Source organism: Acomys russatus, chromosome 25 (genome assembly GCF_903995435.1).
Source record: "Acomys russatus chromosome 25, mAcoRus1.1, whole genome shotgun sequence".
NCBI classification, from domain to species: domain Eukaryota; kingdom Metazoa; phylum Chordata; class Mammalia; order Rodentia; family Muridae; genus Acomys; species Acomys russatus.
In genome coordinates this window covers 50,667,597-50,734,542 of record NC_067161.1, presented here as the reverse complement: position 1 = coordinate 50,734,542, position 66,946 = coordinate 50,667,597, and the positions used below count along the sequence as shown (strand labels likewise).

General features: G+C 52.0%; 6 protein-coding genes across 16 annotated transcripts; 5 read left to right on the top strand and 1 right to left on the bottom strand.

Annotated features, from left to right (window-relative positions):
- The first annotated feature begins 10,223 nt into the window (after positions 1–10,223).
- Positions 10,224–23,947, top strand: LOC127208431 (polyunsaturated fatty acid lipoxygenase ALOX12). The gene is made up of 14 exons (XM_051167888.1): positions 10,224–10,509; positions 11,062–11,263; positions 12,312–12,393; positions 12,496–12,618; positions 12,735–12,838; positions 13,554–13,714; positions 14,863–15,006; positions 16,523–16,732; positions 19,483–19,569; positions 19,750–19,919; positions 20,159–20,280; positions 22,787–22,887; positions 23,273–23,443; positions 23,541–23,947. Exons 1-14 carry the CDS (start codon positions 10,375–10,377, stop codon positions 23,718–23,720), a joined length of 1,992 nt encoding a protein of 663 aa, XP_051023845.1. The 5' UTR covers positions 10,224–10,374; the 3' UTR covers positions 23,721–23,947.
- Positions 23,948–26,270: 2,323 nt separating this feature from the next.
- Positions 26,271–27,804, top strand: Rnasek (ribonuclease K). The gene is made up of 3 exons (XM_051167544.1): positions 26,271–26,399; positions 27,079–27,155; positions 27,634–27,804. Exons 1-3 carry the CDS (start codon positions 26,322–26,324, stop codon positions 27,773–27,775), a joined length of 297 nt encoding a protein of 98 aa, XP_051023501.1. The 5' UTR covers positions 26,271–26,321; the 3' UTR covers positions 27,776–27,804.
- A 433-nt stretch (positions 27,805–28,237) lies between these two features.
- C25H17orf49 (chromosome 25 C17orf49 homolog) lies at positions 28,238–30,868 on the top strand. 5 transcript variants are annotated; one of them, XM_051167863.1, is made up of 6 exons: positions 28,238–28,308; positions 28,469–28,563; positions 29,152–29,253; positions 29,886–30,073; positions 30,292–30,396; positions 30,619–30,868. In XM_051167863.1, the coding sequence occupies exons 1-6, from the start codon at positions 28,288–28,290 to the stop codon at positions 30,621–30,623; spliced, it is 516 nt and encodes a 171-aa protein (XP_051023820.1). In that variant the 5' UTR covers positions 28,238–28,287; the 3' UTR covers positions 30,624–30,868. The 5 variants fall into 5 exon arrangements, with proteins under 5 accessions (XP_051023820.1, XP_051023819.1, XP_051023822.1 ...); XM_051167862.1 differs by having other exon boundaries at positions 30,615–30,868; XM_051167865.1 differs by lacking the exon at positions 29,152–29,253 and having other exon boundaries at positions 30,615–30,868.
- Positions 30,869–36,309: 5,441 nt separating this feature from the next.
- Bcl6b (BCL6B transcription repressor) lies at positions 36,310–40,318 on the top strand. The gene is made up of 9 exons (XM_051167893.1): positions 36,310–36,413; positions 36,929–37,119; positions 37,355–37,576; positions 37,681–38,043; positions 38,269–38,384; positions 38,949–39,113; positions 39,191–39,321; positions 39,411–39,548; positions 39,839–40,318. Exons 2-9 carry the CDS (start codon positions 36,941–36,943, stop codon positions 39,953–39,955), a joined length of 1,431 nt encoding a protein of 476 aa, XP_051023850.1. The 5' UTR covers positions 36,310–36,413; positions 36,929–36,940; the 3' UTR covers positions 39,956–40,318.
- A 5,296-nt stretch (positions 40,319–45,614) lies between these two features.
- Positions 45,615–48,730, top strand: Slc16a13 (solute carrier family 16 member 13). Its single transcript, XM_051167859.1, has 4 exons — positions 45,615–45,832; positions 45,979–46,122; positions 46,936–47,673; positions 48,511–48,730. Exons 1-4 carry the CDS (start codon positions 45,634–45,636, stop codon positions 48,714–48,716), a joined length of 1,287 nt encoding a protein of 428 aa, XP_051023816.1. The 5' UTR covers positions 45,615–45,633; the 3' UTR covers positions 48,717–48,730.
- Positions 48,731–49,924: 1,194 nt separating this feature from the next.
- On the bottom strand, positions 49,925–52,882 carry Slc16a11 (solute carrier family 16 member 11). 7 transcript variants are annotated; one of them, XM_051167684.1, is made up of 6 exons: positions 52,484–52,882; positions 52,100–52,273; positions 51,654–51,864; positions 51,281–51,424; positions 50,335–51,102; positions 49,925–50,246 (listed from the first exon to the last, which is right to left on the bottom strand). In XM_051167684.1, exons 3-6 carry the CDS (start codon positions 51,853–51,855, stop codon positions 50,017–50,019), a joined length of 1,344 nt encoding a protein of 447 aa, XP_051023641.1. In that variant the 5' UTR covers positions 51,856–51,864; positions 52,100–52,273; positions 52,484–52,882; the 3' UTR covers positions 49,925–50,016. The 7 variants fall into 7 exon arrangements, with proteins under 7 accessions (XP_051023641.1, XP_051023642.1, XP_051023646.1 ...); XM_051167685.1 differs by having other exon boundaries at positions 51,654–51,861; XM_051167689.1 differs by lacking the exon at positions 52,484–52,882 and having other exon boundaries at positions 52,100–52,381.
- Between the last annotated feature and the right edge of the window lie 14,064 nt (positions 52,883–66,946).

The following is a 66,946-nucleotide window of genomic DNA, read 5'->3' as shown; positions in this document are numbered from 1 at the left end:
ACCAGACCAGAGAGAGAGACAGAGACAGAGACAGACTGAGAGAGGTGGTGGGAGGGGACAGACGACAGAGACAGAGAAACAAAGTAAAACAGAGAGAAATGACAGGAAGAAGGGAAGAAAGTTTCCTGCAGTTCATCCTGAAGAGCAGAGCTTTCTTTCTTTTTTGTTTTTCTCCTTTCCCAACTAAACTGCAGGCTAATTGACGTAGAAGGACGCCATAGACCACCAACACAAAGGAACTGTGCATGCACAACAGTAGCTAAGAGATGAGACCTGTTTTGGAAGCTGAAAGCAGGTGAGCCAGCACTAGTCAACCCAGCAGACCAGAGACAACCTCCAAAGGCAAATGCTGTGGCTGGAGAAATGGCTCATGGGTTAAGCGCACTGTCTGCTCCTTCCAGAGGACCTGAGTTTGATTCCCAGCACCCACATGATAACTAACATCTAGCTATAAATCCAGTTCCAGGGGATCTTATGCCTTCTTTGACTTCTGTAGGCCCCACACATATATGTTACACAGACATACATTCAGGCAAAACACCCAGGTACATAAAAGAAAATATTTAAACATCAAGTGCTTGCAGCATATGGTGGTCCAATAAGCATTTGTACTCAGAGCCAGCAATGGGCATAGCGTTATATCACTTGAAGGTGGGACTACGGCAGTGCATATGGGGGCTGCCTGGAAATGTGCCTGGAAAGCAAATGTCCGCCATGTGTCCGTAACATCCCACCTGGGCAGCCGATTCCTCCTCCTCTTCCTCCACAGAGGACTAGAAGTTTAACCTCTGATACAGGAATAAATCTGAGCTGGGGACGTTAGCAGATGTGTCCTGTTGAACATGGAGAACCCAAGGAAAGCCACACGCTGACTGCGTCCTCCATCCTCTTCTTTCCAGTGCTGATGGTCAAGCTTCTGTGACCCAAACAGGCATCTAGAAAGTTCATCTCTGGAGAAACAAGGCGTCAGTGAAAAAAGACCTACTGATCCTGGCCACATGCCCAATGACGGATCCCTGCCCAGAAGCCCCACATCTTACAATCTCCTTTCTTTTTTGTTTTATTTGTTCATTTGTTTTGTTTTGTATTTCAAGACAGGGTTTCTCTGTGTAACCTTGGCTGTCCTGGACTCACTTTGTAGACCAGGCTGGCCTAAAACTCACTAAGATCCGCCTGCCTCTGCCTCCCGAGTGCTGGGATTAAAGGCGTGTGCCACCACACCCGGCCAATGCTTCATTTTTAAACGCAAAGCAACTAAGGCTCACCAGACAGTAGAAAGACCCAGAAAGGGACTCAAGGGAAGCAGGAGTCAATTTTAACCATAACTGCTACTTTTTTTTTTTTTCCTGAGACAAGTTTTCTCTGTGTAGCCTTGGCTGTCCTGGAATTCTTTTGTAGACCAGGCTGGCCTCGAACTTACAGAGATCTGACTGCCTCTGCCTCCCAAGTGCTGGGACTAAAAGCATGCACCACCACGTCCAGCTGTAAAAATTATTTATTTTTGTTTTACATGCATTGGTCTTTTGTCTGCACGTGTGTCTGTGTAAGGGTGTCAGGTCCCCTGGAACTGCAGTTACAGACAGGCATGAGCTGTCACGTGGGTGCTGGGAATCGAACCCGGGTCCTCTGGAGGAGCAGCCAGTGCTTTTAACCGCTGAGCCATCTCTCCAGCCCTTAGCCACAACTACTCTATTCAGAACTGGTGGGGGAGAATCAGCATATTCCTGACAGAGCGGTGGGGTTTAAAACAGTGCAGCAGAAGGCAGAGGAGACATCATGATGGAACCAACACAAACCGAAAGGAAAGCCCAGCAAAGGCAGGTGGACATTAAAGGAAACACGCGCGGCACAGGAAGTCTGCCACGTGTCCAAGCGGCTGCACCTTAAGGCTTCCTTGTTAAAAAGCCTTACCCACACTTTCACCTATACAGACCTACCTTCCAAATTCTGAGGGAATTTTACTTTTCGCCCAAAGTCCCCTTCTTATACAAAATTGCCAATAAAACATGGCTTGAAGAAAGGCCCATTTATATAGGGAAAAAGAAAATCTCAAAATGTCCCGCCCTAAGCGGTTCTCTCAGAGAAGTTACTGAAGTCAATGCCGATGCCAAGCTCCAGGTGCAACGGGTGCCTGAGGATCACAGATAGATGCTGTCTACATATCCATTAATAAGTCATCATACTTTGTGTGGGCCAATAAATTTCATCATAAAAATTTAAGCATGCCATTTGTACGTAGGCTGGAGAGACGGCTCAGGAGTCAGGAACATCTGTTGTCCTTCCAGACGAACCAGGTTCCATTCCCAAAACCTACACAGGGGCTCCCAAACGCACAGTTAGCCTCGGGAGCTGCAGTCCCGGGGGATCTGATGTCATCTTCTGGCCTCTGTGGATACCAGGCACACGTGCAGTACATATACATGTTCTACAAAACTTATAGAGACCTATTAAATTTTATTTGCTTGAGACCCCACACACCTGAAGGGGAAGTCTTGGGCAAAGTGTCTTTAAACAAGATCATCTTAAAAAAATTCAGAATCAGTAGGGTTCCCACTATTTTGTGTGCTGACGTTAAAAACAAAAAACAAAAAACAAAAAAAACCTTAAAAACGAGCAACTTAGACATCAGCTTGGGAGCAGATGGATTCATCGTAGTGAGGAGGGAGAGGAGCTGAAGAGCCTCGGGCGGAGTGAATGGTGAGAGGCAAGCTCTCGTGACACCGGCTAAGCTCTTTGACCTTTGCGGTGTGCGATTTTGACAGAACCCCTTCTTTGAGCTTCAGTGTCTGAGTATAAAGCTAGGATAATAATTACTTCTCAGAAATGTGTAGGAGTGAATTAGACACATTAATTTTCTTAGTTCAAACACATCCTCCTCAGTGTCCTTTGGAGAAGGCAGTGTGTGGTTTGGTTTGTTTGTGTTTAAGACAGGGCCTCAAGCCTAGGCTGGCCTTGAACTCCTGATCTTCCTGCCTCTGCCTCCCGCATCCTAGGATTCCAGGCACCCACCAGCACACCCTGCCTTGTTCAGTTTACAGACACTGGGAGAAGACAGCTAAGGACAGAGAGCTTGGTCTTGGGAAAGCATTGACTTAACTGCTAATGAGCTAAACAGGTGGAACATATTTAACTGACCTTGAAGACCATCTTGTTTTTGGAGAGCAGGGCAGGCCTTTAAAAATGAATAAGACTTAAAAAGGTAAGGTTTTTTTTAAACATAATAAAACAATATTAGGGCTTGAGTATAGTTCAGTTGCAGAGTACATGCTTAGTGTTCAGGAGGCTTGGAGTTAGGTCCCCAGCACACACACACACACACCCCACACACACACCCATACACACACACATACACATTCACACATATTCACACACACCACACACACACCCATACACACATACACACACACACACACCACACACACACATGCACACACACACACACACACACACACCCCACACACACCCATACACACACACCCATACACACACACATACACATTCACACATATTCACACACACCACACACACACCCATACACACATACACACACACACACACCACACACACACATGCACACACACACACACACACACCCCACACACACCCATACACACACACATACACATTCACACATATTCACACACACCACACACACACCACACACACACATGCACACACACACACACACACCACACACACACATGCACACACACACACACACACACACGCACACACACAGAGCCTTCGAGTATGCCATTACTAAGGAGAAGGTCTGGAAATAAAGCAGACAAAGGGAAGCAGTTCAGGACGAGGCTTCCGCAGTATGGGACGTGGGCTGTTACAGAACAAGTCAGCCGCAGAAATGGTTGAGAATATTTTAAGGATATAGATGGCAGCCGGGCTTGGTGTCCCTTCCTTGCTGCCATCCTCACAGGAAACAAACCAACAGGAGAAAACACAAGCCACCAGATGGATTGCAAATGCCGTGCCTCACTTCCTGTCTACTGCGCCCCTTGGGTCTCCCCAGTCACAAGGGAGGAGGTGTCTGCCCTGCTACACAAGGCCACGTTTCTCTGCCTTCCCTGTATTGTTGCCTGGTCCTGGAGTCTTTAAGACATTATTTTATAATTGCCATGTGTGCCACCTCATAAAAATGCAAACCCTTCATACGAGGTTCCATACCCCTTGGGGGCCGTAAGCCCTGGAACAGCCAGGTTGCTCCATGCTGCTCTCTTTGATGGGACTGCATCCCTGAGAGCTGTTCTACCCATTCTAGAATGCTCTCCCTACAGCAGCGGTCCTGAACCTGTGGGTTGAGACCTCTTGGGGCCCTGAATGACCCTTTCACGGGAGCCACCTAAGACCAGCAGAAAACACAGACATTTACCGTGACAATTCGTAACAGTAGCTCAATTATAGTTATGAAAAGGAGAGAAGCTGGGCGTGGTGGTGCACACCTTTAATCCCAGCACTTGGGAGGCAGAGGCAGGTGGATCACTGTGAGTTCAAGGCCAGCCTGGTCTACAAAGTGAGTCCAGGACAGCCAAGGCTACACAGAGAGACCCTGTCTTGAAAAACCAAAAAATAAAAAATAAATAAAATTTTAAAAATGAAAGAAAGAAAGAAAAGAACATAAAATTTTATGGTTGGCGTCACCACAACATGAGGAACTATATTAAAGGGTTGCGGCATTAGGAAAGAAGGGTGAGAGCCTACAGGGTCTCCTACCTCTTCCCTCCTTCAGTGTCTTAGGCTCCCCTCTTGCCACTCTCCTGCCTGCTCTCCCCAGCTTCTCTCATTTCCCTGTCACACCCTTACTACCTGAAAGGCTCACTGCGCTTCCGCCTGTCCTTTGCCTCTGTCTTGTTCTCCTCCAGGCCTGGAGGAGCTCAGAGCTCTGCGTCACCCACAGACTCGTCCACCTGCGCTCCAGGTGGGAGAAGGCTAGCTGCGTTAGCAAAGCCAGGCACTGAAATAAACCTTGCCCCTATTCTGTGGAGGAGGCATGATGGAAAAATGTAACTTGTGTATTTTATGGCACGTGTGATGGTTATGTGTACGCTAATCAAAATAATTAACTCGTGCAGGGCAGTGATGGCGCACGCCTGTAATCCCATCACTTCGGAGGCAGAGGCAGGCAAACCTCTGTGAGTTCGAGGCCAGCCTGGTCTACAGAGTGAGTTCCAGGACAGCCAGGGCAACACAGAGAGACCCTGTCTCAAAAAATACCAAGATAATAATAATTAATAACAACAACAACTACATTATTGGTCTACAGAGTGAGTTCCAGGACAGCCAAGGCTACACAGAGAAACCCTGTCTCGAAAAATACCAAGATAATAATAATTAATAATAATAATAATAATAATGTTTACATCTCATCTAGTTACCATTTTATTCTATTTATACCTATTATTGTTTTTATTTAGTATGCTTATCTTATAGTGAATGCTTATTTGTTATGAGAACACTTGAATTCTCTTAGTGAATTTCAAATATACATTATTATGAACTGTGCCATGTCCTTGATTCTCACTCAATGAGGTCCTGTCTACTTTGACCAATATTTCCCCTTTTCTTCCAAACCCCAAGTGCTGATTAGTTGTTGTCAAGATGCTACAAAGTAGCCATGTGGGAAGGGGAAACTTCAATTGAAGAATTGCCTCCACCAGATCGTTCTGTGGGCATTTTCCTCTTCCTTTCTTTTTTTCTTACTCTTTGAGACAGGGTTTCTCTGGGTATCCCTGTCTGTCCTTGAATTCACTCTGTAGACCAGGCTGGCTTCAAACTCACAGAGGTCTGCTTGCCTCTGGGGCGTTTCCTTCCTTGCTGATTTGAGGTGGGAGGGCTCAGCCCACCCTAAGCAGTGCCTGCTGCCATTGGTCAGGTGGGCATGGCTTCTATGCCTACCAAGCTGAGTAAACCTAGTGAGTCAGGGAGCAGCTTTCCTCCAGGCTTCCTGCCTCTGCTCCTGTGTGAGCTCCCATCCTGACTCCCCTCAGTGATGCATATGAGGTCCCCCACCCCACCCCCCACAAAAAACCAACCAAACAAAAACCCAACCCAACCCAAACCCAAACCCTTTCTTCCCCAAGTTGCTTTGAGTCAGTGTTCCATCACATCAACAGTGACTCAAACAAGGACATGCGAGCTCCCAGTAACCACTGTTTTCCTGTTAGCAGTTCAGCCTTTCTTAGGTTCCATGTAAGGTGGAAAATACCTAAGTGTCAATCACTGGCTTACACACACACACACACACACACACACACACACACACACACACACACCACAAATCAACCAACCAAGTTTTTAAAAATGAGTGAATCAGATGTGTCGGAATAGAGCTCCAGAGATTTCTGTGAGATGAGTCAGGCCACACACACACCCTTTCTCTTTGAGACAGGTTTTACTATACAGCCTAGGCTGGCACTGACCTCACAGAGGCATGCCTGCCTCTGCTTCCTAAGTACTGGGACTAAAGGTGTAAACCAACCATGCTTTATAGGAAAGCTTCAGGGGAAAAATATATACATACATACATACAGCACAGGATCTTTCAGATAATTAAAACCAGCCATCCCGAACAAACCTTCCTGGTCTCTTCTCTGAGGCTCGAGCGTCCCTGCCCACCCTGTGTGTCCTTCAGAGGCACACAGTCACTGCTTCCTGCTCCCTCCTTTGTCATGCCCACTTCTCCACATCATATAGAGTCCACGGTAGAAGAAAAGGAAAGACGCAAGATGCAAGCCAATGGTTTTCTTTTCCACTATTATGTCCTTTCTGAGAGTTTCAGAAAGTCTCCAGCAAGGTCTGCGCTAGGGGAAGAAGATCCATATGACCCTAAAGGAGACCCCTCCAGGACCAGAACTCAGCTCCAAAGGAGACCCCTCAAGTACCAGAACTCAGCTCCAAAGGAGACCCCTCCAGGACCAGAACTCAGCTCCGAAGGAGACCCCTGCAGGACCAGAATTCAGCTCCAAAGGAGACCCCTCCAGGACCAGAACTCAGCTCCAAAGGAGACCCCTGCAGGACCAGAATTCAGCTCCAAAGGAGACCCCTCCAGGACCAGAATTCAGCTCCAAAGGAGATCCCTGCAGGACCAGAACTCAGCTCCAAAGGAGACCCCTGCAGGACCAGAATTCAGCTCTAAAGGAGACCCCTCCAGGACCAGAACTCAGCTCCAAAGGAGACCCCTCAAGTACCAGAACTCAGCTCCAAAGGAGACCCCTCCAGGACCAGAACTCAGCTCCGAAGGAGACCCCTCCAGGACCAGAACTCAGCTCCAAAGGAGACCCCTCCAGGACCAGAATTCAGCTCCAAGCCTGAGACCACAGGAGGCTGAGGATGGCCAGAGCCATGGCACATGCCCCTAGCACCTTGTCCAAATTTGTGTGAAGCCAGAGTTTGTAGGCTCTAGTTTGTGTCACTTGTGGCCTATGCAAGGCATCCCAAAGCACTAGGAAATGACTATTAGATTTCACAGGACAAAGTCCCTCCTGTCACACCACAAGACACCAGATACCAATGACCACACTCAGCCTGGCCTTCCTCCAAGCAGAGACAGGTCGACATCCCAATTAGTAATTAGGAAAATAAACGTTTTACTTTGTCTGCCTTGAAATCATATCCTAAGATCGCATGCTTAAAATTACATGGTTAACAATGACTTTCTTATGAGTACATGCCTCAAGAAACAAACATGAGTCAGTATAGCCCCATGCCATACACGAGCTCCAAACAATAGCACAGCAAAGACAATAGAGTCAATGTAAAAAAAAAGAAAGAAAAGAAAAAGAAAAAAAAAAGTGCCTGCAAAGTGAGGCCTATTGGCATGGGAGAAAGGAAAAGGATGGAACTGTTATGTTCAGGAAAGGTTTTAAGAAGCACTTTTGGCTACGGAATGCAGAGTCACATCCCCCATGGCATAACCCAGTGAAAGAAACTTTAATCCAGAAGTTTAAAAGTTGCAGAGACAAGTGATGGGAAAGCAGAAGTTGGCTTCTGGCACAGACAGCAGGCGCTGGAAGTCTGGACCAAGAGAGGCAAGCTCTGGAGTGTGCCCCTGCGCCAGCGTGAACTCCCCGCTACAAAAGGGCCAGAGGAAACCAGGGCCTGGTCCTTTTTGTGTCTCATGTAGGTATGCAATAGCACCAGAGGGCAGATTTTAAAATGACGCTGAATTCTCCCTGTTAAGAAAATAGGGAAAGGAGCTGGGTGTGGTGGCACACGCCATTAATCTCAGCACTTGGGGGACACAGGCAGGCGGATCGCTGTGAGTTCGAGGCCAGTGGGGTCTACATAGTAAAACTCTCTCTCTCTGTCAAATAAATTTTTAGAAAAATAATAAATAAATAAATAATAACGAGGGGGTGGGGGGAGAGGGAAGCATCTGAGAGAATTGTGCAAGGAAACCTGCATGTGCCTCTCTGTCTCTGGGGAATGGAGCTGGCACAAGAGGCCTGAAGAGGTTTGTAGATTCACACAAGTTCCTGAGAGACAGAAACCCACTGGGCTCTGGGCCCAGTGCTCAGCACTACAGGCACTTAAAAGTCAAACGGGTCTTCTCAATATACCACGGGTGTTTCAAAGCACTGAAGAATGGAGGAGGGGAAGCAAGTCTTGGGGGGTGAGGCTCCTAGTCGAAACCTGGGTCTGTGGGGGAGAGGGGGGTCTCTAAGAGCGAGGCTGGCATCCTGTCATGTGTAATAATAATAACAGCATGCCAATTCATAGAGGGCTGTGTGCCCAACGCTGTGCTAAGTGTGTGAACATGCTCTGTCATTAAGCTTATGCAGCAGTTCAGATCCCTTTTCTGTGTTCTCTCTCCCTCCCTCCCTCCCTCCCTCTCTCTCTCTCTCTATCTCTCCCTCTCTCTCCCTCGCCCCCTCTCTCTTTCTCTGTCTCTCTCCCTCTCTCTCTCTCCCTCCCTCTCTCTCTCCCCCTCTCTCGCCCCTTCTCTGCTCCCCTTCTCTGCATGTACCCTCACAGCACACTAAAGTGTCAGAAAACCAGTCTAGTCACAAGGCACTAGAGAAGCAGTTTTAGGTTAAGGAATCACTTAGCAGCCGTGAACCAAACTCTCGGAGAAGGCAAAACGTGCCTTATGAAAATGCACGTGGAGATGGCCACAGCCTGCCGCTATGAACCCTGGGAAATGTACTTACAGGAGTGACACCCAACCCAGGCAGAAATGGTCCTAGGAGATGTGGACCGGTAATCCGCTAAAGACAGGACACGCCCCCCCCCCCCCCCAGGTTTGAGGGCCTGAAGGTGTGACTTTCCCTTCCAGCCAGGGTTAGGGTTAGGGTCCTGAGCACTTTCCCACTGTTTAACAAAGTCCCTAACCAAGCGTCACTCTAACCACTGATCATGACTTTCTTATTCTGAGACCCAAGACCAGGAGGATAGCTCGGGAGGAAAAGCCAACCTGTGTTCCACTGAAGAAAGACTGCCTTGCCTGGAAGGAATAAATTCATGGGACCCACCCAGACCCACCCATATCTTCTGGAAGCCTAAGTGATCCTATACTGTGCTCTCGTACCCTGACCGGTGTTCTTAGCCACCTGTCCTATTCTGTGCCCACTGTCTGAAAGAGATTGGACCAAATGTGGTCTTCATGGTGGTCTTTGGCCTCCTTTAAGGTGTCCGGTCCATGCTGTTTAGTGTATGTGAAATCTGAAAGTCTTGATGTTCAGGGGAGTGGGAAAAATGCTGAGGGGGGGAGTAGGAGGGAGGGGTGGGGCCGTAACTCTGGAAAATGCTGTCTTTTCAGGCTCAAGGCAGCGTGAGAACTCCTGGGGGTTTATTTGAAGGGCCGGTTTCAAAAGCAGTACAGAGCCGGGAGTGAGGGCATTTGAGGACACAGAGTCTAATAGCTGCGGATCCCCCAGACCCTCCCAGGCTCACCTTCCTTCCTTTGGTCTCAGCCCAGAAAAGCCAGTTTTCCCTCTTCCATTTGAAAAATGGGTTCGACCCCTTTGCAAGCTCTCCTGTAGACCCAGAGACCTTGGGAAGAGCCCTAAAGATCCTTAGCTCAGGCCTGGAAGCTCCTGCCCCAGGGATCCTCTGTAAGCCTAGAGTCCTCTGCCACATCTGAGCTCTAAGCCTTCCCTTCCTATCCTAACTCCCTCCTCCTGCCGGGGCCCCTTTGTTTTTTCTCAAAGACACAGCTATTCTCCAAAGCCTGCTCAGGGGCTGGATTAGCAGGTTCGGGCTAGTCTAGGGCGGGGACTTGGGAGTGCCTTTGAGTTGTGAGGGCGGGGACACAGATCCATCTTTTTAAAGCCTTGGAACTGGCCCTGAGGCGAAGGTGGCCCTGGGCGGTCTTCGAATTGAACTTGGCTTGGCTTGCCTCCTGAGAGGCCAGAGGGCGCCATGGGCCGCTACCGTGTCCGCGTGGTCACTGGGGCCTGGCTCTTCTCGGGATCCCTCAATCGAGTGGGGCTGTGGCTGGTTGGGGCGCACCGGGAGGCGAAATTGGAGTTGCAGCTGCGGCCAGCGCGGGGCAAGGTCAGCGGGCAAGAATTGGGTCCCTCCCTCCCCCGCCCCCGAGTGTCCGGGCTGGGCGTGGGAGGTTGGCAAGAGACAGGAGGCTAGTGGCTGTGATAGCACGACCGCGATGGGGTTTTGTGGAGGTGGGATTCAGGGAGTGATGTCCACTATGGGCCTGGGCTGGTTTGGTCTCTTTTCCCGGATCCTGACCCGGGAAGCCTCTGAGTCCTGCATACACAGCCCCACAGCCGATGTAAATAATACAGGACTTATGGTTAGTCATGAAGCTCCTCCGGGTCCCAGGGTGGTGAGAGCTCAGGGAGTGGGATGAGGCAGGTGATGCTGCCGCTCCATCATCAGGCCACGTCTCCGGTCAGCGCGCTGTAGACTGGCTTTCCGTCAGAAACGGGACACCTTAGACCTACCAGACAGGTTAGGGGTGGAAGAAGGAGGGAGACAGGAGCGAGGTGTATTCTCTGGCGGCTGCGGTAAACTAAGGCTCCGCGAAGGGGCGGCTCCGCCTCCCGAAGGGCTTCTCCCACTCCCTTCCACTAAGTCAGGTCCCCGCAGGAGGAGGAATTTGACTTCGATGTTCCCGAGGACTTGGGGCCACTACAGTTTGTGAAACTGTACAAACAGCACACGGTAGTGGACGACGCCTGGTTCTGCAACCTCATCACAGTTCAGGGGCCCGGAACAAGTGCCGAGGCTGTGTTCCCGTGCTACCGCTGGGTGCAGGGAGAGGGGCTGCTGAGCCTGCCCGAGGGTACAGGTGAGCAGGCAAGGCGGACAGGCAGGGGGTGGGGGATGGGGTCGGGGGTGGGCGGTGGGCGGTGCGAGACGGGGGAGGGGGAAGGGCTAAAAGGGAGGGGGAAGACCCTTGAGAAAGGATGGGCAGACACTGGTACAGTGAGTTTCCAGGGCGCAAATGAGGGAATCGGAGAAGAAGTTATGAATTCCCCAAGTGTTTTCCAGAATAAGTGATGTTGCAAATACGTTAAAGAGGGTTATAGATAAGCCGTCTGGAGCCGCTCTTCTCCCAAGTAGGAAGTAGGCCAGGGAGCCGTGGACACAAACAGGGAAGCAAAGGAAAACAGGAACAAGTCAGGGCAGGGGACAGGCGAAGGGCAAAGGGAGCAAGAGACGCCAGTGACCACATGGGCAGCTAGTTTGACTGGAGCAGTGGGGACCACCTGGCAGGAGAGGCTCTTATTCGCGCTGTAAAACGTCGACCGTTTACCATGGGCAAGAAGACAGATGTAAAGAGAGAATCACAGCCTAGGGTGGGAACCTGAAATAGCACGTGGAGACAGGCGAGTCTAATCCAGGTGACAAGGGGGACAAGTTGGTCACTGCAGAGTGGGGTGGTCAGCTCAGGAACGCGAAGCCAGGCGATCGAAGTTAGGGTGAAGGTGAACAGATGAAGTTTTAGGGTGTGAGGTTAGCCAGAGCAACAGATAGGTGTGGTGCCGGTGACCAGGTCTTATCACCCTAATTAGGGTCATCCCCCCGCAACCCTCGACCCCAACTTTAGACATTAGTGAAAGATGATAGATAGATTATGAGCTTAAGGAAACACTGGCAGGTATGGGGCTCTGGTCTGGAAGGGAGAGAGGTGGGTTGAAGAAAGTGAAATTGTTGAGCCCAAAACAGGCAAGAGGCAGACGAGTGTGTCTGGGGATGAGTCAAGCGAGGCAAAGCCAGGGGCAGAGACAACTGGGCTCAGCGGAAAGCGTGGACTCTGGCTACGAGAGGCGGGGCACGAGCGGAAGAGTGCTCCAAACCAGACAAGATGTGTGGCTAATTCTAACCTTCCCCAGCCCGCCTGGCAGGAGACAACGCCTTGGATGCCTTCCAGAAGCATCGAGAAAAGGAACTGAAGGAACGGCAACAGACCTACTGGTGACCGTCCACCCGCAGGCCCCCTAACAGTCCCCCCATTCCTGCCCTGCCCCCAGTCACTGATCTCAATGCTCTCCCTGAAGTCTTGTCCCCAACTTCTAGCTGGGCCACCTGGAAGGAAGGCTTACCTCAGACAATAGCAGCCGAGTGTAAGGATGATCTGCCTCCAAATATGAGATTCCACGAGGAGAAGAGACTGGACTTTGAGTGGACACTGAAGGCGGGGTGAGACAAGGCTCATGGCATGGGTTCTGGGAGACCCGAGCATGGTGGGCTACGGTGAGGAGCTGGCAGGGGCGGGGGAGTCACATGATGGGCTCATGTCTCAACACCTGTCCCAGGGTTCTGGAAATGGGCCTCAAGCGTGTCTACACCCTCCTGAGAAGCTGGAACCGTCTGGAAGACTTCGATCAGATCTTCTGGGGCCAGAAGAGCGCCTTGGCTGGTCAGTGGCTGCCCCGGATCTCCACAACCTCCTAGTGGCCTCTTCTTGTCACAACCCAAGGGTCCCCACAGCTCCTTGCCAAACTAAAGCATCTTAGGCCCGATGTTGCCACAGAGGCCTCAAAAGAGACAAAAATAAAAGCGGAGCTGGGAGGTGGTGGCGCACGCCTTTAATCCCAGCACTCGGGAGGCAGAGGCAGGCGGATCACTGTGAGTTCGAGGCCAGCCTGGTCTACAGAGTGAGTCCAGGACAGCCAAGGCTACACAGAGAGACCCTGTCTCAAAAAGCCAAAAACAAACAAACAAACAAAAAACCAAATAAATAAATAAAAACAGAAATGGGCTGAGTGTAGGCTAGGTAGGCTAAGTCCCTGAGGCAGAATATGAAGAACAGAAGCGTCTAAGTCGTGGTAAGCCATTGCCTTTCTCGCTCCCCCCCCCCCCCCGCCCCACAGAGAAGGTGCACCAGCGCTAACCCCCTCCCCGCCCCACAGAGAAGGTGCACCAGCGCTGCCCCCCCCCCCCGCCCCACAGAGAAGGTGCAACAGCGCTGCCCTCCCCCACCCCCCCCCCCCCACAGAGAAGGTGCACCAGCGCTGCCGCCCACCCCCCCCCTCGCCCCATAGAGAAGGAGCACCAGCGCTGCGCCCCCCCCCCCCCCGCCCCACAGAGAAGGTGCAACAGCGCTGCCCTCCCCCACCCCCACCCCCCCACAGAGAAGGTGCACCAGCACTGGCAGGCCGATGAGCTCTTTGGCTACCAGTTCCTCAACGGGGCCAACCCTATGCTGCTGAGACGCTCCACCTCTCTGCCCTCCAGACTGGTACTGCCCTCTGGCACAGAGGAGCTCCAAGCCCAGTTGGAGAAAGAACTCCAGGTACCTCTCTCCTGCCTCGGCATTGTTCTTTTGTTTCCAGCGCATAAGACTTAGTGAGGTTGAGACACCAATGTCCGGTGGCAGGAAGTGTCCCTTGGTGCATGCTCCTGAAAGGGATAAAACCTGAAGAAGAAGAAAAAAAAAACGTCGGGTAAAAGCTGCAAGGAATTCCTGTAAGAATGAGAGAGAGAGGCGGGGGTGGGGGGGTGGGGGGGGGGAGAGGAGGGATCCTCAGGACACAGGCTGGGTCTAGAGAAGGGACAATGACATTCTTGCTGCTGTCATTTGTCTGGATCTCAGTGTCTTGGCAGGTGAAGAGGCAAAGCCTGTGCCGCAGAGTGGGGAGGTCCGGGTTAGGGTTTTTCTAGGATGTTTCTAGAGAGTTGATTTTGGGGAGTTGGTCAGCCGGAGGTCACCCCTGGGCAGCTCTGGAAGCTCTGTGGGCAGGTGAGATTCTCACAGAGGTGAGGAGGGGTTGCCAAGGTGATGGAAGCCAAGAGCAGAGCAACCACTTGGGAATGGTGAGACATGGGGCTGGCCGTCTGGACACTGAGTCAGGCAGACAGTCCCTGTAATCCAAACTGGGTTGAGCAGGCCTGTAAGGCAAACTGCTCTGAATTTAGCTCCACTACACGTATGCCCACACAAGACATCTACCCTTATCAGGCTGTTTACCCCCACCCCACCTCACCCTCACCCCCACCCCCACCCCATCCCACCCCACCCCACCCCACCACCACCCCCACTTTAAGTTTAGAAGAGCTGGGGCTGGAGAGATGGCTCAGTAGTTAGAGCACTGCCTGCTCTTCCAAAAGGACCCGGGGTCAGTTCCCAGCGCCCACATGGCAGCTCACAACTCTCTGTATCACCAAGATCTGACACCCTCACACCAATGCACATAAATTAAAATTAAAAAAAAAAAAAAAAAAAAAAAAAAAAAGAAAGAGAAGATTAGAAGAACTGGACCAACCAGGCACAACAGCTCTACCAAGAGGACTCTGGGACCGATGGAAGACAGTGACAAGAAGCTGGAGCCAATGTCTTTAAATATCTTGACCTTTGTCTTGGCCCCCTCCCCCCACCCCCTGCCTCCCACCGCCATGTGTGTGAACTTTGAACTCTAAAACCGGATGTGTCCCTTCTTCCAGAACGGCTCCCTGTTTGAAGCTGATTTCGTTCTGCTGGATGGAATTGCAGCCAATGTGGTCCGAGGGGAGCAGCAGTATCTGGCTGCCCCGCTCGTCATGCTGAGGCTGGATCCTGCTGGGAAGCTGCTGCCCATGGCTATACAGGTAGGGCCCCCGAGGCGGCCGTCCATCGGTGCCGTGGTTCCCAGTTACTTGAACTTCTGCACCCAGGAACCCAATGTCTAGGTGCTCGGCTCCCAGGCCGTATCTCTGCTGGGAGCTACCCTCATTTCACAGCCTGGCCCCTCCTTACTCACCCAAGATGGGTGCACTGGTGCATACCTGTAATCCCAATACTCTGGAGGCAGAAGGATCGTGAGTTCAAGACTACCCAGGACACATGACAAGTTTCAGGCTAGCCTGAGCAACACAGACCCTAACAAACACAAAAACCAGCCTCTTGTGTGCTCGTCCTGTTGTCCGCAGTTACCAACTATTCGTGATCTTCTGGATCACATCAAGCACTTGTTAAAAACACAGGCTTCTGAGGGGCGTAGCTCAGAGCAAAGCGCTTGCCTGGCACGTACAAGGCCCTGGCTGGGACAGCGGGGGGGGGGGGGGGGATGGGGGGAGGAAGTTTGCTCCCCCCCCACCCCGCCTCCAGCCTTTCTGGTTCAGTGTATCTGAAATGGGAATCTAAGAAAGTGCTTTTATGTTCCAAATTCATGGTGAGACTAAGTGGCTGAGGACGACACTGAGACACAGTGTTTATTCTCCCAGTGTCCTCTGCTTCTAAACATCCATTGTCCCTTGATTCTCTTTTCACCCATCACTCCCACCAGTCATTGATGAGCACTGCCAGAAGTTTGTTTTTGTGTGTGTGTGTGTGTGTGTGTGTGTGTGTGTGTGTGTGTTGTCCTTTGAGACACGGTCTTACTATGTAGCCTTAGGTGGCCTTGAACCCACAGAAATCCACCTGCCTTTGGTTCCCGGGTGTTGGAACTAAAGGAGTGCGCCACTACGCCTGGCTGGCATCCATCCAGCTTTCACTACCTCATCACTTGACCTCTGAACCCCACCACATTTTCCCCACGCTGCTACTAGACCCTCCTTTCTGGACCCCTTGCTTCCCGCCTTCTGCAGCTAGCCCGCCCATCACGGCACACAGCTGGGAAAACGTTCTTATTCCTTCCACGGAGTGTAGGCATTGGAAGGAAACTTGCTTAGTCACCGATCCCCCCCTCCCCTCCGCCCCAGTCACACACAGAGCAGGAGTTCAATAAATACTCAATTTTCTTTTCTTTTCTTTTTTGTTTTTGTTTTTGTTTTTGGAGACAGGGTCTCTCTGTGTAGCCTTGGCTGTCCTGGACTCACTTTGTAGACCAGGCTGGCCTCAAACTCACAGCAATCCACCTGCCTCTGCCTCCCGAGTGCTGGGATTAAAGGCATGCGCACCATGCCCAGCACTTTTTTTTTAAGTAATATTTTTTTTAAAAGATTTATTATATATACAGAGTTCTGTCTGCAAGTACTCCTGTGTGCCAGAAGAGGGCACATAATTATGGTTGTGAGCCACCATGTGGTGCTGGGAATTGAACTCAGGACCTTTGGCCCAGCAGCCAGCGCTCTTAACCTCTGAGCCACCTCTCCAGCCGAAACACCCAATCTCTATTCCTCCCAGATTCAGCCTCCCAGCCCCAGCTCCCCAGCCCCAACGCTGTTCCTGCCTTCAGATCCTCCACTCGCCTGGCTCTTGGCTAAGATCTGGGTCCGGAGTTCAGATTTCCAGCTGCAGGAGCTCCAGTTCCACTTGCTGAACACTCATCTGGTGGCTGAGGTCATCGCTGTCGCCACCATGAGGTGCCTCCCAGGACTGCATCCTATCTTCAAGGTACAGACCCGACCCTCAGTCCAGTCTCCCTTAGACCCAAATGAGCTGTGTGGAGACGGAGTCTCTAACAGGAGCTCGCCGGGCTGGCTAGACCCAGCAAGTCTCTGGGATGCACCTGTTCTCACCCCCACCCCCATACACACCTCTCAACTGAGGTGGGTACGACAGCAAAATTCCTCGTAGCTACCTGTGAGTGAGAACTGGTTGGGGAGGGGGTGCTGAGAAACGGTACCAACACCTCGGAACTTATTTTAATCAGGCTGACTCACTTAACATCTCTTCGCGATTATTACAAGGGAGATCTCTGAAATTCTCAAATATCTGGCAGTCTCACACAGGGCTTACAGCACAGCTGAAACATTGCCAGTTGGGAGTGGAGGCGGGGCGGGGCGGGGCGGGGCTTCCTCTCCTACCTCAGAAGATTCAGCATTAGACAAATGGCTAAGGTGTCCGGGATGGGGGAGATGGCTAGCGGATGCTTACCGCTGAAGCCGGTCTGGATTCCCAGCATCTGCGCGGAATCTAAACGTAGTGATGCATCTGTAAAGCCCTAGCAGTGTGACGGTGGGAGGAGAGAAGAGGGAGCCAACTTCCTGTGGCCTCCACACCGGCCATAGGACCCACATGTGCCCGCCCACGCGTACGCACTAGCAAACAAAACAATGTAATAAAAAATAAAAAGATTTCAAAAATCTTGATAGCATATGCCAGATATCACAACATTGGTGTGAGCTTATAAAAGAATGTGGTTGTCTGTCGGGCGGTGGTGGCGCACGCCTTTAATCCCAGCACTCGGGAGGCAGAGGCAGGCGGATCGCTGTGAGTTCGAGGCCAGCCTGGTCTACAAAGTGAGTCCAGGACAGCCAAGGCTACACAGAGAAAGCCTGTCTCGAAAAACCAAAATCAAGCCGGAAAAAAAAAAAAAAAAAAAAAAAAAAAAAAAGAATGTGGTTGTCGGAGCTAGCGTAAAGGCCAGATGAGGTGTCTGGGTTTAGCTACATGGTGCACAAAGCGTTGCCGGGGTGTCCAAGTGAGGCACAAGCTAAGGAGGACGATTAAATCGCCCCAGCTGGGTTCTTCTCTCTGGCTGCCCAAACCTGGCCAAGGTAGCTGTGACCCCTTTGGAATTAGCCCTTTGCGTTTCTTTACTGCATGGGGCCGCCTGTATCTGTGTCTTTGACTCAGTGTGTATAGTTAAAGCCTCTGTTCACCTTGAGACTTTCCTTTCCGGCTCAGCCCCCTCCTGTCTCCACCCACCCTAACAACCACATCCCATGGCAAAGGGCTGTGCATCATAGGACACAGCGGAGGGCTAAATGTAGAACTGTCCGACCGCCGCCTACTGCGCACAATCTGGGCTTTGATTGTCAGGGTTTAAACTCCAAATCTTGCCTCGGTGCTTTCCAAACGTCCACTTGGTATTTTTTGTTGTTGTTTTGGGCTTGGGTTTTGGTTTTTGGATTTTTGGTTTTGTTTTGCTTTTGGAACAGGGGTCTCATGTAACCCTGGCTGGTCTCAAACACTCTACAATCAAAGATTTCCCCAAACTTCTCTGGTCCTCCTGTGTCCGTCTCCCACACGCTGGCATTAGAGGTGCGCACCACACACCCACACACTTATGGGGTGCTGGGAATTGAACCTGGAACTTTGTACATGTGACCTAAGCATTTTGCCAGCTGAGGTACATCTCCAGGCTTCTTGTGAACATTTTAAACAACGACAGGAGGTCTCTTGTACACTGCTTGTTGAAGGATAAATGACAAATTATAATGTGATACATATTCATTGCTATCCAAAAAGTTCTGTCAACTTTTATTAGGGGTTGTTTCCAGACATCTTGTCTCCTCATGTGGACTTGGGACTTGGGGCATTCTATGTCATTTAGAAGCTTGTGTGTGAATTTTCTGAAAACAAAATTCAGACCAACGTGAGCTGCTTTGATATATCAAAATCAAAGAGATCACTTGAGTCCTTCCTGTGTTTGGCATAAGCAATTCAGATAAATACTGAAATTAGATGAAGTATGAATATTAACTATGTAAAAAAAAAAAAAAAGGAGGAGAAGACAACAAATGTATGTGATTGAGGTGGCCTTTTATAACAGTCAAGGAAAAGGAGAGGGGAGGCCCAACAGCACCAACAATGCTGGGGACAGAATGGATGGAGACAGCCCTGTCGGCGGACAGCTTCATATACCCTCCCCCGAAGGCAGCCCTGAAGAAACCCAAGACTGAAACAGCCAAAGAATGGCAGTACAGTTTTGATAAGGAATACACAGGCTAATTTAAGCTGTGAGGATATACATGAGAAGAATATAATCAAAAGGGGCTGAGAACCCCAAAGAGACACCACACTCAGGCTGGAAGAGGATGAGTAACAGCTATCGATGGGTCTGAGGGTGGGGGTGGGGTGATCCTTTATGTGGGCAAACGTAGTCACTCACTCGGCTACAGCTCCCTCGGATAAGAGCCTATTGCTGCCCCCTGTTGGCAGATGAGGATGTTGCAGATTACACAGTAATTACCTTGGCCAAGTATCTGAGTGGTAAGGTGTTGAAATCCTAGTCTCTATGGCTCTAGAGGACAACCCCTGAGGGACATAGAGAGGGTGAATGACTGATCAGAGAAGCAAGAGACCAGCCTGCCGACGTAGCGGCGAACAACAGCATCGGGAGCACAGCAGGCCCCTATGCTTGGTGACAGGGCCTGTGAGGGAGGTCTCAGGCACAGCCCCCTTCGATCTCCACCCAGCTCCTGGTCCCGCACATCCGCTACACTATGGAAATCAACACCCGAAGCCGGACCCAGCTCATCTCAGACGGAGGGATATTTGATCAGGTAAGGTGGGGATGGATGGTCTCAACACTTGGGGATGCAGGACCAACCTCCCTGAAAATCTCCTGTCCCTCCGTATACATGACTTTAAGTCTGAAAATTCCATCTCCGGGACCCTAGAGCCCTGGGTTCTCTATGCCTGCTGCCATCCACCACCACGACCTGTCAACTCTCCTGTCCCAGGTAGTGAGCACGGGCGGAGGTGGCCATGTTCAGCTGCTCACTAGGGCGATGGCTCAGCTGACGTACCGCTCCCTCTGTCCTCCCGATGACCTGGCGAACCGAGGCCTGCTGAGAATCCCAAGTGCTCTCTATGCTCAGGACGCTTTACAGCTCTGGGAAATCACTGCCAGGTGAGCAAGAGGCTGTGGGTGAGACCCAACTTGGGGCCAAAAGCATCTCCCCAGAAAGAGACAGAGACAGAGTCACAAAGCGGGGGGGGGGGGGAGATTTAAGGAACAGGGGGAGTCCATTGTAAGGTTTAAAAACAGGAGCGGGGTACAAATGAGGAGAGCTGTCGGAGTGAGGCTAGGGTGCAGAGGTGAGACAGGAGCCTTGTGGTCTCGGCAGCTCAGCCTCCTTCTCTGGGCAGGTATGTGAAGGGAATGGTCCATCTCTTCTACCAGAGTGATGATATTGTGAGGGGAGACGGAGAGCTGCAGGCCTGGTGTCGGGAGATCACTGAGGTGGGGCTGTGCCGTGCCCAGGACAGAGGTAAGATCTGTCCCGAGACAGTTCCCAGGCAGAGACCCAGCAAGCACCCATCCCCAGACCTCAGGGACTGAACCCCCTAATCACAGCTTCCCTCCCACTCATGAAAGCACCCGCCGTGCCCCCAAACACTCAGGACCACCCTATGTCCTCCTACAGAGGCCCTGCCCACCAACATGCCCTCGCATCCTCAGTCCTGTCCACAACCTGCCACTGCGTGGGGCTCAAGCAGCCCAAGCTGCAGCCAGTGAGCTCTGTCCAGTCCCGGGCGGGAGTGGGGGGCGTTATGTTCTGTGTTCACGGTTCCCTATTTTTCTGCCTGAAGACATAAAATGGGGAAAGCCCATCATCACGGCTCACCATGGCCATCCTTTTCTTCCTGCCTGCTACTGTATACACACAGAGGGTTCCGAGTGCTGCACATTTGCCCGGCAGCAAGGTCGTTTCTAGGTGCCACCTCCACACTACCTGCATGCTGTGGCTCACATGCTTGGGGCTCAGGCCTCTGTGGGAAATCTGGCCCTCGCTCCCCACCTCCTCTGCCAGCACTCAGGATGTAGCCGCTCTTCTCAGTCCCTTCTCTTCCTCCTTTACTGAGGAAGAGCTGGCCCTTCCTGGGCTACCTAAACATGGGGCCTCTTCCTCCCTGGCTCTGAGGGTTCAATTGGTCCCTGCCCCCCTATCCTCATCTGCCACCTAGAATCCCATCCAGCACCTCTAAGATATTGGGAGGCAGCGGGGGGGGGGGGGGACATCATGACCAGACCCTCAGTGCACCAACACGTGGACCCTGGAGAGCGCCTCTCCTGTAGAAAGCAAAGGTCTCATTGCCCCCACTGTCCCAGGACCGAGCTTTCTCTAGTGTTTCTCGGTCCTGACCCTTTGGCTTCATGCATCCAAAAAAGTCTTTCTTCTCCCTGGCCGGCTCCTCAAGCAGTTTCTGCAGCCTAAAACGTACAATAGATATTCAGGGTCTTAGTCCCCCCTGGATTGAAATAATGAAGTGAAACAGATGGCATCCGGCTTAAACATCAGAAGTTTATTTCTCGCCTTCTGGGGGCAGAATGTCTGAGGTCGGGTGCCAGCATGCTTGGGTTCTTGGGGACGCTATTCCAGGTTGCCCATAGGTGACTTTCACGGCACCACATCCTCTCCTGAGGATCATGCCATCACTCACGCTCCAGCCTCGTGACCAGATAACTTCCCAAAGACTCCTCATGTCCACGTTGGTAACTTGGGAGTGGAAACACAAACATTCATTCCACACCATAGATTTGAACTTTAGCCTCCACAAATAGATTCTCAGCCCCTGCTCTCTCTATTCCCTCTCGACTGTCAGAGCTCATTTTTGCCTGATTTTCCTGATGGACTTAAAGGAAGCATGTTAAAATTAAAACAGGTAATGGAAGAGCAGCCAGAAACAACCCTAACCCCCTCTCCACCCCACCCCACCCCAACTTGGTAATCTTGACATGCAGTTTAATGTCCGTGGTCTTTGCTTTTCTTATCTAGACAGCAGGTGTAGTTATAAATGCACCAGCTCAGTGCAAAGCCCCCACAGGCACAGTAACGTAACTGGCTTGGGGTAAACTTAGGACTCTGTTGTTTTCAGACAGGGCCATTTACTGTAGCTGGCCATTTACTGTAGCTGGGCCTCACATTTACTGTGTAGTGGAGGCTGGCTTTGAACTCGTGCTCTCCCTACCTCAACCTCCCAAGCGCTGGCATTACAGGCATGTGCCACCACGCTCGGCTTACGACTTCTCTCATTCTCCATTTTGTAGCTGAGAGACTATAAGCACCTGCCTAGGAATAGGAAGAAGCTTCGTTAAATTCTTCACTGACTAGGGAAAACGGGTCACCCAGGCCCTAATCCTTCTACAAAAACAGTATCTACTATCTGCTGAGCGCTATTTAAAAATAGATAATTCTGATGTCTTTTTTTTTTTTTTCAAGACAAGATCTCACTATGTAGCTCAGACAGTGGTGCAGGCAGGGCTGGCCAGGAACTCACCATCCTCCTGCCCCTGAGCTGGGACTACACACATGTACCACTATACCCACTGTGAAGATAGAAAATACTGGACTGTGAAGAGGTTAGGTAATTGACCTAAAAAAAAAAAAAAAAAAAAAAAAGTAACCAATACATAAGTGATTAGGCCAGTACTGAAACCCATATCTTATTTTTTTTAAAAAATATATATACAGCTACATAAACAAACACACAGCCAGGCTTGGTGGCACACACCTTTAATCCCAGCACTCAGGGAGGGAGGCAGAAGCAGGCTGATCTCTGAGTTCAAGGACAGCCTGTTGTACAAACATGAGTCCAGGACATCCAAGACTACACGGAGAAACTCTTATCTCAAAACAGAAACGGAAAAAAACAAAAAAACAAAAACCCCAACAAACAAACAAACAAAAACCCCACACATCCATTCTAAAATACTGACCTACCAAACCATCCTTTCTTTCTTTCCTCTTTACATCCTGTTCTTTTCCTGGCCAGGCTTCCCTGTTTCCTTCCAGTCCCGGGCACAGCTCTGCCATTTCCTTACCATGTGCGTCTTCACATGCACTTCCCAGCACGCTGCCATCAACCAGGGCCAGGTATGGAGAGCTGACGGCCTGCGTGCCTGAAAGCAAGCGCCTATGTCCCTGAAAGCAAGTGCCTGTGTCCCTGAAAGCAAGTGCTTGTGTCCCTGAAAGCAAGTGCCTATGTCCCTGAAAGCAAGTGCCTATGTCCCTGAAAGCAAACGTCTATGTCCCTGAAAGCAAACGTCTATGTCCCTGAAAGCAAGCGCCTATGTCCCTGAAAGCAAGTGCCTATGTCCCCGAAACCAAGCGCCTATGTCCCCAAAAGCAAGCACCTATGTCCCTGAAAGCAAGCGCCTATGTTCCTGAAAACAAGCATCTGGACCTTGGGGAGTCCAAGGGGGAGGTGGGGATTCAAATCCCAATACCTGGGTCCTAGAGTTACAGTTTCCTTCTGCAGCTGGACTGGTACAGTTGGGTACCTAATGCTCCGTGCACAATGCGGATGCCTCCACCCACCAACAAGGAAGACGTGACGATGGAGACTGTGATGGGGTCGCTGCCTGATATTCAGAAGTCCTGTCTTCAAATGACCATCACATGGCATCTGGGTCGCCTCCAGCCAGACATGGTGAGTAAAGCTCAGGAGAGGGAAATACCAGTGTGAGGGGGTGGGCGTCAGGAGATGGGACGTGTCTTCGGAACCTGGGTAACCCTTTCTGTCTCAGGTACCTCTAGGACACCACAAAGAAAAGTATTTCTCAGACCCCAGGACCAAAGCTGTGCTCAGCCAATTTCAAGCAGATTTGGGGGATTTGGAAAAGGAGATTACAGCCCGGAACGAGCAACTCGACCTGCCCTATGAATACCTCAAGCCCAGCCGGATAGAGAACAGCATCACCATCTGAGGCCAGAGGTGCTGGCACCGGATGGCTTCACGTCAGCGGTGGGACTGGCGCGCCCCTCTCGACCCTGTGCCTCCTCATGTCTGCTGCTAAGACTCTAATTCTTCTCCCAACCAAACTCTCCACTCAGCATTTTACTGCACAGCACTGAGTGTTCTGCTATAGAGAGGAACAGTTGAGTCTTTGGAGGCCACACTTTCTGCCACAGTTACTAGGCGCTCTCACTGTACCACTGAGGCAGGCCACCGTCATCATTCGCGTGACGGCGTTCCAATAAAACTTTTATGTATGGACGCTGAGATGGGAACTCCGCATGTTACCAGGTGCTCTTTTGGTTTGTTCGGCCATTTAAAAACAAAACCAAAGCCAGGAGGGTGGTGCACGCCTTTAATGCCAGCACTTGGAATATGCATAATTTCAGGCCAGATTTGGTCTAACCTCATACAAGCCTCAGGCCCAAAACCCCTATTTCAAAACACCCAAGAGCCATGGCTGAGGAGAGGAAAAGGATATTTCTGGATGAAATCAACTACTTCAGCTAATCCTCCTTTGCCAGGAGCCAGGCCTCGTGCTTGATGGCCAACTTGTAAGTCCCAGACTCTCTTCCTTGACAGTGTCCCAACACCCTGACCTCTCCACTTTGAACACATACCCTGACAGCCCTGAATAAAGTCCCAAATAAAAACCATATCCCCAAGTAGCGTCCTTCCCGAACAGTTGCAGATGAGGCAGGAAGCCCACTCTTCCAGCCGACTCACCACTTGGGAACCACTGTATTTTTCACAACCATTTTGAGAACAGTACCCACAAAATAAACAGAAAAATGCCACCCAAGACGAGTCCGTGACAGTGTTCCTCTGGCTCTGGGGTCTTGTGATCAAAATGTAGCCTCGAGATTGTTCTGTGACTGTTGTCCTTGCTAAGGCGGGTACACCAATGTCAGTGCAGAATTCTCCTTCCCCGGTGGCCCTGAGCTTGAACCCAGACTTGGGGACGGGGGAAGATAGAAGTGTTCTTTTTAAAAAAAATTTTTATTTATTATGTACACAGTACTCTGCTCCCATGTGTGCCTGCCTGCCAGAAGAGGGCACCAGATCTCATAGATGGTTGTGAGCCACCACGTGGTTGCCGGCCGGGACTTGAACTCAGGACCTCTGGAAGAGCAGACAGTGCTCTTACCCTCTGAGCCATCTCTCCAGCCCCGAGAAGTGTTCTTTAAACATATCTAACTGCTCCAAATGTGTTTCTCCCTGGTGAAGTTGCCAACTTTCTGTTTTGGAGAGGAAGGCCTATTCTTATTTTTATACCACATGGTTATTTAAATGAGGACGGCCCAATAGGACCCTATAGTTGAATGCCTGGCCTCCGGAGGGGAGGGGAGGCGTGGCCGTGCCGCAGGAAGTGTGTCACTAGGGGTGGGCTTTAAAGTTTCAAAAGCCCTTGCCAGAGGGGTCACTTCTGCAATCCACCTCCCCCCCAAAACACACACACACACACACACACACACACACACACACACACACACACACACACCCAGGATGTAGCTCTCAGCTACATACACACACACACCAGGATGTAGCTCTCAGCTACACACACACACACACACACACACACACACACCAGGATGTAGCTCTCAGCTACTGCCCCAGGCCATGCCTCGCTCCCCACTAGGATGATAACGGACTAAACTTCTTAAACTGTAAGCCAGCCCCCAGTTAAATCCTTTCTTTTCTACGGGGTTGCCTTGGTCACGGTGTCTCCTTACAGCACTGGAACAGTGACCAGGACACATCTCACGCCTTCCCTTACTGAGTCAGCTTTTCCTAGACCCGTATTTTCCCCGAAATGTGGCACTTAGAATTTCATGCGCCGCATTTGCAGGGTCAAGAAGTCCGCGACTATTATTTAAAAGTGCCCCTCAAAACAAGATGCTCAGCCTCAGGAGAGGGGGCTCATCCTTTCAAAGTGTCATAGCATTTTTCAAAAGGGAGACCTGGAGAAAGGCAAGAGGCCCTCACACCGAATAGTCTCCCAGACTCGCTCGCTTACCATTTTCCCAATTACCGAAGGACCACCCACGACTAAGGTGTGTGAGGGAGGAATCGGACGACCCCAAGCTTTTCACCCTCCCGTAGCAGCCCCATTACTCAACCGAACAGACGTTCACCGGGGCTAGACACTTTCCTGACACTAGGTTACGGCTGGTTCCTGGTCATGTGACCCTCCAAAGCCGGTCACGTGAGATGCCTGCCCCTTCCATTCCAAGCCCGGGTAGGTGATGAGCGAGAACTCGCTGGCCCTGATTCCTACGTCACTCACGCCCCTGCCACCTGGGTCAGGAGGGGGGACTTGTAGAGTGGGGGCTTTAGTTTCCGACGCTGCGTCCTCCTGCTGGAGGCTTGGCCCGGCCTGGGACACAACTGTCACTTCCAGCCACCCCCTCCCACCCACCGAATGGTCCACGCCCGAGGCCACGCCCCCTCCTCCACCACCCCCCCGCTCGGCGCCGCGCAAATCCCCAAATCCAGCTCCCCGAGTCGCCAGGGTTCTCTCCCGTCGCTCTGCGCCTCGCGTAGTCTCTAGCGGTCCCTGCCTCCCTCCTCCATGGCGTCGCTCCTGTGCTGTGGGCCTAAGCTGGCCGCCTGTGGCATCGTCCTCAGCGCCTGGGGAGTGATCATGTTGGTGAGGGGACCTACCCTGCGGTTCGAGTCTGAGGGGCTCCGGGGTTGAAGTGCTGGGAGGACAGGAACACCCCTTCTCCTCCGCCCGCGGGCCTTAGGAAGCAGCAGAGCGATTAAAGGGGCTGGCTAAATAGCCGCTTGAAAACGAGACGGGACTCGGGTCAAAAAAAATAAATAAATAAAATAAATTGGGGAACCGGAGCGAAAGGGTGCTGGGGACAGGACCCTGGGACTGGGAGCCAGTTCAGGTAAATTTGCAGACCTTTAAAAGCAAAGGAGAGCTAGACCTGTGTGACGTGCTTGACTTGGACGGAGCCAAGGGGGGAAGTGTGCTGACTCCGGAAAGTGGAACCCGAAGCCTTGCTTCTCCAGGGCTCTACCGCCCGTCACCTCCAGAAATACGAAGTGCTGGCTTCCCCTCATCTCTTCCGTCTGCTCCCATGACGATGACGCGTCTTGGAGAGCTGTTTTCTGTATACCTCCTTGTACCCGGCTACTCTTCCCAGTGTCCTACCTCACGCCCTGTTCCAGATGGCTGAGTCCAAATCTAGTTACAACCACCCTGCTCCTAACCCTGTCTAGTTAAATCTCTGGCGCCAGCGTTGGGCCAACATTAGGAATGGAGGAGCTTAGGAGCTACCAAAGAGTTTGACAACCGATCTGCCCTTTCGTTCTTCCAGATAATGCTCGGGATATTTTTCAATGTCCATTCTGCTGTGTTAATTGAAGACGTTCCCTTCACGGAGAAAGATTTTGAGTAAGTGGTCACGGGTGCTTGGGCGAGCCTGGGCACAGATGAGAAGCAGCAGGGTTAAGGGTCAGAATTATGGGGGACACTGCTGAAGGCTGGACGTTTATGGCCGTAGGTTGGGGGGCTGCAAGAAGAAGGCTGTTCCTCTACAAAGTGGTTGAGTGTCAAACGCGCCCTTACCACTCAAAGCCCTAGTTTCAGTCCCCAACACTAAAAAGTGAAATGGGGGTCGGAGTGCACTTAGGAGCGGCCTTGCAAGCCAGGCGTCCGCGGCCACCTCAAGGGCTGTCAGCTCAGATGTGGCCTCTAACCAATATTTTGCCTTCCTGCTCTGCCAAACGGACACCACTGACAGGACACATTTGGTATGGCTGTCAGGAAGACCGATAGGAGTCTAAGCGCTTAGCAAAGGTGTCTGATGTCACTGCGCGCGCTCTGGGTGACCCTGAATGCTTGGCGTTTGCCTGCTTACTCCACTCTGCAGGAACGGCCCTCAGAACATATACAGCCTGTACGAGCAAGTCAGCTACAACTGCTTCATCGCCGCGGGCCTCTACCTCCTCCTCGGAGGCTTCTCCTTCTGCCAAGTCCGGCTCAATAAGCGCAAGGAGTACATGGTGCGCTAGAGCGCTGCCCGGCCTCCCTCCCCACCCGCCCACCCTCCTCTATTTAAACACTCCTCAGCCTGCCCGTCCCACCCACCTGGCGCCCTTGGGCATGCCTGACCCTGCGAACCGGGACTGGCGGCCCCCGCCCTCCCCGGAACTACAATAAAAAGCTTTTCTCCTAAGCTTGGTGTTCGTGCTTTCAGGGAGCGGGAGGGTCTGGGCTTGAAAGACCGAGACCGGCCTCCACGAGACCCCCGGACCCTCCGACGGAAGTGGACTGAAGCCTGCCGGAAGTGAGGCGACGTCTCACCTTTCTCCCCGCCCCCCCCCTCCGCGCGTCTAAGCGACCTGAGTGACAGGGGGAGAGGTCGGGAATCTAGCCAATCAGCTGCGGGGAAGGCGGCACTTCCTGCGCGGGAGCCCGAGCGGCCGACAGCCGGGCCCTCCGCGGTTTCCAGCTCGCGTGGCGGCGGCGGCGGCGGCGGCGGCGGCGGCGGCGGAGCGTCTCCGTGAGGAGGTGCGCGGGGGCCATGACGTCAGCGTCCACCAAGGTTCGACCTTCCCCTCGCGGACTGCGCTCCCTGGCGGCCACGGGAGGGTGGGCCCCCTGCTTGGCTCCCGGCTGGTGCGCGCTGGGCCGGGGGCGGGCGGATCCGAGGCTGGGGAGGGGCGGCGAGCTGCCGGCCCCCCGTAACGCTGCTCCGCCCCCAGGTTGGAGAGATCTTCTCTGCGGCCGGCGCCGCCTTCACGAAGCTCGGGGAGCTGACGATGCAGCTGCATCCAGTGTCGGACTCTTCCCCTGCCGGGTACGTGAGACCAGCCTAGGACCCGGACGCCGAGAGCCGACTCTTGGACTTAGTCACACACAGAACCCTCTCTGGAGCCGGGGGGGACAAATAATTCCTCTGCGCCTGGCCCAGCGCAGTGTCGGTGTTGATCATTGTTGAGTTAGTGAATGACAGCTGAAGATAAGCACCGGGTGGGTCCACACCGCCCACCCCCAGCTGCAAGCCTCCATACTGTCTCCCACCCACCCGAGCCTGGTGGACTCCCTCCCAGTGCCGCCACAGGTCTCTCAAGGGTTCCGTCTGTAAGGCCTCACTTGTTGCCTCGGTTTCCGTGGCTTGTTCAAGGAAGCTGTAACACCAGGAAATGTTTTCAAAGTGGCCCTGGATGCAATTTCATGTGGCTAGTGGTTTGTCCCCAGGGTTTTTCTTAAGGAGGCCCTTTTTATGAATCTTTGAAAGGTGCCCCAGAGACTAGGGGGCTGGGGGGAGAGGCTGCTCGGCTGTGGACGGCATAGCCTGCGGGCTGGTTCCACACACACACACACTCCTCTTTTTTTTTTTTTTTTTTTTTTTTTTTTTGCTGTCACTCTTCTCCCCTTCCGACAGTGCCAAGTGGACGGAGACGGAGATAGAGATGCTGAGGGCTGCTGTGAAGCGATTTGGGGACGACCTTAATCACATCAGCTGTGTCATCAAGGAACGGACAGTGTGAGGGAGGGTGGCTGGCAGAGAAAGGGAGGGGCGGCCAACTTTCTTCCTCCTTACCCACTGTTCTCTCTCAGAACTCCCAGCTCGGTATCTTTCCTAAGTGGCTAGTTTTGTTAGCATTTCTTTGAAGACTGAGAGAATATAAATGTGGCAGGTGGTCCAGAAGTTCAGGAAATGCAGTGGTAACTAGGGCCTTCAGAAATTTTTATTTTCAGGGTACCCAGATACTCCATGAGTGTGTTCGGTGATGAGGGCTCCCTGGCTAGAGACCAGCATTTGCAGGGGATGCGTTCAGTAGCTGGCCAGACCCTATGAGAAAGTTTCAGTCTGCCTTTATATCACCACAACATAACATAATCTGGTGGCCCTACAGATGCATACATCTCTCCCAGAGGATCACAAAAAGGGCTTTCCTGGTTACTTAGTTCGGGGACGCCTTTCTTCGTAACTCATTAGCCCTAAGTGGGTGCAAAGCTTCTTGGCGGGGTGAAGGGGCTTTTACACATTGGTTAGGGCCTAGGCCTGGATCTTTATAAAAGAACTCCTAGATTCCTTCAGAGTGGCCCATTTATTCCCTCCCCCTCTTGCCTCAGCTTCTCTGATGACTCCCTAATCTGCTCTCTTACCTTCAGGGCTCAGATAAAGACCACCGTGAAACGAAAAGTGTATGAAGACTCTGGTGTCCCTCTTCCAGCAGAGTCACCCAAGAAAGGGCCCAAGAAGATGACATCTGGTGTCCTCTCACCTCCAACCGCCCCTCCACCCAGCAGCTCCAGTGTTCCTGAAGCTGGGGGTCCTCCCCTAAAGAAACAGAAGGCTGGTGAGACCTGTGCGGGTGCTGCCTAGGGCAGGGGTTAAAGGTCCCATCTGAGATTCAGTGAGAGAATTGGGCCTGGGTCAAAGAAGGACAGATCTCTCTTCCGTACTCTGGCCATTCCAGTCCCGGCTAGAGGGCTGTGTTGAGCATGAAGTTTTGGCAAGCTGGGAGGAGGGAGAGCAGTCAGGGAAACCTAGAACCTAGCCTATGCCCCCTCTCAGATGTGACCCTCAGTGCTCTGAGCGACTCCGACGCCAACAGTGACCTGGTGGATGTTGAAGGGCTAGGAGAGACTCCTCCAGCCAAGAAACTCAGCTTTGACCAGGGTAGGAGTCCTCCTCCTCCCACGCTGGCTGGGGTGGGCAGAAGTACTCACCTGGAGGGTAGGGGAGGGTCCCAGCAGGAGCCCCGTTCTTGTGCAGGGGCTTCAGAAGGAAGAGATTCCATGTAGGGGGCTGGGTCAGTTAGTAATGCTGGAGGAAGTGAGGGTTTCCTTGGAAAGAATACTCCGCGCTTGCTCCATCTCCTTTACTTCCTGTTCCAGACAGCCTGACCCTGGACTCGGGCCTTCTCTCGACCTCTGCTGATGCTCCTCTGCTTTCCTGCTGAGCCTTCTACCTCTGACCCTTGATGCTCACCCTGGACCTGTGGACCACCTGGGACTCTAAGCAAGGACTGCATGAGAGGGTCAGAGAGCTGCCGGAGCTGTCCACCTCGGTCCTGATACCCACGTGCCCTCACCCTCCCACCTCCATCTGATGGACATTTTTATACAGAAAATTATAATAATAATAATAATTAAAAAATCTCTCAGTATGGTGCTGCCAGCTGCTGTTCCCTCTCCTCTCCTGAGCCCTCGGGGGCCCGGCCCCTTCTCAGCAGCTCTCACCACCCTGCCTGGAGCAGCACAGCCAATACTGGCAGACTCACTTCCCCATGCCAATATTTCTGTGCTGCTAGAGCCAGGAGGGCTGGGTGTGGGCAACAAAGACTCCACTTTGCTCTGTGGGGCCAGAACTGACTCCCAGGGTTGCTGATGAGGGTTAGACTACCTGAGGGTTTTAAAGTGGCTCCTGCCCCACCTTCATCACAATACCCTCCCTCGGCCAGCCGTGTGTGTGTGTGTGTGTGTGTGTGTGTGTGTGTGTGTGTTGCTTCTCCAGGGTGGCCTCCCAGGGCCAGGCCTCAGCGGTGCCTCCCCCACCCTCGCTCTAACACCACAGTGTGGTTTGGACGTGGCCACAGTGCCGTACAAACCACAGTGTGCTGCTGGGGCGGGAGCAGGACTGGGGTAGGTTGAGAGGAAGAGCACCGGATAGTGCCATGAAGACTCCTCACCAAGAGTGAGGAGACAGAGAAGGTGTGGATGGCAAACATGGCCCTGAAAACTTGGAGAAAAATCAGGACCCAGCAACAGTAGTTCAGCAGGCCACCAGGAGGCCCTGGAAGATGAGTTCAATTGTAAGCTTCGGACCTTCAGCTCTGTAGGAGTTCAGCTCTGGGGATCCTTAGGAAAGTGGCAGGGGAAACGGGGTGACGGGGTTAGACCAACACACTGCCTCCCGACAAGGGCCTAAGGCTTCCTGTGTCCATTTCTCCCTCCCTAGGTCAGAACCCAAGAGAAATGCTAGAAGAGACAGGGCCAAGGACAGCAGGGTTGGGAGTTGGCAGTCCAGAGGTGGTGGGGCTGGAACACGGTTGGGGGGGGGCCGGAAGTTGCCCTGGGCCCTGGGCCTGCCACAAGATGGAGGCCAAAGGCAGGAAATGGAGGCCAGAGAGAAAGGAGAGCAGCAGAGCCCAGGAAGAGGCCCATCTGGACCTGAGGGCCAAGTACTCAGCACCAAGTGCTGTTTCCATGCCCCATGGTCCCCCAAGGCCCACCCCCACCCCCACAGCAACCCTCATTAGTGCATTGCCAGGCCAGGCAAGCAGGCCCACCCCTGAAAGCCACGTTTAAGCAAAGACAAACATGCCTTTCCCCACCCCCAACCCTAGGCCTTCCCTTAGTCCTTTCCTCCTGTCCAAGACTTCATTTTAAAAAGAACCTCCCAGAAGGCAAAAGTTTCTTCTGGAAATCAATCGATCAAACAACAAACAGAAAAAAAAACTTTTTAAAACCCAAATATTAACCTTCCACATCTCATCCCACCTCTTAACCACCACCAAGCTGCCGACACACCCCCCAAAACTCTTAGCAATCAAAAGATCTAAGATGGTGTAAGCAGGCTTTTTAGGTCCCCTAGGATGTCAGACCCTCTCCAAGACTACCATCTCTCCTACAGTAAGCCCTGCCAAGGTCTCCTTCTCCCTGCACTCTCCAGAGCCCCCCAAAAAGCAACTGCTGCCCCCCAGCTCCCATCCCAGCAAAGCTTTTGTGGGGGTAAAAAAACATCAAACACTATCCTAATGTCCAGAGATATTGGGGGGACTCTCAAGTCTCAGGTTTTGGTTTCAATATGAAGGGCTACATCTTAGGGGTACAAGAGAAAGGTTCTCTGGTCATCACCCCAATTCCAAGAGTTACAAGGCGCAACCCCACCCCAGCACGCACCTCCAAGCCTCCCCCCAACTGCCACGTCTCTCCTGAAAACAGGGGACACTTCCCTCCCCACTTACCTCAGCTACTCTCCCCTGAGATCCTGGTCCCCTATTTTGAAAGGTGCAAATTTGGGGGTGCATCCCTCACATTTGGGGTGCAGGAGAAAAGAGACGCCCCAGTCGCATCGCTGGCCTCCTTCCTCTCAGCTGGCTCAAGGGCTGGGGAGTGCCCTGGGGAGGGGGACCCCCACAAGAGAGCTCTGGAGGGGTTCCTCCACTCCCAGTCAGAACTGGGGACACCCCCCAAAACCCGTCCCAGCCCATCCGTCTCCAACTCGGCGGGAGAGGCAGCTGCAATGCCCCAGTCAGATTCCCCCAACACTACATTCCTCACCCCATCTAGAGGGGTCCCGGGGCCCCCAAAAAATCCCAAAAAAATCTAGGATGTTGGGAAGACGGTCCTGAACTAGCTACCCAAATTTGGGGTCCTTAGATACCCCCGTTTTTTCAGGAAAATTCTGTCTTTCTCTTGCCTCCCGCCAGCCCTGCTCTGTCCCGATGCCAATTTTGGAAGTCACTCCCTCCTTCCTCCTCCCCGTTTCTCTAGGCTCCCCCGCTTGGGGGCTAGGGTCCAGGACACCTGGCTTCCAGACCGGGGGGGACACTCTTTAGAGGGCTAGGGGCCAAAAGGTCAGGCTTATTGCCCCTGCCTCAAGGAAGCAGGAAAGCCCGATCCTCCCCTCCCCTCCCCTCCCCCCTGGCTGGTCTCCGTGGTGGTTTAGGAAAGCCTGGAGGACTGGAATCTGCCATTGCTATTGCACAGGCAGTTTTTTTTTTCCTTGGGTTGGGGGGGTGGGCGGTGGGAGGGAGAAGGGGGGAGGAGAGCCGAGGAGAACTGGGACCTAGGCGGGAATATCTGGCCTGGCTTACCCTCCAGCCCCTGCTGCCGCTGGGAACCCCTCCCCCTCAGTTCACCCTCACACCCAGTCCTCTGTCTGCTTTCTGTTTGGGGCTCTTATCCTAAAAAAAAAAAAAAAAAAAATCAGGGTGCAAGACTCATCTCCTTGTAGCCCACCACAGCCCCTCCTTGCCAGTCTCAGCAGCACTGTGTTTGTCAGAAGCACCCACTTTAATAAGAGACACCCCATTTTCTCCAAACAGAATTTTTTTCTTCCATAAGAAATCGGGGTTTTGGAGTATGAAACCACAGTTCCCCCCTCAGCTCAATAGGCCTTACATTAATAAGTCCATGATGAGACATACTGCTTTCTTCCAGGTGTCTCCCTTCAAATTCTGGTCTTATTTGGGGGGTTCACCAAAAATAGAAACTTTTACAATCTGGGGCATCTTCTAGCTATCCCCTTGCTATCAGCAAAAGACATGTGCTCCAGACCAGGTGAGCCTCCAAATCAATTCATGGTCCCTCTCCCAGCTTCACCAAATGTGGCCAGTGACAAAACACTCTGAAATCGGTCACCCCAAAATGACCTTTCTACCCTGGGAGGCTTCTCACAGTCTCTCCTCCTCTGGGGGAGTCTCACACCTAAACATGAGCACAGGAACACCCCCCTTCCCTTGATAGGAGCTTCCACAAGATTCAAATAGAAAATGTTGGTCCCTCCCACCAAGTTCTCAACTACAAAAGGCCTTCAGACTCACTCCTAGCTCTCTGCTCTGCCTCCAACTCAATGTAATTTCATTCTCTAAAAAGCCCCAAGTTGAATTTTATGTCCCCACACAATCTCATCTAAAACTTGAAACAGAGAGCACTTGGCAAGAGACTATATCCCTGAAATTAGTCTGAGCACTAGGGCTCTCTCCCAGCAGACCGAAGTAACAGAGACAGCCAGTCTCAAAACTAAGACAGCTTTAAAGCCAGCCCCACATTTTCAACTTGCTATCAGGTCTCAAGACTGTATCAGGATTCGGGTTGACTGTAACAACATCCTATTGCAAGTGGCACCGCAAAACTGACCACACCGCTAACTCCGCCTTGACATCAAAGGGAGCCCTTGGTGGTTTTTGCCAATAAACTGGAAGTGAAAAAATGGAAATGAGACCAAAACAATCCTCACAAAGTATGGCCATGTCTTTATCCTGGGTCCCTAGCTATCCCCAACTCCCACTTGGCCCGCTGCTTTGTTTGTTGTGTGTCTGCTCAAAAACAAACAAACCAAAGTAAAACAAATGAACTAACGAAGCTTCTCTGGTACACAAGGGAGGGGCCGCAGGCCTTAGATCCGCAGGTCCACAGTCAGAGCCCCGTCACTCCTGGTCAAGTGTGCTTGCACACTCCTCACCCCATAACAAGAGAGCTCCTGCTTTGCACCTGGGCTTGGCTCTGGCCACTCTTCTTCAAATAGCTTGTCCTCCCACCCCAAGGTTCCACATGCAAAAAAAAAAAAAAAAATCAAAGGTTCTGGTCCCTGCCTACCCCCTGGATCCAGTATTTAAAGTTACCAAGGTCCTTTTGCCCTTTCTCCTCTGTCTTGTTTGTTCCACCTAATGTTCAAATTAACGTTCACTTAAAAAAAGGAGAAAAAGAAAAAAAAATCATGTCTACAGACTCTGGGTAGCAGTGTCTATCTAATTAGGAAACACAAAACAAAACACCTGTGCTCCCAGGCACAAGACCCCCACCTCTCCCCCTATTTCAAGGCCAATTTCCTAAGAGTTCCAGCCTGAGTTTCCGGCAGACACCCTAACTCTTCTGTCTTCTACCTGGGTGCTCTACTAAGAGACAGAAGTGTGCAGAACGCAGCTGAAGGTAGCCCAGGCTGAACGCATCCAGCTGCCTGGTCTGAGTACTTCCTCAACCCAGGAGGAGACTTAGGGGCCAAGCGAGGCTAGTGCTCGCCCGCCCCCTCGTGGAAGGATGCCGACATTGCCGAGCTTTGCCTACTTGCCGCGCTGGACCCCGGCGTCCCGCCAGACACCAAGCGCGGCCGACGGGCGGGTACTCGAGGCCCTAGTGAGCTAGGACTGACGGAGAGCGGCTGGGCTTTGGGCGGGAGTCTGTCTCTCCGGATCCCTAAAAGGGCTGAGAAGAGAACTGGGAGTAAGAGGCCGGACGCCTAGGTCTCCTGAGCGCCTCTCGGTCCCCACCCGGGGCTTTCCCCACCTCCTCGACGGGAAGCAGCTGCAGCAGCCGTCCGGTCGCAGGACAATGGAAGGAAACGAACTAGAAATCATATCCGCCCTCTCCTTACCCTGCCTGGTCAGAGCCACCCCCCACTCCCCATTTGTGAACCCCGCCTGCCAACCACGCCTCCTTCTCCCTCTGAGACCCCAAGGAAGCCCACTTCTGACTCCCCAAACCCGATACCACTTGGGCTCTCTGTTTTCTCCCTGAATCTCGTACATTGGAGAGTTGGATGGCTTTTCCTTTCTCCCTCACAAACGCAACCTCCAAATTCTCGCTGCCCCGGGTCCTCCGACGACACAAGGCTCCCATGTTACCAGTCTCCACAGCTCTAACCACCACCACCTCCTCCTCCTCCTCTTCCTCCTCCTCCTCTTCCTCCTCCGTTCTAATAGCCTCATCCTCGGGTACTCCTTTAATTAACCAAAGTTCCCCCCCACGGTAAGACCACCCCGTAATTCTGAGATACAGAGCTGGAGACAGAGACCCCGCCCCGTGCTCACCATCTGGAAGGCCAAAGAGGAAGGAAGGATACGGACCCACCGGTTCACCCCACCTCCACCCCCGCCCCCGACATCCCGGCCGAATAAAGGAGCCGGGCCGAAAGAGGCGAGAGACCCCGCCCCCCTCGAGAAGAGAAGCTGCAGCCCCTGCAGGACAGGGGTAAGAACCAGACCTCGAGGGAATCAGAGGGCTTGGGCTTTGTTGATGGTAGTAAGACTTGAATCCCAGAAATTGTGCTGAAAGGAGATGGGGAGATTTGGGACTAACGTTATAGGGTGTCGCATAGGAGGGCGTTGGGCTGCAGATCATTAATGTGGTCCCCAGGCAAGCTCTGGTACCTGTGACCAAAGCGCGCGGGGCAAACAGAGGAAGGGAAGGATTGTGGGTGACGTAGCTAGAGTCCCGGCGTGCAGGAGTGCGGGGTTCCTTAAGCTCGTTCTCCAGGCGAAGGTACGGTAATTTCTAACTTGCTACAAAAGCTCTGCGATCCAGCAAAAGGAAGGAAGCGACTGTTGAGGGGCAGAAGAAACGAGATGAATTAAGTGGGGCTGGTGATGCTGCACCCCCCTCCGTTATCTAAAGACGTTGGCTTGAGGGGGACAACACCAGAGAAGGGCAGAAATGTATCTCAGGAATGCCTGCATCCTCTTTAACTTTTTCCGTGGCCGACGCAGGCCTGGGTCGCTATGGGTTCCACAGCGGCTCCAGAGGGAGCGCTGGGCTATGTCCGAGAGTTCACCCGCCACTCCTCCGACGTGCTTGGCAATCTGAATGAGCTGCGCCTGCGCGGGATCCTCACTGACGTCACGCTGCTGGTTGGCGGGCAACCCCTAAGAGCCCACAAGGCAGTTCTTATCGCCTGCAGGTTCGAGGGGGTAGGGCTCTGGGAACTTAACTGGGTAAAGGTCAGAGTCACAAGGCCCTCGAGAGGGAATCCAAAGTATGAGGGGAGCTGGGGACAGCGGCCCACACCTGCAACTAGGGAGGCAGGCTGCAGTGCTGGGGGGGGAGGGCAGGGGCGGGAACGGGGCAAGACTTTAAAGCATCCTGTCTCCTTTGCTCTCTCAGCTCCTAACATGACCTGTCTGTTCTCTCGCCAGTGGCTTCTTCTATTCAATTTTCCGGGGCCGAGCGGGAGTTGGGGTGGATGTACTCTCTCTGCCTGGGGGACCAGAAGCCAGAGGCTTTGCACCTCTTCTGGACTTCATGTACACTTCAAGGCTTCGCCTCTCTCCAGCCACTGCACCAGCTGTCCTAGCGGCTGCCACCTATTTGCAGATGGAACATGTAGTCCAGGCATGCCACCGTTTCATCCAAGCCAGGTGAAGGAGCCTTGGGTTTCTGTTCTTCCGCGGGAGTAGTGCTGGGGATAGGAGCGAGAGCAGGGGTTAGGAAGCGGCACTAATGATAACCATACTTTTCCTAGCTACGAACCTCTAGGCATCTCCCTGCGACCCGTGGAGGCAGAACCCCCAGCCCCCCCAACAGTCCCTCCACCAGGCAGTCCCAGGCGCTCCGAAGGACACCCAGACCCACCTACTGAGTCTCGAAGCTGCAGTCAAGGCTCCCCAAGTCCAGCCAGCCCAGACCCCAAGGCCTGCAACTGGAAAAAGTACAAATTTATTGTGCTAAATTCTCAGACCTCACAAGCAGGGAGCCTGGCTGGGGAGAGTTCTGGGCAACCTTGCCCCAAAGTCAGGCTCCCTAGTGGAGACGAAGCTTTCGGCGGCGGCGGCGGCGGCGGCAGCAGCGGCAGTGAAGAAGGACACACCCCTGGTCTCCAGAGCAGGTTTGGATTTCCCAGGAATCTTAGAGGCTAGTCTTCTCTAGGAGTGACCATTGGGTGACCATCAAGACACCTACTGGGGACAGGCCCTTAGAGAGTTGGCTAAAGGCCAGAGGGGATGTGACTTACTTATCAATACTAGCTCACTTTCAGAAGATGAGCCTTGAGGTGCCCTTCGCACGCACGCGCAATCCCTAACCTCTCCTCTGGCTCTTACCATCTGCCTAGACTATCTCTAGCTACTTCTACTGCACGACTCAAATGTGGAGCTCCAGCAAAGAACCCCTACCTCTTCCCACCGGGGCCTCATCTGTCAACTTCTAAGCAGGCTCATCCACCACCAGGTAAGAGCCCTTCTCAGCTGGATTCTCTCCCTGCAGCTGTTCCAGGGAAATCTGCACCAAAATACCCAAGGAAAGACCTGATTAATAACTCCCCAAACCTGACCGCAAATTGGCCCCTTCTGTGAAGCTTTCACCTCACCAATCAGAATGTCCCAAGAGTGGGTGGGAGCAACCATAAATATTTTTTAAGTTCTCCGTGTGCTTCCAAAGAGCAGCACAGTTTGGGAATGCGTAGCCTAACCCAATCCAGGACTGGACGATCTGCCCAGAGTTTGGCAGGGCCTCTCTGGCAGGCTGTCACCCGGGAGTGAGGCAACAGAAATTCCTCCACCCACTAGCAAGAACCTCCACATAATGTCACCACCATTGAAAAGTATAAGCGTAGTACTACTAAATCAAACATAGCCTACTGAAGGTATGGCCTCCAGCCAAACGGTTGCCCAGTGTCACCCGCAAAGAATTAGGGGTTTAAAAGGCCAGCGGGCCCTACTAGTGTACCCTTGTGGATTTACTGGCACCTGGGGAGTCCTCAATAGATTTGTCATTGTTTGCCACCCTTCCCAGGAAGTGAGTTTTTTGGCTGCCAGAACTGTGAGGCTTTGGCTGGGTGCTCGTCGGGGCTGGACCCCTTAGCACCGGGGGACGAAGACAAGCCCTATAAATGCCAACTGTGCCGATCTGCCTTCCGCTATAAGGGCAACCTGGCTAGTCACCGCACGGTGCACACAGGTAGGAGAGGGGGGTCTTGGTTTTTCGTGACCGCCCTTCCCTTAAGGCTATCTGACTGTCTTCCTCCCTATTTGCAGGAGAAAAGCCCTACCGCTGCTCCGTCTGCGGAGCACGTTTCAACCGACCAGCTAACCTAAAAACGCACAGCCGCATCCATTCCGGAGAGAAACCGTACAAGTGTGAGACCTGTGGCTCGCGGTTCGTTCAGGCAAGGAGAGGGCTGGAAGGCAGAGTGGGAGGAGAGGAGGGGGTTCTACCCAACCCCCCAGGCGATCTGAAGGCTCCGCCCCTCCTTAGGTGGCGCACCTACGCGCGCACGTGCTGATCCACACCGGAGAAAAGCCCTATCCCTGTCCCACCTGTGGAACCCGTTTCCGCCATCTACAGACCCTCAAAAGCCACGTTCGCATCCACACGGGGGAGAAGCCGTACCACGTGGGTACCCTAGTCTTGGAATTGTCCCCCACATACGCAGGGGCGGGTCTTGCCAGGGGCGTTAGATTTCTTGGAAAGGGGCGATGGTCTGAAGAGCCCGAGCGAATCTAGGGCTTGGACCCCGGAGAGTGGTGGGGATAATTATGTTGATGCTTTTTGCTAAGTAAGGAATTCCAGAGGCATTGGAAGGGCCTGAACACCAAAAGGCTGAGCTGGACAGTTCCCCCATCCCGTCCCAACTAAAAGCTGGTTGGGGAAGGATAGGGACCTAACAGACTGTCCCTCCACAGTGTGACCCCTGTGGCCTGCATTTTCGGCACAAGAGTCAACTACGGCTGCACCTGCGTCAGAAACACGGGGCTGCTACCAACACCAAAGTGCGCTACCACATCCTCGGGGGACCGTAGTTGAGTCCCCCACTGGCACCCCAACCCAGCACGCTCACAAGGGGGCTGTGAAAGTTTGTAGTAGGCTGAGTCTTGGCTTCCCTGACAGTCTTGATAATGGAGGTGTGCCAGACCACCCTGGTATCAGAAACTTCGTTACTTAATTTCATTACTGAGGAGAGCAGGGGTGGCAGATCCTGGCTTAGATCTGCCTCTGTTTTGCTGGTCAAAACCTCTTCCTCACAATCCAGATTGGGTAGCTAGGGGGTAAGGGGGAGACGCAAGGGATTCGCTCTCTTTAAGCGAACTGCGCCTCCCCCCCATTTCAAATGGTTTATCTGTAAATATAATTTATTAAGGTCTGTGGGCGGCACCAGGGCCTTCACTCTGCATTTCCAGTTTTCTTTTTTCGCAAGTGGTGGATCAAAAGTGCCTGGAAGCTCAGGTGAGGGCAACGTCTCTGCTGGCAGAGGCGCAGGCACTTGGCTCTCTCCGTTGGCTTGAGTGTTTCAACATTGTTTTTTGTTGTAACTTTTTCCTCTTTGTTTGCTTTTTTGGTTTGTCCTTCCAGTCTTAGGCCTGGAAGCTTTAGTTTTCCGAGGCCAAACCCCGGGAACGTGTAAAGTGGAGTCCGGGTTTCTCTCTGGTGTTTTGGATGGTGCAAGTCACGGAGAGAACCCTTTCAGATCTTTGAGGGCGATGGGAACTTAAAAAAAAAAAATTTTTTTTTAACGAACCTAAAACGTAGATAATAAATCCCTCCTGAAGGTTGGGAAGGTGGGGGCTGGATTCTTCATCCTAAATGGAGGCAGGGAGTCTTCCTTGCAAGAAGGCCCAGCTTGTAAACAGTGCCACTGATCTATTTGCTGGGTCTGACTGCACTCTGTCCATCTCTCAGATGCAGCCTGCCTGAGGGTTTGAGCTGAACCCGTCTTAATCCTCCTCCCGCTAGGGCTGGGTGAGTGTCCCCATGGGGAGAGACCTGAAGATTCATTAGAGACTGTAGGGTCTTTTCTTATCCATCTGGTTTCTAAGAAAGCTGTGACCTAAAGAGAAGTCATGGCATCCTTACCTGGACTGTGAGTCTGCCAATGTCCTTTGCTGCATGTACAGCACATGGGGTTCCGTGCGCCCTCCTTCTTTGAATGTGTTTTGTTTGTTTGTTTTGTTTTTGGACAGCTTCTGGCAAGTGTCCAAATTATCAAAAATGTCACCTTTCATGGGCGTTGGGTAATTTTCTTACCTTAGAAAATCTGGGTCTGACTCAGACTTTCTGTTAACATCCCTGCCTGGGGCGGGTGAATGCACTAGGACCGTACACAGGGAGAAAAGGGGCCGCACTTGATGTCACTGGGAATTACGGTTGGAATTACACACTTAGAAAGCTCTAAGGGACTGATTGATAAATTGATTGGCCAAAGGTCCCTTCTATGGGTGCAAGTTGCCAGATAGTGTTACCCAGGTTGGTTGAGGGCTGCAGTTTCTGGTGTAGACCCTGTAGATAAGAGCATTAGGGATGGAGATCTACGGTTAGATGGGGTGTCTAGAATGGTGGGTAATCTTTGGGGGCCTTGGTTTCTAGTCTTCCCTGGGACCTGTTTGTCTATAGAAATTGGGTGAATGTAAGAAGACTTGAATTTGTAGGACACAGGTTCCTAAACTAAGGCAGTCCTGTGGCTGACAGCTGGGGGACTAGTAAGAGAGCCATTCTGTTTCCATCTTACTCCCCTGTCACGGGAGTGCGGAACCGAAGTGAGGGGGGGGGGGGGCAGAGGTGGCAGAGGACAACAGAGGGGAGACTGGGAAGGTCCTTTGGTTTCTCTTTATCAGATTGGATGGGCGTATGGAAAGTGCAGGGGATGCGACTTTGGATCCTGCGAGATCAGACCCTTGGAATAAAGAAGCCCCCCTTTCGTGCCATCCGTCGTGTCCTCGGTTTCTGTTTGTCGGGGAGGGGGAAGCCAGGGGAACCTGGAAAGAGGTCCTGGAGAACAGCAGCTCAGATTCTGCCATGGTCCCACTGTTCCATCCCACTACTCCTCTTTGGTGGTGCTCCCCCCTTCCCTGCCCCGCTCCCCCACACCCTTCCCTCCCACCCCCACCCCCGCCCTAGCCTTCCGGCTCATTGTATGGGAACCAGTGACTTCATGAAGTTTATCCGGAGCCACCTGCATCCGCTGGTCTGAGGTCACTTCCTGATTGAGGTGTGGAGGTTGCAGGGAGAAAGTTGGAAAGCACCAAGGACCCGGGAAATGCATGTGTGCTAGCAGGGATTCTTAACGCTTGTGACCAACCCAGCCCTACCCCCTCACACACACAACCATCACCGAAGAAAGTGGGTAGGCCTTGGGTCCCATACGAACAACAGAGGCTGGGAGAAGGCAAGTGCTTGCTTGTCTATGTGCCCACTCCACCTCCTAGCCATAGTATCTTGGCGTCTATCGAATGCCCAACGACCTGTGTCTTTTCCGGTTTTCCCCCTGGCCTTTGTGTCCAGGGTACACAGGTGTGATCTAGCCCAAGGCCAAAAGTCACTTGCTCTAATCTTATGTCCCTTTGGACTTTCCTCCACTGTGACAAAGATGGGGTGTGACCTCTGGAGTGACCCCAGCACCTACAGGCTGTGGGTTTTTTCTTCTTCAGTCTAATGTCCTCCCTAATTATTTTAGTGGCTGCCTGTATTTCTTCATTTCTTGCCAGTCCATAACGTAGGTTACATTAAAAAAAAAAAAATCAAAAGACAGAAACTAAGCAAGGTTTCCGTCACCTCCTATTACAGCTTGTCCCCTCTTTCCGTCACCTCCTATCACAGCTTGTCCCCTGTTGAGAATAAGACTACCTGCTATTACTCAACAGGTGTTGAACGACAGGTCCTAAGTCATTTTAGTGCAGAGACTTACTAATTTTGTTTTGTTTTTCGAGACAGGGTTTCTCTGTGTAGCCTTGACTGTCCTGGGCTCACTTTGTAGACCAGGCTGGCCTTGAACTCACAGCGATCTGCCTGCCTCTGCCTCCCGAGTGCTGGGATTAAAGGTGTGCACCACCACAGCCTGGCCAGATTTACTAATTTAACCCATTGGCAATCCTAAAAAGTAAGAGTGCTCTTCCCAGTTTACAAATGAGATAAACCAAGAAGTTAAGTATCTTCACCACGGAATACGTGATAAAGTCAAGACCGAGACTGTGACTTGATTCTAAAGATCTGAAGACAGGACTCCGAGGCCTGAGAGTCCACTATTTTTCTATACCTTTGGCATATCCCTAGTCTACTTACAACCAAACTGTAGTTCCCAGAGCATTAGGGTTATTTTATTTTCCTTATATACAACTAAGAAACTTACTGTGGTTTGGTTTGGTTTTGTTTGGTGCAAAGGATCGAACCCAGGGACTTCCATGTTAGGCCTTGCGTTCAGAGAGCGGGCTTTTATGGATTAATGTATTACTGTGCTTGAGTGTATGATGTCTGTGTCCATGTATCATGGCATGTGCATGTGTGGAGGACAACTCTGTCCATGGTTCTGTGGGTTTCAGGGATTGAACTCCGGTCACCAGGATCTTAGAGCAAGCACCTTGCCTGCTGAACCATCTCTCTAGCCCCTCTGGTTTTTTGAGACAGTCTTAAATAGCTCAGGCTGGCTTCAGGCTTCTTCTTTGCCTCCTAAGCACTGGAGCAACAGGTGAATGCCAACACAGCAAAATTCAGTGTTTAGTTCCTTAAGACGAGGTCCCACTAAGTTGCCCAGGCTGGCCCTTTACCTCATTCTGTAGCCCAGGCTAGCTTTGAGCTTGCCAACCTCTTCCCTCAGTCTCTTAAACGGCTGGAGTTGCAGACAGGCCTGTGCGGTCAAACTTGGTTTGTATATTTATTTTTATGTGCATGAGTGCTTTGCCTACGTGTACTTAAGTGACCCACATAGCTTCAGTGCCTGTGGAGGCCAGGGGTTGTCAGGTCCCCTGGAACAGGAGTTACAGGCCACTGTGGTGGCCATTTGTGCTCCTCTGAAAGAACAGCAAGTGCCCTTAACTGCCGAGCAATCTCTCCAGAACCTACAGTATGATTTTTTTTTTGTTTAATGGCTTTTTAAGACGGTTTCTCTGTGTAGCCTTGGCTGTCCTGGACTCGATTTGTAGACCAGGCTGGCCTCGAACTCACAGTGATCCACCTGCCTCTGAGTGCTGGGGTTACAGGTGTGTGTGCCTCCGTGCCTGGCAACAGTTAAGATTTCGTAAAAGCTTCTTATCCCATCCCCCCTCTCATTTGCCTCTTTCCCTTCTGGTCTGGGTACGAATTCTGAGCCCAAGGTTTCAGAGTCCTGGGGAGTCTGGGGTATAATAAGGGAACAGAAAAGCTCAAGCCATTGCCGTGATGAGGTCATGAGGGTGGTGGCAGTGCTTCCTGGGGCCCCTGGTTAGATAAGAGGCTGATTGCTCCAGTGACCAGGGTCATAGCTCCTCTCTTAAGTAGTTCATCATGAGATCAAAGCCTCGCTAGGAAATGGCCATTACTAGAAGGCTGGGGGGTGGGGGAGCTTCCAGCACCGCTGAGGAAAAGTTAGGTGCTGATGGAGGACGCTGGATGCTCTGATAGCCGACCTTCCTCTCCCCAGTTATTTTTGGTTTAGTGACCTGCAAGTTTCCTGTCAGTGAGGATAGAAACGGCAGGGACAAATTTTCATGGCAGAAATGAACGCCAGGGCTCCCAACAAACCATCACTCCATTGTACCCCCGCCCCCAGCCCTTAAACAGCGGTACTGGGGATTGAACCCGGACCAACACAAAACTGTAGATCCCTTTTAATTATTTAAAAAAAAAACTTGAGGCAGGGTCTAGCTCAATTGCCCCCGCTTGACCATGCCCTAGTCTCTGTCTCTGGAAGCAGCCAGAATCACTAGCTGCGTTTTCCTGTCTTCCCGCTCCCTCTGCCCTTCTCGAACTCAAGCTGTCTAGAATTTTCAGGGCTTTTCTAGCTGCCCTAAGTGCTCTGTCGGTTTGTTTGAATCTTACATCATAACCTATCCCTTCCTACCCACGCTGTCTGGCAACTCCTGGATCCCTCACTAAGCAAATGAGTCCCTACCTGGCCGGGACCAGTTTACCCACCACCGGCCCTTAGATGCGAGTCTTGGAAATGTGAGTGAACGGTCGGAACCCACAGAACCCTCGCGGTAGGTCCCCTGTCACGTGGTATCTATCGTCCCTCAAGCCCCTCCCTACGCATGCGCCCCTCTCTCACGGCAGGTCCAGAACAATGCTGTAAGCCCCGCCCAGCTCCTCCGGATCCACCCCTCTGGTCTGGAAACCTACATCCTAATTGGCGAGCTCAGCATTGGAAGTTGGCCCACTGGGCAGGTGCTGAGTCCTCAGAGATAACAAAATCCACAACCAGACTACCTCTGCTCAGAGTTGTAGCCCGTGCTGGGTTTTGTTCTCTGGGCTCTAAAGAAATCCCCTGGCCCAGGTCTGGATTCTTAGGTGTGGGCTAACCCGGCCTTGTGGCGGTGCCAGGTCCCGGCTCCAAGGCCTCTGGGGAAAGGCGCAGGCGCCCCACGCTTTTATCAGTAACTTCCTAGCGACCAGCCTTTGCTCTGCTCCGAGAGCGTTCTGCAGGGTGGGTGGGAGGGCCAAAGTAGGTGGGTTTAAAACCCAGGTCAGGCAGGGGGGGGCGGGGCGGTTTTAGGGGCTGCAGCTTTCTTCCCGAATGGCGAGCAGGGCTGAGCCCCCTGACGGGGGCTGGGGATGGATGGTGGTGCTCTCAGCGTTCTTCCAGGCGGCGCTGGTGTTTGGGGTGCTCCGTTCCTTCGGTGTCTTCTTCGTGGAATTTGTGGCGGCGTTTGAGGAGCAGGCAGCCAGAGTCTCCTGGATCGCTTCCATTGGGATCGCGGTGCAGCAGTTTGGGAGTGAGTGCTGCGCCCGGGTGCGGTGGCCTGCCACCTTCGGAAAAGAGAGGCCATTTGGGGACCAGAAAGGGAAAAGGCAAAGGGTCGGGAGGATGCTGAGGGAGGACGGCGGAGACCACCTCGCAGAATCCATTCCAATTCCCCAGGCCCAATAGGCAGTGCCCTGAGCACGAAGTTGGGGCCCAGGCCTGTGGTGATGACTGGGGGCATCTTGGCCGCGCTTGGGATGCTGCTGGCATCGTTTGCTACCTCCTTGACCCACCTGTACCTGAGTATCGGGCTGCTGTCAGGTGAGACCTCGGGCCAGGGCGGAAGTCCAAGGCCTGGGTCTTAAGCCGCTAGATTTTCGCCGCCTTCCACCTCTTTCCAAAAGGGCTTAGGGAGAACTTGTGCCCCGAAGGGAATTCTTAAACGGAATGACTAAGTCAGAGATCATCCAGAAAGCACAAGCCCAAACCCATCGGGCTGGAGTGGAGACTTTCTTTTAAGATTGTTACCTTGAAAAAAATAACCACGAGCTTTTCAGTGATTATCGATGCTTATACACCTAGGCCAGGGAAGATTAATACAGCCAGAAATTCCAAAGCTCTGTGTTAGTTACTTTAGGGACACTAGTTTTTGTCTTCCCAGATCCCGTAAAACAGTGTGGTTCTCAACATGTGGGACGCGTGGGACGCGACTCCTCTGGGGGGGGGTCTAGCCACCCTTTCACAGATATTTACATTTTGTTCATAACACAGTAGCAAAATTACAGTTATGGAGCGGTAGTGAAAATAATTTTAGGGTTGGTGACAACAACACGAGGAACTGTATATTTTAAAAAAGGGGCCACAGCTTTAGGAAGGTCAAGGACCGTTGCCATAAAGTGTAAACACCCCACTTCGCACATGAGGAGGCTGACCCACCCCCACTCCCACCCCCGAGTTAGGAGAACACACAAGGCCATAGAGCTAGAAAGTGTTAAAGCCGGCACTATAAAAACCCAGGTCTGTGGGAGTCAGAAGCAGGGGCTGCCCCACCGCTAGACAGTGTTGGGATCTCTGGGTGTTCTGGGCACCTCCAAAGCCCACACTGCCCCCAACCCTTGTTTTCCTTTTTGACAGGCTCCGGCTGGGCCCTGACCTTCACGCCGACCCTGGCCTGCCTCTCCCGTTACTTTTCTAAGCGGCGATCTCTGGCCACGGGGCTGGCCCTGACTGGAGTGGGCCTCTCCTCTTTCGTGTTTGCCCCCCTCTTCCAGTGGCTGATCAGCAACTACGCTTGGAGGGGGGCCCTTCTGCTAGTGTCTGCCCTCTCCCTACACCTGGTGGCCTGTGGTGCTCTCCTCCGCCCGCTTTCCCTGACTGAAGACACTGCTGTGGGCGGCCCCAGTGCCCAGATAGCCTCCCTCCTTCATCACGGTCCCTTCCTCCGTTACACTGTCGCCCTCACTCTGATCAACACTGGCTACTTTGTCCCCTATGTCCATCTGGTGGCCCATCTGCAGGACCTGAGTTGGGACCCACTGCCTGCTGCCTTCTTACTCTCAGTGGCTGCTATCTCTGACCTCGTGGGGCGTGTGGCATCCGGTTGGCTGGGAGACGCAGTCCCAGGGCCTGTGGCACGGCTTCTGATGCTTTGGACCACCTTGACTGGGGTGTCACTAGCCCTATTCCCTGCGGCTCAGGCTCCCACGACCCTGGTGGTTCTGGCTGTGGCTTATGGCTTTACGTCAGGGGCCCTGACCCCCGTGGCCTTCTCCGTGCTTCCTGAACTGGTGGGGACTGGAAGGATTTACTGTGGCCTGGGACTGGTGCAGATGATAGAGAGCATCGGGGGGCTGCTGGGAGCTCCTCTGTCAGGTAAGGGAAGTGGGGTTGCCAGCTGGGCCATGGACGCCATGTTGTGTCACTGGAGGAAGGGACTGTGCCCGCTATGGGAGGTGTTAATAACGCTCTATAGTATGTTACAGCACACAGCCTCCGTAGCCAGTCATAACAGCCCGGAGGACAGAGCTCGGGTCTGAGTGGGAAACACAAAGAGGGACTCAGTGAAAGGGCAGGCTGGGTTTTCAGAAGACCTAGCTTGACCTAACATGTTAGTGTCTTTTTTTTTTTTCCTTTGGCCCACTGGGCCCATGCCCAAATGTCTGAAACATCTGGTTAAAGTTCTCCGTGCTCAAGATGCCAGAACTTTCTGATCTTTAACACCTTCCTCTTTAAGCATTAACCGAAGGCCTAAGAGGACCACTATTGCCAGAACAAAACCCACAGACACACTTGACTTAGCGTGTCTCACGAAAACCTGCAGACTGGTGTGGAGATCTTTCTCCACAGGGGCGGGTGGCAGTTGAAAAGACATTTTGAGGCTGTTTAAGAAACTCCGAGTTCCACCAGGCGTGGTGGCGCACACCTTTAATCCTAGCTCTCGGGAGACAGAGGCGGGTGGATCTCTGTGAGTTCGAGGCCACCCTGGACTACAAAGTGAGTTCAGGATAGCCATGGCTACATGGAGAAACCCTGTTTCAAAAAACCAAGGGGGGTGGGGGGAAGAAAAGAAAAGAAAGAAAGAAACTCAAGTTCCATATTCTTCTAGTCTTACCTTCCAAGACAGCAGCTCTTCCTTTGCCCAAAATGGGTCTAAGCCATTAGCCCCAGTGCACCGGTCACCCATGTGTCTTTCTTCTTTCTTGGACCCAGGCTACCTCCGGGATGTGACAGGCAACTACACGGCTTCTTTTGTGGTGGCTGGGGCCTTCCTTCTCGCAGGAAGTGGAGTACTTGTCACCCTGCCCCGTTTCTTCTCCTGCAGACCAGCTGCTACCCCCAGAGCCCAGAACCTTGTAATAGAGGCGCCGGGTACCAAAATCCCCCTGCCCAAGGAGGAGGGGCTGGGAGAGGACTGAATTGTGCTGAGAGCGGCGGTAGCAGTGGTGGTGGAAAGCCAGAGCTCGACAGCGCCAGGTCTTCGGCCTCATCAAGGTGTCCACAGAAGCACAGTGCCTTAGGAGTCTTGATCTGCCCCCTCCGGGGCAGGCCCGGGGCTCCTACAATTTATGTGCCAACCCTTTGTATTTTGTCGAGGACTCTCATGTCACCTTTAATCTTTTCTGAAGGCTCCGGGAGATCTCACTCTACTGGGTTCTGAATCAAATCTGAAAATCAAAGGCCAAGAGTCTTCTCCTGTTCTCATACGTGATTTCTGGTGTCCCTTGGACACAAAACAAATAAGAAAAGTGGACAATAATTGTAACCTCAAAAAGGGAAAAATTAAGAGAAAGGCTTGTGTGTGGAAGAGGAGGCTTAGGAGCAGAAACTGGAATTGATCAAGCTGATGCCTGACCTAAGAACCTGAACTTTTGAGACAGCCTTATGGTGTAGCCCAGGCTGCCTTCGAACTTGAAACCTGGCCTCCTCCCAAGGGCTGGGATCACAGGTGCATACAACTATACCCAGATGGATTTTTGTTTCTCTTAGGCTAACAAAGGCAGATAAAAAGGCAAGAGAAAGTGTGGGGTTTGGAAGCTGGAAAGAAAGCCCGGCAGTTAAGAACACTTCCTGCTCTGCCAGTGTGCCTACACTGGGTGGCTCACAACCACCTATGGTCCAATTCCATGGATCCCGATGTCCTCTTCTGGTTCCCGTGGGCATCCACATTCATGTGGCACACACACACACACACACACACCATAAATAAATAAATAAATAAATAAATAAATATTCTTTTTGAAATAGGTCTGGAGAGAGAGCTCAGCAGTTAAAACAGTTTGCTGCTCTTCCCAGTGACTTGCTTGGCTCTTGGCATGTCACCAGGCAGCTCAGAACTGCCTGTAACTCCAGCTCCAAGAGATCTGGCCTCCACAAACACACACACACACATATAAATAAATAAAATTGATTTTTTTAAAATTAAGTATTAGGTTTACATATGCCCCCTAACAAATTGAAACTGACTAGCTGACAACTTCTCAAAGATCCTCTTAAGGCAAGGATTTGGGCAAAGGGAAACTGACTAGGCAGACAGACAGACAAACATCCTTCCTCAGCCTCAGGGATAGGGTTAGGGCTGCTGGGGTCCTGTTGCTTTCAGCTACTGTTTGAGATGTCCTAAGTAGGGATTTTTTCAAGGACCTGGGCTGGCTAATGAAGCTTCAGAGAGAGACAGATAAAAACTCTTTATTAGGGAAGGCTCGAAGAAGAAAGTGGTCAACAAGTGATATCGCGGGTGGCATCGGGCCCCCCTGCGGAGAGCAGGGAGACTTGTGGAACTGGGAGCAGCTCCCCTCTCTCAGGGGGAGGGGTGGCTGGAGGGGAGGCCGGTCGGCAGGAGGGGAGGGCTCTGGGCAGCCCCAAGTAGATGAAGCTGCCCGAGAGGATGAAAGAGCTGCACACCAGGAAAGAGGCACTGAAGTCTCCTGTCTTATCCCGTAGGAAACCTGAGAAGAAGGGTAAAGGAAATTTTAGAGGCCTGGCATCCTAGGGGCAGAAGATGGTCTTGAGCCAGTCTACAGGCTCAGTCCTTACCTGACAGAGGAGGGCCCAGGAGTCCCCCGAGGCTCATCAGCATCATCACGAGACCTGTGGCCTGCACCACACCCCCAAGGCCCACCAGCCCCGGGAGCACACCGAAAACCAGCGGGGCGTAACTCCCGGCGCTCAGGCCGTAGGCCCCAGCAGCGGCCAGCAGGGGAGCCCCCCAACCCTCTTCCGTCTCCACAGTGGGCACTAGTCCCACTGCCAGTACCCCTAATCCAGTCAGAGACCCAAATACAACCAGAAGCCGTGGAAGGGGCACCCAGCCCTGGTCTGCCAGCCATCCGCTGACCAATCGGGCACTGGCATCTCCCACTGCAGCAACAGCCACCACCAACGCTGCCCCGTAACCCCCCATGCCCTGGTCTAAAGCGTGAGGACCCAAGTGCACGTAGGGGACGAAGTATCCGCCCCCAATCAAGGCTGTCCCGAAAGCGAAGACTGAAAAGGCCCGCCGCTTGAAGAGACCTAGGCCGAGGGCAGCTAGCGGGGTGCGAGGTGGGGCCAGGGGGTCACCAGAGAGAGCTAAGGGTCGAAGCAAGGCGCCACAGGGTGTGAGATGGAGGGTGACAGCGCCAAGGAGAAGCAACGCACCCCGCCAGCCAAAAGTATCAAGGAGGAACTGCAAGGCAGGTGCCAGGAGCAGCGAGGATGCCCCATTACCGGTGAGCGCCAACCCTACCGCCAAGACCCGACGGCGGGAGAAGTACCGAGAGAGGGTACCCAGGGCAGGGGCGAACACCAGGGCCCAGCCGGAGCCTGAAAATGGATACAACAGGATGAGGTCACAGGGATGGCTTTGCTAGCATCCTTAGCCCGGCTTGTCCCCTGAGAGCGCACGTGGACACACAGCCCTGTTCGGTCCCCTTCCCCACAAGAAGCTCCTGTCCCCATTATCGTCACCCCTGAAGCATACGGGGCACCCCATTCTTCTTACCAGCGAGGAGGCCCAGGCCGAGGTAGAGGTGCAGGAGGCTTTGGGCGAAAGCCGAGAAGACCAAGCCAAGCGAGGTTAGGACTCCCCCAACCATCACCACGGGGCGTGCCCCCCAGCGAGTGCTCAGGGCGCTGCCCACTGGGCCTAGAAGGGGGCGGAGTCAACGAAGACATGCCCCCGGGACCCCCCAAACTATCTCCAACACTTCTCATTGGCTCTTTTGCCTGGCCTGGTAACTCCTCCCTTTGACCTCAAGACCCACTCTTCTAGGACTTGGTTGTCTGGTGATCGAGTCTGCTGTCTCCCATCACTACAATCACGTCCTCTCCACCCGGTGCCCGCCTCCCACCTCGGGGCGGGGGGCCCCCCTCACTGGCTGCCTGCTGCACGGCCAAGGCCAGGGCGCTGACCCACGCAGTGTCCTGGGCGCTTCGTTCAAAGTGCTCCGCGAGGTCGGGGAGGGCAAGGCCCAGGGAGCGTAAGAGCCCGTAGGAGAGCCCGTTCACGGCGAATGCTGCGGCCGCCACCACCCAGCCCCAGCCCCCGTCCGGGGGTCCGGCCGGCTTGGGGGTCATCGCCGTCTGCTGGGGTGGGGAAACACCTGTGAATGAAGTCTCCACGCCTGGGCCTCCGCTAGGAAGCTGACGTCCCTGAGATCCAGCCTCGGGCTGCTCGCCCAGGGTGGGCACGTCGCCCGGAACATGGGCGCGGGAACCAGGCCTAGGGATAGAAGTCCTGGGTGCGCGTGAGGTCCGGGATGGAGGACAGCAGGATTCCCCGAGGCCAGGGGCTCCTCCTTCCAAACCCCCTCTCTCTTACCCGACCTCTCCCGGCGCTGTGGGGTAGGGAAAGGGCGAAAGTGGATTCTGCCGGATTTTCTCCGCGCTTTGCAGGCAGGCAGGGTTCTGATAAGCAGCTAGCCAGTGCAGAGATGGAGCCCAACTTGGACCGGTTCTCTCGGTAAACAGAGATCACCACAGGGGCCCGAGCCACCTGGGACACGGGGTGGGGGTGAGTACCGAGGGCGGGGGAAAGCGAGACAGCCAATCCACCAAGCCTGGGCCGAGGCCTGACGCCGAGTCTCACGGGGATTGAATTAGCCGCACAACCCTGGATAGGAAACCGCCAGGAATGAGTGTGCTTGGTGGCCGCGCCCCGCCTCTCCCCGCGCCTCTCGGCGCCTCGGGGCTCACGCCCACGCACCTGCAGACGGCTGCACACGCAAGAAGAGTCGGGTTGCAATCCCTGCCGGGCCGGCTGTCCACGCGTGAAAACAGCGGTGGTCTCTACAGCCTAAATGAGTTCTTCAGAGTCTCCGGTTTGTTGCCGATGATCCTGTGAACCTTCGACATCAAATACTGGCCTCCGACACACAATGCCAGCGTGCCCTAACTGGGAAACGAGAAGACTTCCCCCATTACCAAGACCGGTGATGTTCCAGGTCGTCTTCACGCACTTTGTCATCTCACCTTTACAATATCCCCCATGAAGATAACGCTATCTCCATTTTACAAACGGAGTAACTGGTGCAGAGGCAGGTGGATCGCTGTGAGTTCGAGGCCAGCCTGGTCTACAAAGCGAGTCCAGGACAGCCAAGGCTACACAGAGAAACCCTGTCCCCAAAAAACAAAACAAAACAAAACATAAAAAAACAAACAAACAAACAAAACGCCAGAGAGAGAGCTTCAAAAAATAAAAATAAAAAAGAACGTGGAAATATTTGAATGTAGGTTTATCCTACGGTGAGAGGAGGCAGGGAGTACTGACCTAGGAGGGAGCCTGCCACAGCTGAGGGGAACTAGCCTGGAGACAGATTGATTTGAACTTCCCTGGGAAGGGCAGAGGCTCTGCAGAGCCACAGTGCATAGTATTCTAAACCAAAGGTGGCTGGCAATAGATGGGATCTTTGCCACCAGAATCACTGAAGACTTAGGCTAGATTTTTTTTTTTTAAAGCAAAGTAAGAATTCGGAGAAATGAGTCCGTGTGCTTTTCTTGAAGACTTTAACGAGCACCCTTCTTTAAGGATCGCTGTACTTCAGCCAGTGGACTGACAGGTGTGTTCTTTGGTTTAATCATTAAGCAATGCCACTGAAATTTCCGCAGTTTGCAGGTTGAGGCCTGTATCAACCAGCAGCCACAGGATGGCAGTGTTTCCTAATTGATGAGAAAGGATCTGCCTGGAAAAGGAAGAAAAATCGCTGCAAAATTGGGAAACTGAAGATTAAAGAGTGTAGCACGCACGCCTTTAATCCCAGCACTCAGGAGGCAGAGGCAGGAGGATCGCTGTGAGTTCGAGGCCAGCCTGGTCTACAAAGTGAGTCCAGGACGGCCAAGGCTACACAGAGAGACCCTGTCTCAAAAAACCAAAAACCTGAAAAGAATGTAGACAAACTTTCCTCAGCATACCATCGTGTGTGTGTGTGTGTGTGTCTGTGTGTCTGTGTGTCTGTGTGTGTCTGTGTGCGAGGATGCGCGCGTGTATGTGTTTCCTCTGCTGTCTTAGAACAGCAGACCAGTGAAGGTTGAGCCCTGCTAAAACACACACTTTAGGAAAGTGGCCCCACTGGTTTCGCCAGTCAAGAGTTGCTTTTGTGAAAGCCACTGGAGCCTGCAGGTACTCAAGCCACCAGCGAGGCAGGGAACAGCTGGTTTCCTGAGAGGACTGGTCAGGACTGTAAGTGGAACCAGGCCAACCGAAAGGAACCACTCTCTCCACGGTGAAGTAAATACGCAGGCAGGGAGGAGACCGGAAGGCTGCACGCCCCAGAGCCTGGGATGGCTGGTTGTGAAAGGGCACTCTCCTCGTCCTCAGCATGTTCTTAGCCAGAGTTGTGTGACGTTCATGCATGTAACACGCAATACGGCACTGGAGAAACGGACCCCCAACAAGGCTTGCGCAACTTGACTTTCAGCTCTGTTGCTTTAGCCACCTGATTGCAAACAAATGTCTATTTCCTCATTTTTTTTTTTGTTTTTTAAACGGTTATAATAATAGTTACCTGATAGGGTTGCTTTAAGGATTAAGTTCATCATGGTGTGCGCATGTGTAAGTAAGAGGCTTAGAACAGTGTCCAAACATGATATGCGATAGCCCCGCGGTCATCACCGTAACTCGGGGGAACTTGACTGGACTCTACAGCTTCACTTCCCCTTGCTGTGTCCACTTCAGACTCAAAACCGACCTAGTAAATTCAAGGTCAGAGAGCCGTGTTAATCCCGTGACTCTCTGTAGAATCACATGGGCCATAAAGCATGAGCCTGTATGAGAAAATTAAACGGAAATCGTGACTTCTTTTCTTTTTGTGGGGGATGGGGCTTATGAAACCCAGGCTGACCCCCAAGTTCGCTATGTAGCCAAGGATGACTTTGAATGTCTGCTACCTCCCACACGCTGAGATTACACACTTGAATCAGTATATAATCCCACATCTGGCCATTTCTCCTTCCAAGAAAAATGTACAACCATGTGCCTTGCCAAAAGTTCTGTCCACGGGGCTGGAGAGATGGCTCAGAGGTTGAGAGCACTGACTGCTCTTCCAAAGGTCCTGAGTTCAATTCCCAGCAACCACGTGTGGCTCACAACCATCTATAATGAGATCTGATGCCCTCTTCTGGCCTGCAGGTGTACATACAGGCAGAACACTGTGTATAGATCTTTAAAAAAAAAAAAGTTCTGTCTACTGTGAAGATTTCTCCTCACGCAGAGACTGGAATTCTGCAGCTGTCTACTTCTGGGTGGTACCTGTACAGCATGTAAAACATCTGTAAACCAGCACCGTATCTTTTCTTTAGTCAACAAACCATAAAGCACACCCCATGAGGCTGTAACTGTGTGCTTGGGGGCAGAAGGCATTGTAAAAGGAGTAGGAACCAGAGGCATCTGGGCACGTGTGGTGGGGGGAAGACATACAACCGTGGCTCAACTGTCTGCCTAGAAAGAATTCATGTAAGGGAGAATTGCAACATGAAAAAGACGTTTGGATTCTATCCTTTTCAATAGCTCCTGCTCCTCCTCCTTCTCCTTCTTCTTCGGAGGGGAATGGTTTGAGACAGAGTTTCCCTGTGTAGCCTTGGCTGCCTTCTTAGTGCTGGGATTACAGGCTGGTGCCACCATGCCCAGCTGCTTCAATAGCCTCTTAATAGGAAATGTGTGTGTGGCGGGGGGGAGTATTGGCTTGCTGTTTCTTAGGGTGGGGCATGTGGGGGGATAAAGAGGAAAGAGAATACAAGTTAGATCTGTGTTAAATAGCTTCTCCTGCAATCCAAAAACTTGGAACCCATGGGAACAATCTGACTGGAGAGAGAGAGAGAGAGAGAGAGAGAGAGAGAGAGAGAACATAGGATATACCCTTCAGGCCCAGTCTTTAATACAGATGAAGGGAAAATCCAGGATTCAGCAAGCAGGTAGAGACTTTTATACTGGTCCAGTGCAGAAAAATCACAATACTCAGAGACCCACCCCCACGTCCCACATCAGGTCTTTTACAGTTAGCCTGCTTTAACTGGAAAAAAACCTGCTTTGACTAGAAAGGACTTGATATGAGACACAGGGGTTGGTGGCATCAGTCTGAATGCCGTGGAGGCAGAGAAGCTGAGTAAACACAGCTGCACCTTCATCCTGGACTCAAAGTTTGTGTGTCTGAGACAATGTGAGAGAAATAGGTCCTGTTAGGGACATTTGGCTGTTACTGGGCGAGTCTCAGGGACTGGAAGATAATGGAGGAAGGGCGAGCATTATTGGGGGAACTGGGTGCAAGAGAGGCAGTGTTTGTGGCTAAGGTCCCCCAACATGGTAGGGCTGTGCACACAGGCCAGTTAGGAAAGAAGTGAATACAGCTAGGACCTGGCGCCTGGCACAGGCCCTTGGTGCTTTTGCTGAGCCCTGCAGTAGCCTGTTTTCTTTACAAGACAGGAGAAGAGTTGTTGGATCTGAGTGATGTTTTCTGGCGTGTAAATCATGTCCATAAAATGCTAAAGCAAGCAATGCGGCAGCGGCGGGGGTGGGGGTGGGGTGGAGGGTGGGCCAGACACAGAGCTTTTTCCAGGTCACTCAAAAGCAAATGTGGTAAGATTTTTGTAGAGTTGGGAGTTCCTAGGGGGTAAGCTGTCAGAAAGCCAAAGACTGTGCTGGTGAGCCTCCCGGGGTGGGGTGAAAGGACTGACTGACAGAACAGTAAATATGAAATAGAGTAAGTTCTTCCCAGGGGTGGGCAATTATCTCACCAGAGGATGCTGTCTGAATTTCTTCTCCGAGGGAAGAGGTTGCTCGCAAAGTTGCTCACAAAGCCCCAGGCCTTTTTTGGAGGCATTTGTGACCAATAGAAAGGCACCAGGCACTATAGGACCCATCAAATCTAGGAAGCCAGAACCTGTGTGGCAAGCACAGCCTGCTCCTGGTTGGCCACATGCCAGACTCACTGAGCCCTTCTGGAGTGAGGAGATGCGTGGAGGCACTGCGGCATCACCCGAGGTGAGGAGATGGTGAATGCCGACAGGAAACAAAACCTAAATCAGGCTGTGCCTCTCATCCTTGATGTCGTAACCAGCAGCGCTCTTTTGAGGAAACAGCTGATGCAAAGTGATGGGACATTTTCATGGCGGCTTGGACCTGACTAACACTACTTTCTAGCATCCCTTTAGCTGCCGAATCCCAAGATCAACCGGCATTTCCTTAAATGCTTCCTGGCGGCTCCCAAGAGATCCTGGCCACCCTTTGCAGAAAAGTTTCTTCGTTATACGATGCTGACCTTGGAATGTTTTACAGGGTTAGAGAAACACTGAGAGTGGCATGAGCCACCACACCCGGCTTATTTTCCCCTAGTTTTATTGAAGGAGGAAGTCATTAAAATGGGAAGCTGGGTCAGAGTGGTGAGGAGAATCTAGTGGAGAGGCTTTTACACAGGAGAGGCTTCTCAAAGCATCACGCTTAATGCCAAAAATTCAGGGGGAATTTTACTTTGGTGAATATTTATAGGAAACTAATGTTTTCGCATTGTCCCATTTCTTCAAGAAAAAGAAAACACTCCGGGAAGCTGTATACGTTTGTTCAAAGGTTTTATTACCCTGGCAGGCTGCCATTAAGAGTGACAGATCCAAGCTGGGCGTGGCGGCGCACGTCTTTAATCCCAGCACTCGAGTGGCAGAGGCAGGCGGATCGCTGTGAGTTCGAGGCCAGCCTGGTCTACAAAGTGAGTCCAGGACAGCCAAGGCTACACAGAGAAATCCTGTCTCGAAAAACCAAAAAAAGAGTGACAGATCCATAGATTGAGCAGGAGGACAGAGGGACTCCTCTGGGACGTCTCCCCAGACCACACTGCACCAAGTCTTCCTGCAGTGGTGTTCTCAATCTTCCTAATGCTGCCTTTAGTACAGTTCTTCATGTTGGGTCAGCCCCAACCGTGACATTTTTACTACTACTTTATAACTGTAATTTTGCTACTTTTATGAGTTGAATGTAAATATCTGTATTTTCTGATGGTTTTAGGTGACTCCTGTGAAAGAGCCATTTGGCCCTCAAAAGGGCGCTCAACCCGCAGGCTGAGAACCCCTGGCCCACTATATGTGTTGGTTTGCTTGAGGTAGAATCTTTTTCTGTAGCTAAGGCTGCTCTGAAGCTCACTGTGTAGCCCAGGCTGGCCTTGAACTGGTGATCCTCCTGCCTCAGCCTCCGTGTGTTGGGGTTACTGCTATCATCAGCAGGCATTGGCTTGGCCTCTGCCAGGGTGCTTCTAGCTGCCTGAAAACTGCCTGGTTTTGGCTTCGGCTCCCCCCCCCCCCCATGTTATGTAGTTCCTACACTATGAGGCCTTGGAAATTGGACCTCAACATTTTAATCTTCGGGTCTTTCACATCCAAAGGTGGTAAAGGTGAATGGCCGGCTGCTGGATGAGACAAATACCTGAGTGAGTGGATGCATTGCCTAAAGTGGCACAGAGGTGAGTGAGGAGCCGGATTAGGGCTTCAGAAAAGCCATAGAGAAGATCAAGGGCTGTATAAACATTATTTTTGGGGACACAGGATCTAGGAGCATGGCTATATTAGTGAACTCTAAAGTGGCTTTTTAGCACGGCACGGTGGCACGTGCCTTTAATCCCATAACTCAGGAGGCAGAGGCAGGCTGATCTCTGGGAGTTAGAGACCAGCCTGGCCTACAAAGTGAGCCTAGGATAGCCAAGGGTATATAGAAAAAGCCTGCCTTAAAAACCAATGAAATAAAATAAAACAAAATGGCTTTTATAGAAGGTCCATGAACTCTTATGGCCTTCTGCCTGCTACCTCTGTGAAGCCCTGTGCCCCGCCCCACCCCCACCCCGGGCTCTCCCTGTGGGCATGTATGGGGGTGGGGAGAGCAGTCTGCAAAGGTGGCTAGGACGGTGAGAGCCGTCCACAGGAAACACTGCTGTTTGAGGAGGTCAAAAAACACGAGTCTTTGCAGCATCCAGTCAGCTAATCTTGGGCTTTCAAAACTTAGCAGCTGTGCCTCCCACCCTCACTCCCCAGTCTCCGCCCCCTTCCCTCAACTCACCCAGTGGCCAGGCCACAGGAAGTCTGCACAGAATTCAGAGTTCAGATGCACAGCCTGCAAAAGAGCGTGACCCAGGAAGGAGGTAAGGACATAGCGGCCCAGATCTGAGGTCCAGGGCCAGAGGAACACTGCTGTGATGCGATGAGGATGTCGGCAGACTGCGGGGCCCACTGTGCACAGAAACAGTCTGCTGGGTGCCTTTGTGAACTGGCTCGTGGGTCTCGAGTTGTTGGAGGTGTTCTTGTTGGATTGGCCAATGCCTATGCTGGGATGGGAGTCCTGTCCCGACATGAACACCCTCTCAGCTCTTCTACCAAATCTGTCACCATTGCCTCTTCTAATCCAGGCCCCATCCGTTCCCTCTGTCACCTCCCCTCAGCCACACACACACACTTCTCACTCCTCTTAACATGCTAATGGTTTGTATGAAGCGACTGTGTCCTGAAGTCTCCGTGAAAATAGTGTCTACCCCAACTTTGCTTATTTGGATTATTTTGGTTCTAGGACTTCAGCCGGCGTCAGTATTCGTGTCAGATTGTTAAAACTCAGCCAGGCGTGGTGGCGCACACCTTTGATCCCAGCACTCAGGAGGCAGAGACAGGCGAATCGCTGTGAGTTCGAGGCCAGCCTGGTCTACAAAGGGAGTCCAGGATGGCTAAGGCTACACAGAGAAACCCTGTCTCGAAAAACCAAACAAAACAAAAAAACAAAAAAAACAAACCCACCATGGACAGGCTTAGAGAGATGGCTCAGCGCTCTTGCTGGGGACTCAGGTGCCCAGCACCCACATCAAGCAGCTCACAACCACCTGGAACTCTACTTCCAGGAGGTCAGACGCCCTCTCTTGGCCTCTCCAGGCACCTGCATGCATACATGCGATAAGCTCACACATACACATACAAATAAATATTTTAATAAACCCATAGATATAAACTCTAGCACAGTTAAGGAAGAAAATGGTTGGTTACACCGTAGTGTAAAAGTCACAGAACAACAAAGAAGGCTGTAGAACTAAGTCTGGATGGACGGGACTGCCACAAGCCTAAATGGGATGCTAAGCCACCTCTAGGACACTAGGTGTCACTGCTATCAGCCTTCTGCGAACGCTGAGTCTAGCGGCCTTTGCTACTCGGCTTTTTGGTGCAGGAGCTCCCAAATTCAAGTTCAAAGCCATGGTCCAGGCCTCTGCAGCCTTAGCCCTATGTTTTCATCCTCGCTTGACAGAGCACCAGGAAAGCAAACAGCTGGTGTTTGCAGTGTCTGCAGATAGCCAGGTTCTGCCTCCCATCACAAATAGTAAGGTAGAGCCACACCCAGAAGTGCACACCTGTCCTCCCAGTGGCTCTGGAGGCTGAGATAGGAGAACCAGCTAAGTCCAGAGTTTAGGCCCACAGTAAGCAAAACAGCAAGATCTTTTCTCTGAAAAGTAAGTGAATTAAAAACATGCAGCTGGGGGCAGAAGAGATGGCTCAGTGGTTAAGAGCACTATCTGCTCTTCCAGAGGTCCTGAGTTCAATTCCCAGCAACCACATGGTGGCTCACAAGCATCTGTAATGTGATCTGATGCCTTCTGCAGATAAAGTACTCACATACAATAAATAAATAAATTTAAAGAAAAACATGCAGCTGGGCAGCGGTGATGCACACCTTTAATCCCAGCCCTTGGGAGGCAGAGGTAGACAGGTCTCTGTGAGCTCAAGGCCAGCCTGGTCTATAGAGCAAGTTCTAGGACAGCCAGGGCTACACAGAGAAACCATGTTTCAAAAAACCAACCAACCAGCTAAACAGACAGACAGACACACACACACACACACACACACACACATACACACAACCAAACCCAGGCATTAAAAACAAAAGCAACAGCAACAACAAACAACAACAAAAAAATCTTGTGAGGAGGTACATGCCTGTGATCCCAGAACTCAGGAGGCTGAGACAGAAAGAACTCCGAAGGCCAGCCTGGGCTACATAGCAAGATCTTGTCTTTAAAAAATAATACACAGGCAGGTGTGGTGGCACACCTGTAATCCCAGCACTGGAGGGGTAGGGATGGGGTGGGGTGGGGAGCAGGGGCAGGAGGATCTCTGAGTTCAAAGCCAGCCTGGTCTACAAAGCGAGTCCAGGAGAGCCAAGGCTACACAGAGAAACCTTGTCTGGAAAACCCAAAACAAAACACAAACACAAATAAATGAACAATAAGGTCGAGGGTTTCTTTTTTTGTTTTTTGTTTTTTGTTTTTCGAGACGGGGTTTCTCTGTGTAGCCTTGGCTGTCCTGGACTCGCTCTGTAGACCAGGCTTGAACTCACAGAGATCCACCTGCCTCTGCCTCCCGAGTGCTGAAATTAAAGGCGTGCGCCACCACACCTGGCCTAGGTGGGGGATTTCTTAAAGGAGGGTGTCCAGATTCAAGGCAGCTCACAATGACTTTTAACTAGTATAGTCCAAGGACACAGGCTGTTTCAAAATGGAATCTGAACCACAACAAGGCCACGGAAGCATCTTGCAGTGGCACCCAGGACCTGGTGACGTATGAAAAGCATTATTGCTCCCGACTCCTACAGTTTTAGGCATCCATAAAATAAATTAATACTTTGAACCAAGGGTTATCAGTGGCACTCCAATGAAAGGAAACTTGCAAGGGTCCCATCACAATTCCAGAGCATAGTAGGCCCATTCCAGAGCATAGTAGGCCCATTCCAGAGCATAGTAGGCCCACTAATTATTAGTATGGGCGCCTTCCTATTCCCTGTCCTCTTAATTTTCTCCCCACCGGTTCTCACCGCCCCCCCCCCATCCCCACCGGTTCTCACCGCCCCTCCCTCGCATCCCCACCGGTTCTCACCGCCCCCTCCCCCGCATCCCCACCAGTTCTCACCCCCCCCCGCATCCCCACTGGTTCTCACCGCTCCCCCCCCGCATCCCCACTGGTTCTCACCGCCCCCCCCCATCCCCCTGGTTCTCCCCGCCCCCCCATCCCCACTGGTTCTCACCGTCCCCCCCCCCCGCATCCCCACTGGTTCTCACCGCCCCCTGCATCCCCACCGGTTCTCACCGCCCCCCCCCCGCATCCCCACCGGTTCTCACCGCCCCCCCCCCCGCATCCCCACCGGTTTTCACCGCCCCCCCCGCATCCCCACCGGTTCTCACCCCCCCATCCCCACCGGTTCTCATCGCCCCTCCCCCGCATCCCTACTGGTTCTCACCCCCCCCCCCCCCCCCCCCCGCCCCGCGTCCCCACCCAGTCTGCTCTCTGCCCTGGGCTGTTGTTTGATGTGAGAAGGGTGGTGAGCCGGACTAGAGTTTTTCTCTCTAAGCTACCCCGTTTTCCATGTGTGTTTATCTTTCCAGCCCCAGACTGGTACCTCAGCGTGCAGCTTGTGTGGTCCCTCAGGGGATGTATCTGGATAAACCCTAGATCCCCCCGCTGGGCTGCAGTGGCTTGGCCCGGCCAGCGTCCCTACTTAGCTGAGTCATGTCAAGCAGGGCTAGAAGCCAGAAGTGGGCAGAGAGAGAGAGTTGGACAACAGGTTTCCTGCAGCCCTGGGAAGGTAACCTAGCCACCCTGTGGGCACTGACAAACCAGGGCGTGCAGGAGGTCAGCACTGCATGACATAATAATAATAATAATAATAATAATAATAATAATAATAATAATAATAATAATAATGATGATGATGATGATGATGATGATGATAATAATAATCCGGTCAAAAAATATGCCTTGGGCAACACTCCTATAAGGTGGTCTTCTGGACCAAGGAAGCTGAGGAGCCTTTGTCATCAAGGCAGATGCCTGTAAGGACTGGCTAAGCCTGGGAAAGTCAGTCTGAAGGGTTCGGGACCTGGCATCTGTCACGTATGACAGACACCCTCTTCTTGTTCAGTGCATTTGCTTCTAAACTGAGATCCTCTTCATCAGCACAAACCTCCTTCGCCCTTGTCCAACCTGGTGCCATGTCCTCTGAAAGCTTCCTCCTGCCTCTCTCTGTTTTTCAACCTTTCAGAAAGCCGTTGGCACCTCTCTCCCTGGGGATTCCTGTTCTCCGCGTTCTGCTTTGCTGAGCTTTATGTAACTGAACTTCAAAGCCTCGTAGCACCTCCTCTTTCCTTGATTCGCAACCAGGAGTCATTTGCTAGGAGGCGGCTCCTCATCCAAGAGGTTTCTGTGAGGGTGGTGCCATCGTCTCACCTGGAGGCAAGGCACTGGGCAACTGGAGGCATTCTGATTTCTACCTAAAGTGCTTACACCTCACTGGATCCAGGGATTTGGGAGATAAGAAGTTGATACCAAAGGCTTTAAGAGCAGGTGTTTTAGGGCTGAGCACAGTGAGTGCTCAGGGAACTGAGCAAAGCAGAGCTAAGATTCTATACTGAACTCAATATATAAAGCCTGCTTGGCTTTCCCCCCTCCTCTTCTCTTCTCTTCCCTCCCCTCCCCTCCCCCTCCTCTTCTCTTCCCTCCCTTCTCTTCCCCTCCCCTTCCTCTTAATTCCTTCCTTCCTTCCTTTCATTCTTCCTCTTCCTTTTCCTCCTCCTTTTTGGAAGTAAGGTCTTACTGTGTTGCCCAGGCTGACCTTGACTTAGGGCCTCAAATGACCCTCTCTCACCTCAAACTCAGGAGTAGCTGGAACACACACATATGTGCCGCCTCTCTTGCTTCTTGGTGGGTCTTAGGAGATCTGTGGTTTCTGAGTTTATTTCCTTGTTGTCCTTAAGCAAAGATGGCTTGTCCCTTGGGTAATGGCTTAGAGCTAACCCTTCCAGGTGTTTACATAAATGCTCTAAAATATGGAAAGGAAAATTCTAAAATAATGACTGCTTAGATACAAGTCTACAAAACATAACATTAGCCAGCCAACCCCTTTGTTAGATTCCGTGTGCCTAAAGTGTCAATTATATTGGAAAATAACTTTTAACTTTGAGGCTGATTTTCCTTTCTCACTGCCCAAGACTTCATTCCATGAGGATTGATGAGAAATCAATCAACACTAGACTCAGGGAGCTCTTTGTAGAAAAAAAAATTTTTTTTAAATATACATCAGCGGGGCGTGGTGGCGCACGCCTTTAATCCCAGCACTCGGGAGGCAGAGGCAGACGGATCGCTGTGAGTTCGAGGCCAGCCTGGTCTACAAAGCGAGTCCAGGACGGCCAAGGCTACACAGAGAAACCCTGTCTTGAAAAACAAAAAAAAATTAAAATACACATCCTTTCAAAAAATTAACAGTCACTGAGCCTGGCAGTGTAGGACGATAAGCCTAGTTCCTTGAGCCCAGGGCAGGAAAATATTGAACATTTAAGGGCCTAGGAGAAAAGGGTCCCAAGCAGAAAGAAAATGCCAGAAGGAGCAGCCCAGTTTGAGTGTACCTCCTACTTGGGCTACTGTGTCTTTCGTCTCATTTGGGGTTTTGGTTTTCTTTTGAAACAGGACCTCACATGTCCCGGGTTGGCCACTGGAAAGACCAAAATTGTCCCAGGACACACCAAGACCAAGTTCTCAACACAAAAAATATTTATTTGCCCCAAAGGGGCAAAGGGCTGGAAAAAGACAAAAAGACAGGAGAAAGGGAACAAGGGCAGGGGGAAGGGAAGAGGAGCAAGGGAGAGGGGGAGGTGTACTTGCCGCCAAGGGTCAAAGGGCAACCTCTGGATGAGAGGAGACTCTCAGACGTGGCCCAGAGGCAAACTGTGGTCTGTAAAGGTAAAAGGGGAAACGCCCAGGTTAGGATGCTTTGGTTTGTTTTGATTGGCATGTTAATTAGCTGAGCCGAAGGGGATCTTTGAAGGGGCTGGCCTTCAGTGCTTTGACAGCTGGACCTTGATACTCAGCCTCAGGAGGAGAAAGTGGCCTGGTAAGTGGCTAGCTTTTGCAGTGTGATCTAACAGTTTAGCAAGGTGGGGAGCTGGGGGAAGGGCAAAGCTGGCCAGAGCCATGGTCGCCGGTGGCCCTGGCAGTGCTCGGGCTTACTTGAACACCTCATTCTCCAAGCCACGGAGCAGCTAAGCGAGGCCTTGAGCTTCTAATCCTCCTACCTCTGCCTCTGAATGTTGAAGTCACAGGCTTGCTCCGCTGTGTCCATTTTTATGTACTTCTGGGGATCAAATCCCGGTCTTCATAAACACTAGGCGACTGAGCTTCGTGTTCAGCCCAGAAAGCTGTCCTTCTAACTTGAGCTCTTCAGCAGTCTTTGGTTCTAATTTATTGTGCCTGACATTAAACATATACCTTTCACTCAGGGAGGCAGAGGCAGGAGGATCGCTGTGAGTACAAGGCCAGCCTGGTCTACAAAGCAAGTCCAGGATGGCTAAGATAACATGGAGACACCCTGTCTCAAAAAACAACAACAACAACAACAAAAGTTAAACTGTAAATTCATGACTTCCTCTTCAAAACCAAATCAAACATCTTCGGTGTTGAACGATCAAAGCTCAGAGCCCTAACCCAGTGAGGAAAAAAAACATAAAAAGGACAGCCAATATTTTGGCTCTTGCTCTCCAAAGCCAGCCAGGACTCAGGGAATGCTAGGACCCCCCCCCCCCCAGTGGAGTCTCAGTTAAATCACACATCTTTTTTGTCAGAGAGACCATACGGACCCATAAACTCTGGCCAGTCCGTACCCTGCAGAGGAGAAGTAGGTAACGGCCTGTCGTCAGGTAGAGATGGAATTGTGCCTAAGCAGGAGCAGACCGAAGGGCACAAGCAACGGTTCTGTGCTTCCATGCTGCCCTCCACATCTAAACCAGTTCTCGCTCCCTGGTTCTCAAGTAAAGGAGTGAAAGAGACGCTGGCTTCGTCTGCTCAGGTCAGCGCGGTGTTTAGATTTAGTTGGATGGTTCTCTGAGAGGGGGACACACCCCAAAGACTGTACAGTAAGCTGTTCACTTTCATGCTGTGTGCAAGAGCCAGTGGCCTGAGGTTAGCACCTTTGGGTAACTGATTGAAACAGCGTAATTCTAGGAAATTCAGGGGCAGGAAGTAAAGAAACAGAGGAGAAGCAACAGACTGCATTTCTGGTTCTTTCTTGTCCCCTTCCTCCCTCCTAGATGTTAAAAATAAGGACGTTCATGTTGGCGAGAAGGCAGAGAGGAGAGCAACTCGCCTGTCATTGGAGTAGGAGGGCTATTCAGTTCACACAGGGTTACAGAAAGCCAAAATAGAGCCCATGTGAGCTAGCAATCTCGCTACTATATGTATGTGTGTGTGTGTGTGTGTGTGTGTGTATGTGTGTATGTGTGTGTATGTGTGTGTGTGTATGTGTGTGTATGTTTGTGTGGTGTGTATGTGTGTGTGATGTGTGTGTGTGTGTATGTGTTGTGTGTATGTTGTTGTGTGTGTAGTTGTATGTGTGTGTGTTGTGTATGTGTGTGTATGTGTGTGTGTGTATGTGTGTGTGTATGTGTGTGTGTGTATGTGTGTGTGTATGTATGTGTATGTATGTGTGTGTGTGTGTGTGTGTGTGTATGTGTATATACCTATATCCCAACACATAAAGAACCAGTGTTCTGAAGTAATGTCATCACTCCTGCATTTACTGTAGGTTCACAATACCAACAAAATGGAATAAGTGTCTGTCACCTGAGAAATGAAGTGTGCCACATACATATTATGGATCCTTTTTAGGGAAAAAAAAAGTGAAATACTGTCATCAGAGCCTGGAAAGATGGCTCAGTGGGTAAGGGCACTTACCACTCTTCCAGGGAACATGAGTTCAGTTCCCAGCATCCATGTCAGGAGGCGCACAATCGCCCGTTACTCCAGCTCCAGGGGATCCAGAGTCCTGTCTGGACCCACAGGAATCTACACACATTTGACAAGACACACACACACACACACATATACATACATACATACACACACACACACGCACACACGCACGCACAGACATACTTTCCCAACTGTTTCTTTTACTTCCTGCCCCTGACTTTCCCAGAATTATGAGTGTCTCAATCATTGTGCTTGCACATTCACGTGCATGCGCGTGCACACACACCCGCACACACATCTGCACACACACACATTTAAAATTGAAGTACTATTCTTTTGAGAACTTGTGTGGAACAGTTATGTTAAGAGAAAGAAGCCAGTACCACACAATCTCACTCACACCTAGGATTTGAAAACATTAATCTTATAGAAG

What these genes read in the sequence shown, in the direction of transcription:
- LOC127208431 (XM_051167888.1), top strand. Translation starts at nt 10,375, where the DNA reads ATGGGCCGCTACCGTGTCCGCGTGGTCACTGGGGCCTGGCTCTTCTCG. An exon ending in GAACGGCAACAGACCTACTG is followed by an intron (nt 12,394 to 12,495) that starts GTGACCGTCCAC and finishes CCCAACTTCTAG; the next exon opens with CTGGGCCACCTGGAAGGAAG. An exon ending in GACTGCATCCTATCTTCAAG is followed by an intron (nt 16,733 to 19,482) that starts GTACAGACCCGA and finishes ATCTCCACCCAG; the next exon opens with CTCCTGGTCCCGCACATCCG.
- Rnasek (XM_051167544.1), top strand. Translation starts at nt 26,322, where the DNA reads ATGGCGTCGCTCCTGTGCTGTGGGCCTAAGCTGGCCGCCTGTGGCATC. An exon ending in CCTGGGGAGTGATCATGTTG is followed by an intron (nt 26,400 to 27,078) that starts GTGAGGGGACCT and finishes TCGTTCTTCCAG; the next exon opens with ATAATGCTCGGGATATTTTT. An exon ending in TTCACGGAGAAAGATTTTGA is followed by an intron (nt 27,156 to 27,633) that starts GTAAGTGGTCAC and finishes TCCACTCTGCAG; the next exon opens with GAACGGCCCTCAGAACATAT.
- Slc16a13 (XM_051167859.1), top strand. Translation starts at nt 45,634, where the DNA reads ATGGCGAGCAGGGCTGAGCCCCCTGACGGGGGCTGGGGATGGATGGTG. An exon ending in CGCGGTGCAGCAGTTTGGGA is followed by an intron (nt 45,833 to 45,978) that starts GTGAGTGCTGCG and finishes CCAATTCCCCAG; the next exon opens with GCCCAATAGGCAGTGCCCTG. An exon ending in GAGTATCGGGCTGCTGTCAG is followed by an intron (nt 46,123 to 46,935) that starts GTGAGACCTCGG and finishes CCTTTTTGACAG; the next exon opens with GCTCCGGCTGGGCCCTGACC.
- Bcl6b (XM_051167893.1), top strand. Translation starts at nt 36,941, where the DNA reads ATGGGTTCCACAGCGGCTCCAGAGGGAGCGCTGGGCTATGTCCGAGAG. An exon ending in GCAGTTCTTATCGCCTGCAG is followed by an intron (nt 37,120 to 37,354) that starts GTTCGAGGGGGT and finishes TTCTCTCGCCAG; the next exon opens with TGGCTTCTTCTATTCAATTT. An exon ending in ACCCCTGGTCTCCAGAGCAG is followed by an intron (nt 38,044 to 38,268) that starts GTTTGGATTTCC and finishes CCATCTGCCTAG; the next exon opens with ACTATCTCTAGCTACTTCTA.
- C25H17orf49 (XM_051167862.1), top strand. Translation starts at nt 28,288, where the DNA reads ATGACGTCAGCGTCCACCAAG. An exon ending in TGACGTCAGCGTCCACCAAG is followed by an intron (nt 28,309 to 28,468) that starts GTTCGACCTTCC and finishes CTCCGCCCCCAG; the next exon opens with GTTGGAGAGATCTTCTCTGC. An exon ending in TCGGACTCTTCCCCTGCCGG is followed by an intron (nt 28,564 to 29,151) that starts GTACGTGAGACC and finishes CCCTTCCGACAG; the next exon opens with TGCCAAGTGGACGGAGACGG.
- Slc16a11 (XM_051167684.1), bottom strand. Translation starts at nt 51,855, where the DNA reads ATGACCCCCAAGCCGGCCGGACCCCCGGACGGGGGCTGGGGCTGGGTG. An exon ending in GGCCGTGCAGCAGGCAGCCA is followed by an intron (nt 51,425 to 51,653) that starts GTGAGGGGGGCC and finishes GCCCCCTTCTAG; the next exon opens with GCCCAGTGGGCAGCGCCCTG. An exon ending in CGGCCTGGGCCTCCTCGCTG is followed by an intron (nt 51,103 to 51,280) that starts GTAAGAAGAATG and finishes ATCCATTTTCAG; the next exon opens with GCTCCGGCTGGGCCCTGGTG.